The sequence below is a fragment of the Notolepis coatsorum genome (genome assembly GCF_963971535.1).
Source record: "Notolepis coatsorum genome assembly, chromosome: 1".
Lineage (NCBI taxonomy): Eukaryota > Metazoa > Chordata > Actinopteri > Aulopiformes > Paralepididae > Notolepis > Notolepis coatsorum.
In genome coordinates this window covers 11,204,723-11,276,811 of record NC_140165.1, presented here as the reverse complement: position 1 = coordinate 11,276,811, position 72,089 = coordinate 11,204,723, and the positions used below count along the sequence as shown (strand labels likewise).

The 72,089-nt window shown below is 42.4% G+C and overlaps 2 protein-coding genes across 2 annotated transcripts; one reads left to right on the top strand and one right to left on the bottom strand.

The window, feature by feature from the left end:
* Positions 1-20,210: 20,210 nt before the first annotated feature.
* LOC311229179 (uncharacterized protein) lies at positions 20,211-27,873 on the top strand (the record flags this gene model as incomplete). The annotated part of the gene is made up of 4 exons (XM_084315237.1): positions 20,211-20,222; positions 21,487-21,642; positions 22,606-22,689; positions 27,868-27,873. The coding sequence occupies 4 exons, from the start codon at positions 20,211-20,213 to the stop codon at positions 27,871-27,873; spliced, it is 258 nt and encodes an 85-aa protein (XP_084171363.1).
* Positions 27,874-35,158: 7,285 nt separating this feature from the next.
* On the bottom strand, positions 35,159-70,965 carry LOC311228215 (uncharacterized protein; the record flags this gene model as incomplete). The annotated part of the gene is made up of 5 exons (XM_084314126.1): positions 70,886-70,965; positions 70,672-70,782; positions 69,941-70,051; positions 45,290-46,277; positions 35,159-35,243 (listed from the first exon to the last, which is right to left on the bottom strand). The coding sequence occupies exons 1-5, from the start codon at positions 70,938-70,940 to the stop codon at positions 35,159-35,161; spliced, it is 1,350 nt and encodes a 449-aa protein (XP_084170252.1). The 5' UTR covers positions 70,941-70,965.
* Between the last annotated feature and the right edge of the window lie 1,124 nt (positions 70,966-72,089).

Genomic DNA, 72,089 nt, shown 5'->3' with positions numbered 1-72,089 from the left:
CAGGGAAAGAATGACCTCAGTGACGACCCCAACGAACATGTCGGAGCTGTTTCACCGGCTGCAGACAAGAAAGATGACCACATAGCCGGTCCTAGCCAACACCATATGCTCCCTGAGGTAGTATTATGCTTCAGTTGACATTCAGTTAGGGTTGGGCTATATGAACAAAATCTCATATCATTATCACCAGGTCTTTCTTAAGTTTGACTAGTAGAGGAACAAAATCTCATATCACCATATCTTTCTTAGGTTTGACTAGTAAAGGAACAAAATCTCATATCACCATATCTTTCTTATGTTTGACTAGTAGAGGAACAAAATCTCATATCACCAGATTTTTCTTATAGGTTTGACTAGTGGATGAACAAAATATCACATCACCATATATTTTTTAGGCTTGACTAGTGGATGTAGGACTCCTTGGCCATTTTGGCAACAGAGATGCATTTGACTTGATCATTAATTCGTTATCCACAAAAAAAATTATCATGGTAGTTTGATGGTATTTTCAGTTTTACTATGTTACTGGTCATGGTAAAAGTCATGTATCGCCCTGGTACCACTTTTGTACTTAATGCTACCATGGCATGGTGGCATCCAATTTGAATCATGATACCGATGGTAATATCATGGTATTTCCACCATTTGTTGGTCACTATACCATGATCACTTTTTATAAAGGTTGGAAAGGGCTTCGAAACACTTGGTGCGATTCAGGGGTGAAGTTGCAACATGTTGCATTTTTCATTTAGTTCGCTTTCACACTGCACTTTGTCAACCAAACCTTCTAAACAAAGCCATGTGATCATGCAGGGCAGATTTTTATTGGACATAATTCCATACCTGCCAACTTTATGCTGTGAAAAATGGGATTCAAACTTCAAACTGACGGGATGAGCAGGAATAATTAAACATAATGTATGAAGGGGATACAATGGTTCATCAATATAATCTGGCAACATTAGAGTTTTTTAAATATTTTTTAATCAAATCTACATTAGAGTTTTCTGATATTTTTCTGCCTTTGGTCTGATTTACTTTCACACCTCAAACAAACCTCACCAGGGTTCACTTGCAAGCGAACGAAACCAACGTTTTCAGGGTGGACCGGAGTTCACTTGTTTGGTCCACACCAGAGTTCGAATGAGCTTCCACACCACCCAAAACCAACCGGATTAGGAAACGAACCAGGGTTAAATGAAAGCAGTCCAAAGAGTTTAGGTGTGAAAGTGACCTTAGACTGTAGGAGTTCAGGAATTTTGGGTAGACTACTCTTTGCTAGTTTTGACATTATTATGGTATGCTTTCCAATACCAGTTACAATGTGATATGCAGTGATGGGAATAACAGCGTTACTTTTTTCCAGTAACAATTAATCTAATTCATTACTCTTCCAATCTTAATAACGCTGTTACCATTACTGCCAAAAAATGCGGCCAGTTACTATAATTGAAGCTGTTTTTTTTCATCAGACCAACTAGATCTCTGAGCCAAGAGGCAAATACTTTTTTTTAACTGTTCTTCCTTGGTTAGTGGGCAGTGCACGAGACAAGCGCATAAATGCTGACGATTGCCTGAGGTTTAGTCAAATTTCATGGTAAGCCAATCAGAGGTAGAGTTGGGCGGGTATTCGAAAGCACACATAGTCGGACACACAGCGAACAACACAAGCGAGTCAGTCAACGAGAGACAGGTATGGCGAGCCCAGATAATCCAAAATGTAATGTAACCGAGGAATAGTCCGCCTATACTTTTACACTATAGTAATATAAAATCACGGGAGACTTGATAGGTGATCATCAACAAAACAGGTTTTCCATTATTTCTCTCCACCTCCTCCAACCGACTTCTCACAGGCGCGCAGACAAGCCACTTCTGACAGGCGAGCGCCCCCCACTTTTCCCCAAGACAAAAACCCCAAGAGGGCGCGCCACAGCGTTTCCGTTAGCCGATAATTACCGGTATTTGACCGGCAAAATCTGGTGAAGTCCGACATATCTAATCTCTCCGGTCATAATGTCCGGTGAAAATAATTCCCTCTAAACACAATTAGATTATTTGAATTGTATTAAAATAGGCTAAAATTAAATAGCCTATGCGATGAACGAAACAATCATTACATTTGTCGTTGCTTCACCAAGCAGCCGGTCAATGACATCCTGTGTCAGCGAGCTGGCAGCTGATATATTTACGTGAAGCATGGCTTGGCAGGGTGCAGTACTCCAATTCAGCCATTGGCAATTCAGCTGTTGGGTGGGGGCGCTGCTGACACCGCTGCTCTGCTCTGTCTGCTCCTGCTCCATGCTTCACGTAAATATATCAGCTGCCAGCTCGCTGACACAGGATGTCATTGACCGGCTGCTTGGTGAAGCAACGACAAATGTAATGATTGTTTCGTTCATCGCATAGGCTATTTAATTTTAGCCTATTTTAATACAATTCAAATAATCAAATTGTGCTTAGAGGGAATTATTTTCACCGGACATTATGAGCAGCAGCACCAAGTCGTTGGGAGGTTGAGATATACATCACGGCGCAAACCCACGATAATTTTGCCGTCTCTCTGCCAAATTTCTCAGTTCTTCGCTTGATATAATTAATACAAATGTCCAATATAACGGAATTCGTTAGCTCATAAAAATGTGATTATAACAGACTGCTGTTTATTAAGGTCGGGCAGACTGCCCACCGACACCTCAAGTCGGCAGCAGCACGCAGTCTCGAGGGACTTATTTTATTTGGAATATATTAATGACTGTATATACGCAAAAGTAGTCTAGTTTTAAGTTAAAATATTATGAATGCCTTGATGATGTCATTCTTTATATAGGCCTATCAATTGTTTTTAAGCTCAATAAACTCTGACCGGAATTTATCCCATTTGTCCGGTAGATTGAAATCTACCGGACACTCAGACCTGCAAAAAAAAATTCTAACGGAAACCCTGGCGCGCCACTCCACCTAATAATGTCCGCCTCAATAATATAGAACGCATTAAATAGCTTACATACCTCCCCCCCTCCAAAAAGAAACATCCTTGTTTCATGACACAGATAACGGCATAAACACAACAACCCAATATTTCAAATACCTCAATGACAACCCAACCAAAACGTGGTTGAAAACAAACCAATCAAAACATTTGATTGGAGGCTAGTCTCACTTTGTCCCACAGCAACATTAAAATAGTTTAGATTTGTGTACATTGTTTATGTTATAATGTATTGTATTAAGTGTCCATTTCATTATAATATTCAGATTTATCATAAATAATTGAACATGCACATGTATTTTATGTTCCGTTAAAGAGGGGTGTAGGTGGGGTCACATTTGAGCATTTAAAAATGTATTTTGTCACCTCAAACTTCAATGCCCGAGGGAGTTTCAAACCCGGGTCTTCCACGCCGCGGGCAACAGCACAGGCCGCTATACCAAGAGGTGAATTCACTGCTTTGCAACGTGTCCATCTGTCTCTTGAGGATGAGAGTGAGTTTAACCCATAGCACCGCTACTCACCCAGCCCTTCGTGACTGCGCTTCGTGGTACCATCCGTTACATCTGTATCAAAATAGATCCTAAATAATTTCCAAATGTATGAATATCTGGTTGATTTCAAATAAGTGGTTAGCTGGCAAACCAGTTATCTGTGCACACACCCCTTTATTACAATCCAAACAAAGTGTATACTCTTCAATACATTGTTATGAACAAATTCTAAGTTTGACCCAGTGAACGATTGTCTTCCAGGGATGTATTGATTAGGGATGGGTTAGAATATTAGAATTTTCTAATAGTTGTGCCAGTCTCCACATTTGATTTTCATGTTCGAGTTGAAGAAATATTTTTTATATAATAAAAAAATATATATAATTTTTTTTAAGTGAAGCAATGCTTATTTAATTCATTTTTATTTTCATAGCCTAATTGATCTAAAAGATGCACATGCTACTGTTTCTGTTTGTTTATTAAAACCGGTGGATAGGCCAATGCAATGCTGTTATTATAGGCTGCGATGGTGAATGTCATTTTGATTTATTGTCAGTCAGCTGAGCTGATCAACGTTCTGAAGTATTATCTGAACTTCAGATTCTGAAGTGCCTATTTATGTGCAATATCCTTTGATTTTAATTATCCATTCTATTAACACATTGGGCGCCATAGGTCGCTGTTGGCGTATGACCGTGTGTGCCAGCGCTGTAATGATTAAGCATTACGTCACGCGCAGGAGTGGTTTGTGAAAAAGAAACCATGCCTAGGGGTGGTCGTTAGACCCCCCTAGGCATGGTTTATTTTTCACAAACCACGACTACAAGTGGTGTAATGCTTTTATACAACTGGCACATTCATCCAACCTTATTGCTATACAATAAACACACATTAATCGAAGATTTATTGAAAAAACCATCCGCCAGAAAAAGTAGTTTCCACAACAACAAAAAAGAGAAGTTGCCTCCATGTGGAAGCAGCTCGGAAGTGCATCCAACAAACTAACACATCCAACTGTCTTTCAACTAAGACATCCAACCAACTAACACATCCAACTGGCTTTCAACTAAGACATCCAACCAACTAACACATCCAACTGTCTTTCAACTAAGACATCCAACCAACTAACACATCCAACTGTCTTTCACCTAGACATCCAACCAACTAACACATCCAACTTTTCTTTAGTTTTTAACCTACTTTCTATAGAACTTCATTCTTGGATGCTTCTATAGAAAGTAGGTAAAACAAATTAAAAAAAGTTTTCTTTGCCCTATAGGAAAATGTTTTTATTTTTATTTTTAAACCTACTTTCTATAGACGCAGCTGGGAGGTGCGCTGTTTTAAGTGAGTGTGGGTTATTGAATTGATTGATTGCTAATTTTATTAATGTCCGCTTTGTTTCCAACTTCCAACCGCCATGCTCACTTAAAACAGCGCACCTCCCAGCTGCTTGAAAGTAGGTAAACAAATTTAATAATTTGCAAATTAATCAATCAATCTGCGAGATTTTTATTTTGTTCCACAATGACTCATGACTCATCAATTACATCATCCATTTGTTAAAGATTATTGTCCGCCATCTTGTTTTTTCCTAAAAAGCCGCACGGCGGAGTGATAGTAATTCGGTTGTGGGCGGGTCCTGGGACCAAGAGTGTGGAATTATGAAAAATACATACGTGTAAATTGACTGTTTCAGCCAATCAGAATCGATAAATTTGCATGCCGTTGTATAAATGGGGATACATGCCGGTGTTTGCAGTGCTAAAACTATATTAAATATTATAGCTATGGATCTAATATGCGGCACGGTGGTGTAGTGGTCAAACACTATCGCCTCACAGCAAGAAGGTCCAGGGTTCGATTCCCGCTTGGGGACCAGGTTTCCATGATGCCAGTTACCCAGGTGGGGTATCTCCCAGGCCTTTCTGTGTGGAGTTTGCATGTTCTCCCCTAGCTCGCAAGGGTTCCCCCCCCGATAAGATAAACCCAATGGAAAAACATGCACAACAACAAGATCGCTAACGCTGTGGCATCCTTGACGGACAGGAGCACTTGGATTGGTCCCCTGGCGCGGCTCACGTTGACGCCTGTCTGCTCCCGGCTGCCCTTGGGGGTGAAGGACGATGGGATGGGTTAATCGCAGAGACGAATCGCATGCATGCATCGCATGTGTGCCGATTGATGACCTCTGAGCAGGTCCTAAATTATTTATTATTATTAATAATATAGTCGATTGTCATTGAGTTTCTTCCGGTCAAGATGCAAAAAACTGATACTTTTTTCATCCATACATTCCCGTTTTATACCGTGGTGAATATGAGTATAGTTTTAGAGTAATTCTGTGTAATCCCAGGAAATGCCGCTAAACAACGTTTTAGTGCATTTCACTAGGAACCGTGCCATTCCTTGCTTGGATCAACAATCAATCTGAAATCAACGCTAGATTATCGGTATTATGTTTCATAAAAGGGTGGGGCGGGGGTTGCTATGCTTCGATCGTCACCAACGGCATACGTTGTGGAGTAACCAAAGTACATGAAACCATGGTGCTTGATTCTCCCCAATCCATGTGTTATAAACGTTACTACTGCCCGAGTAGGAAAACCCGGACCGGACTTGTTAGATCAACGTACAGGCTGAGCCAGAGAGAATCCAAGGATGTGCAATACCGGCCGCAAGGCGTTAGGTGGCGGTATTGGACGTTTGCGATCTCAGACCCATTCCCAATGATAACATCAGGCTGGATGGATGGATTATGAATGGAAATATCGAATAAAAGAAATAAATAATAAGAAAAAATCGAATATTCTGTCTTAAGAACAGTAGACTATTCGAAAATGATTTGTCAGTCATGCACATCCCTAGTATTGATAGTATAGTATTAGCCATACTATACTAAAATAGGGTAACAGGATTGGGTGGGGTTTCCCCAATGCTAAAATCTGACGCCAAGAAAAGAGAGCATGTGATTTGATTCAACTCCAAGCAGCATAATACCCTATTTGGCATGTATATCCATGTATACTATACATACTTGAGGGGAAGGGAACAACGTGTAGAGGTGGGAGGGGTCCTTTCAGATCTGAGGACGGTGTCCCTCAGGGAAGTGTGCTGGGGCCCTTGTTCTTCCTCCTTTATATAAATGATATGCAGTCAGCCTGCTCATGTGATCTCCTGCTCTACGCGGATGATTCGGCTCTCATAAATAAAAGCAAAACGGATATTGAAAGCAGACTTAGCATGGAGTTAGGGAATGTCAGTCAGTGGCTGTCAGAAAACCGGCTGTCTCTCCATTTAGGTAAACAGAATCCATTTTATTTTCTACCACAAGGAAACAGAAAACACAGGAAGGTTTCAAGATACAGTTAGGTATCTCAGTGGTACTGGTCACCAGTACCAAATCAGTGGTGTATCTAGGCTAGGGTGTACTTTAGAAAACACACTCTCAGGGGAAAGCATGGCGAAAAAAGTAATAGCCAAGGTCAACAACAGAATAAAATTCCTAGCTAGAAACTCAAAATACTGGGCGGTCAGGTGGCTTAGCGGAGATTGCGCTCATCACCAATGCAAGAGACTGCGGTCTCGACTCCCGGAGTCAGCATTGCCTTGGCTTGGGCTGATCGCTATACTAACTCGTTTGGCTGGGTTAGGGGGAGGGAAGCCGTGGGTGGGAAACTGGCGTTGTGGACAGCGACGCCTACAGGTCAGGTCTGGGCGCTTGCTCAGCGGAGGCAGGACTTGATGAAGGCAGCGTGACCTCCCACGCGTTACGCTTCACCAATGAGAGTCCTCGCTGCCAGGTGAGAAGAGAGCCACTGGCTGTCGCCGCACGTGTCGGAGGAAGCGTGCCGATACTTCAGGGTTCCCTTGTACCGACCAGTAGGAGAACATGCGCACAACAACCAGGTAGGGGAGGGGGGGGGGGAATTGGCACAACGACTAAATTGGGATGGGGAGAAAACAGAAAAATCGGAAAAAGAGAGGGTTAAAAAAAAGAAAAAAGAAAAAACTCAAAATACCTGGACAGGAAAGCTCTTATCTGAGCACTTGCAGGGGCACTGGTTCAGTGTCATTTTGACTATGCTTGCTTGTCATGGTATGACAGTGCCCCCAGCAACTTGAGAAATAGACTTCAAACTGCCCAGAACAAGCTAGTTAGGATAGTCCTGCAGCTCCCCACTCATACTCACTTAGACCAGCCCCACTTCAACAGCCTAGGGTGGCTCAGGGTGGACAAAAGAGTATCAATGATAAAATTATGCCTAGTCTATAGGATTTATAAAAGGGAGGTGCCAAAATACCTTCAAAATTACTTTCAATATGTAAAAAACAACCATAGCCATGAAACCAGAGGTAGAGACACAAACATAGTTCCATTTAGATTTAAACTCATTTCGTATGGCCAGCAGACCTTCCTTTACTCAGCTGCAGTTCTGTGGAACAGCCTGCCCAGCAGCATTAAACAGGCCCCCGGGTTAACTGGCTTCAAAAAGCATGTACGATCATGGCTATCGGCATAGGAAAGAGGGTAGCATATTTATTTATTATTAGTTTATCTTCAACTGTATATGCATATTGTATCTTAATGTTTTATGATGTTGTTTTATGTTGATGTATGTCCTGTTCTTTAATACCAGGGACCATGATGGAAATAAGTGCTTGCATTTTATCATGTTTTTATCCCTTGGATGATGTCTCTAATCCACAATAAAATCAATCAATCAATCATATGGGGAAACTTGGCATGGCCAAACACTTGTCTGACTTGTGAGTTAAAGGGATACCGTAAATCCTCAAATAGTTCAAGTTCAAGTTCAAGTTCTTTAATAGTTGTCATACAGAAGTACAGAATACTTTCATACAAAATGCTTCTTACTGTTACGCTCCAGAGACTGTGCTAGACAAGATAGTATCAAATAACATAATAACATAATATAGCATGAATTTAGAAGAAGAAAATGAGGTCACAGTGTTCGGTATAGACATATGTACAATGTTCTGAGTTACCATATAATATACAATACACAATACTATGCAGTGTACTAATGTACAGTACTATCTAGTGCAAAGCAGAAATGGGATGAGGTACAATTTTAGGTACAATTTACAGTAAGGTGTACGAGTTGTAGTGCAATCCTTCATCCATAAATATAAAGTGTGGGGAGTGGGTGCTACAGTGTGTTTGTTTAAAGTGGGTGTGTGCTATAAGTGTGTGGAGTGGGTGCTACAGTGTGTTTGTTTAAAGTGAGTGTGTGCGTGTGGATGTGTGTGCTATGTGCGTTTGGTGGTTGTTGTTGTGTAGTGTTCATTCATTGTTCGTTTAGCAGCCTGATGGCCTGGGGATAGAAGCTTCTTCTGAGTCTTTCTGTGCTCGCCTTGAGACTCCTGTATCGCTTGCCTGACCGCAGCAGTTCAAAGAGGCAGTTGTTCGGGTGACTGGAGTCTTTAATGATTCTCTTAGCCTTGCCCTTGCAACGCTTGTAGTAAATGTTCTGGAGGGTGGGGAGCCCCCCTCCAATTGTGCGTTCGGCTGAACGTGTCACTCTTTGTAGTCTGCTTTGGTCTTGTGCAGTGCTATTCCCAAACCAGGAGGTGATGTTGCCGGTCAAGATGCTCTCTATTGTACATGAGTAGAAGTTCTTAAGGATCTTCTGGCTGACTTGGAACTTCCTTAGGCGCCTGAGGAAGTAGAGGCGTTGTCGTGCCTTCTTCACAACACTGTTAATGTGTGTGGTCCATGTCAAGTCCTCGGATATGTAGGCTCCGAGGTACTTAAAGCTGTTGACTCTCTCAACCGGTGCCCCGTCGATGCTGAGGGGGCTGTAGTCCTTGACCCCCGACCTCCTGAAGTCCACAATCATCTCCTTTGTTTTGCTGACGTTCAGGGAGAGGCTGTTTTCCTGGCACCATCCCGCCAGGACCTTGACCTCTTCCAGGTAGGCCCTCTCGTCGTTGGCAGAGATCAGGCCCACCACTACTGTGTCGTCAGCAAATTTGACGATTGTATTGCTACTCCGCTGAGCCACACAGTCGTGTGTGTACAGGGAGTAGAGGAGGGGACTCAGAACACAGCCCTGGGGGGCCCCTATGTTGAGGGTGATGGATGAGGAGGTGCAGTTGCCTGCTCTCACCACCTGGGGTCTGCCAGTCAGGAAGTCCAAGACCCACTGGCAGAGGTCATAGCCCAAGCCCAGGTCCCTGAGCTTGGCTATATAAGACGGTCTTCTATTTACCTCGGCTGCAAAGAGCACCAGGCCTTTTTTAGAGAGAGGCTTATATAAGAGGCAGGCCTTAATTCCTAAAAATGACACTCATGGACATAATCCCTTCATTTTCAGACTTTTATTGCATTATTATTATTATTATTATTATTATTATTATTATTATTATTATTATTATTATTATTATTATTATTATTATTATTATTATTATTATTTATATTTTCTTAATACGTACATTGTCTGTCTACATTTATTTAGACTAGCATTGGTATTTAAATATTGAGTGCAGTTGAGTAATTGTGGGATTAACGTAATTCACACACTGAAGTTGGAACTGTCTATACTAGGTTGTGGGGTCCGGGGACGGTTTAGCGTGTGGTACCTTCTCGACTTCCTCAGTTGAATAGAGTTGTTTACATGCAGTAGCTTTAGCTACTAACGTTATCATAGCATCATGGTCTGTAATGTGTCAACTGGACAACGCCAGCCTCGTCTGCCAATGCCATATAGATAGCGAACGTTAACATTTGCAAACGAAGTCAACGTCATCCAGCTGACACCACAGATCTACCATATTATGACAACGTTAGCTAGCGGCTAGCGCTAAAGCTAACCAGAGGGAAACGTTAATGTACGGTAGTCAGTGTAGCGGGAGGCAGCACTTGATTTCCATTGGCAAGAGTTTATCTCATTCTATATCACGGCACGAAAAATAAAATAAATACTTTTTTGCGACCTTATATTAGAGACAGGCCTGTGTTTGTCTAAATGCATCAACACCCCCCCCCCCCCCATTATAAGAGGCCCCTCCTTTATCGGAGGTCCCTCCTCTATTTGAGGATTTACGGTAGTTTGGAATTTTGGACAGTAAGTGGTATGACATACTTGCTAGTACTAGTAGTAGGGGTGGGAATCGCCAGAGACCTCACGATACGATACTATCACGATACTTGCGTCACGATACGATAGTATCGCGATACTAAATATACCGTGATACACTGAGTATTGCGATATTAATATTGCAATAATTCTTTTTTCTTATCAAATTTAATTTATTACCTTTTTTCAACTGCAAAGTAAAACTGTCAACATGTTTTATCTAATAAAATAAAATTCAGTCTGTTCATCTCACTTCAATCATTTTTATTGCAGAACATGGTATTTTCTCAAGCAGACAGACGTAAACACTGTAATCTGTGTTGCATGTACCTGACAAACTGAACTGTTTGTATTACAGTCGTATTCCAACTTAACTGAATGCACATGTGTGTGTGTGGTCTACTTTAAAAAAAAATATATATGAATAATTAAATATCGATACTTGGCGTCCCTGTATCGATACAGTATCGCCACGCAAAGTATCGCGATACTACTACGTATCGATTTTCCCCTTACCCCTAACTAGTAGTATAGTTGATGCGATGCCATTAGCTTAACTCACAGAGTACCATGGTCGGAGTTCTCTCCTGGTCTGAGTGAACCGGGAAGCTTCAGACAGGCAGCAAATGAGGTCATGAGACAAAAAAGTTATTCCACACAATAACCTGCAGGCAAAAGTTTTAATCATCCACAGCAGAAAACATGTCCTCTGCTTCAGAGTGACATGATGTGTTGGAACTAGTCTCAGTGTGACGTAGTCACTAAAATGCTTCAGAGTGACATGATGTGTTGGAACTAGTCTCAGTGTGACGTAGTCACTAAATGCTGGGAAAATGAGGCACGCTGTTTTCTGCTGTGGGTGATTAAAACTTCTGCCAGGTCAGAACTCCGACCACGAGACTCGGTGTGTAAACTGAGGGCACTGCATCAACTATTAGGGATGCACCGAATGGGAAATTCTTGGCCGAAACCGAATACCGAAAATAGGAAACAGTTGGTCGAAAACCAAATGCAGAAAGGCCGAATATGATTAATATAAATATATATATAATGTATTTATTTTTTACCAATGTTGTTCAGCTACCTGATTATGGCTAAACTTAACTTAAATAATATTAATATTATTTATTCAGCACATTTATGCATACATTAATTCCAGACTGACTGCTGAAAGATTGTACAATTTAAACATTTTCTCTTTGTATACAACAAAATGTGCATTAAAGTCAAGTGCATTTTCTTTTCTCTGTAGGATAACTACAACAAAGTGCATTCAGAACAAAGCCAAGGTGCTTTAAAACTGGATATAGGCCAGTAGATAATATATAGAAAATAATCTCTTTTCAAGTCTTACTGGACAAATTAGGTTTGAGTTTTGCGCTTCCCAGTTGTCGTAGTTGATGATGTCACACTAGACTAGGATATCAACACACAGGTTTGAAAGCTAGAGGAGCTCGATTCATGAAGCAATATAAAGAAACGAATAGCCAATAAATGTGAAGTTATCTTTGAACCTTTTGTCAAGCCTCGTCAATATAACCCCCCCCCCCCCCCCCCCCCCCCCTTCCTCACTAATGGAACCGGTGTCGTGGAGTCACTCTGCTGTCTAGAGTACGGCTTACGCTAGTTAGCTTGGCGGCTCGCGAAGGTCCTGTTCCTCGTACCTGGCTAACTGAGCTAGCCGGATAATTTTCAGGATAACTTGACTTAAACTAGACCTTTCCGTTCCCCGACGTGCGATTTTCTAAATCACTATGGCAACATATCAAAAAGGTTGAACCTGGTCGAGGGCAGAGTTTAGTTCAGTTAGCTCGATAACCTGCATGACCACGCCCTCGCAAAGAAATGCCAGCTCCCTTCCTGAAATAATCCTCAGTCTAGATCCCATTATACCATTCTGAATTATGTTTTTGTGCTTCGTTTTTCTAGAGGGGGCTTTTGAAATGTAAAATAATATACCTAAAATTCTGATAATAAATCATATTCAGCCTATGGATTTACTTTCTCCTAAATAATGCACGTCATATATACGCAGGCATTAAAGTGTTCCGTCTTGAGACGGATATCCGTCCATTTGATTTGGAGTTCCGTCATTTGTTTCAGAGTCGTGACGGATTTTAACCTGAGCCAATCAGAGGTGTCAAATATCATGAAAAAGGGCTTATTTATTTTACCGCGGCCGCGCCAAGCAATCATTGGTGAGCATAATGTCGCGGTGCTATGAAAAAATCTGTCGGCAATGAATGAATTTACTGCGTAGCTACCTGTGTGAAAAAAAGATTTGCGTGTGAAGTGAATCTGGGCCACGCTATATACATGGTAGTTGTAGTCTATCGTGCGATTAAATACCATGTCCCGTCTGCGTAGAGTCCATACATCATTCCTAGCGAACAATCGAATCGAAACTGAATGTGGCCTTGCATCGCCAAAGAACTTCCTTTCAATAAGTTTAAGCCGCTAATTTTGCTCTGCAAGAAGAACGGAGCGGATATCAGTCCATCTTATGACAACCACATCCGATGTGGAGAGATAAGAGACCATAGCCGGTGAAATTAAGTCGGATCTGGCAGTGATGATTGACGGGGACACGGACACTTCTAATGTTCAGTTCAGCTATGCATTAGGTGAGTCGCCCACTATTAGGACGTTTTTCAATACTTAAATACTGTCTACTTAAATTTCCCTCCGGGGATCAATAAAGTATCAACCTATCTATCTATCTATCTCTCTAATAATGAGACAATATGCAAATAAGATAATACTAATAATTGTCACGGTTCCCCGTATGAAAGTGGCTTGCAACTTACTGCTGGTAAAATCACTGTTTATTTTTACTGTTTAGTTTTGCATAGTATTACATTCCTCTTCTATAAACAATCAAAGTCCTACCCAGCGTTTCCGTTAGCCGGTAATTACCGGTATTTGACCGGCAAAATCTGTTGAAGTCAGACATATTTAATCTCTCCGGTCTTAATGTCCGGTGAAAATAATTCCCTGAGTCTAAGCACAATTTGATTATTTGAATTGTATTAAAATAGGCTAAAATTAAATAGCCTATGCGATGAACGAAACGATCATTACATTTGTTTCCTCGTTGCTTCTAATAATGACAACGACGTTGTCAGCGAGAGCTTAGTGCTCGGTGTGCGAACTTTTGTGAAGCTGCAGAGCCATAGCAACAGCAGCACAATGCAGTATTCCAGCAGTACTCCAATTCAGCCATTTTCAGCCAATGTTGGGTGGGGGGCGCTGCTGTGCGGTTCCCAGAAAAGAGCCAATAACAGCTGAATCAGCTGCTCTGCAGCGCCATACTCTTTGCAAATAAGTCATTGCGAGGTGGAGAGAGTCGTCACGCAAACCACGATAATGTTGCCGTCTCTCTGCTTTCTCAGTTCTTCGCTTGATATAATTAATACAAATGTCCAATATAACGGAATTCGTTAGCTCATAAAAATGTGATTATAACAGACTGCTGTTTAGTGTCGGACCGACTGCCCACATACGCGGTCTATTTTATTTCAAATCAGCAGCAGCACGGAGTATCGAGGGACTTATTTTATTTGGAATATATTAATGACTGTATACGCAAAAGTAGCCTAGTTTTAAGTAATACTATTATAAATCTACATGCCTTGAGGATGACATTCTTTATATAGCCTGCCTATCAATTGTTTTAAAGCTCAATAAACTATGACCGGAATTAATCTCATTTGTCCGGTAGATTGAAATCTTGCAGGTCACGGAGACCGGCAACAATTTTTTCTAACGGAAACCCTGGTCCTACCGTAATAGCCTCATACGGGTCAATTAAACCTTTTTGATTAGAGTCTTTCCTTCGAGCTAAGTTGAACTGAACATTTCACTGTCAAAAGTGCAAACTTAAACAAGGTTGCGTCTAGGGGTGCACCGATGTATCGGTCGGGTATCGGTATCGGCCGATAAGTGCCTTGTTGACTGCAATCCGCCTATCGGCCGATAAGCTCGAATGTGCCGATGGCAGTAGCCGATAAATATCCATCAATTTGTGTAGCGTCAAGACAAAAAAAAGTTCACTCGCGACCTGCACAATGCCGTCCCCAGTCCCCCCCACACACACACACAAGCTACTGCATCAAAGTTACTACTTATGATTAACAAGGCATTCGTTTTGTGGCATTAACGTTATATAGTTAGTGTTACACGTTCAATAACATCAGCATATTATTTACCCGAACGTAGCAAGCGTTCATACTAGCTCAGTTCCTTCCGTTGCTCACAGAGCCCTGAGTTTTACCCATTCTGCAATCTGTTAATAACGTTTTCAATCAGACACATGTATAGAAAGGCTTTGTTTTATTATAACATTAGTTGCAGTAAAATCATTATGCCTCATTTAAGTCATCCTGCGGAGCTAAAAGCTAAACGTCTGCCGCGCCGTGTTGTTGTTCTAGAAAACCTCTCGTCAACTCAAAATCAATGGCGGACAAAAGCTGAAGTAAAAAATGTATACGGCTTGCCGATTGGTGGTAACAGCAGAGGCGGGTGCAAGCGGTGTGTGACGTAATTGGCAGAATCGACTGTCAATCAAAATTTCATTGGTTGAGACAATAGTATCTCGCTGCAGCCCAGCAGGTAGACCATGCTGGGAGAACTAGTATCTAGATGCAGCCCTGCAGAACATACTGGGAGAGAGATAGTGCTATTTCTTGATGTTTCCTTTTTTTAAGTAAGTAAAGAGGCCTATTTTCATATCGGTGAGCACAATTTGTAACACAAATATACAGTAGTTTCATAAAAAAAATTTAAAAAAATATTACAAAAAAGAAATATTACAAAAGAATATATATTTAAAAAATATTTAAAAAAAAATTGTTGCCACAAATATCGGTATCGGCCGATTGTGTTAGTTGAACAATCGGTATCGGTATCGGTGGCACATTTTCATATCGGTGCATCCCTAGTTGCGTCGCAACACGGTTTTCAAAATAAAGGTAACATATACACATACCGTAGTAGGCCTCTCAATTCGTATAAAAAAAAAGTCCCGGATATACATAAACATTAATTGGCATAGATCTCTTTAAACCGCCCAACACATTGATCACTTTAGGCACACCCTGAAACCAGTAACATCACAAATATGAAGCGGGTAATTACCCATACAAATAATAAACCTTTCATGGGGTTATTTACAATAATAATAATTAATTTGATTTATAAAGCACTTTTCATTGTGAAACAAAGGTATGCAGAGTTTCTTGTCATCCTGATTAATGCAATGGTGCAGTTTGTTGTTTTTGTTCTATTAGTGATTTACACACTTTCTCAGTTGGTTCATTATAAAAGATACAAACCTGAAAACAAACACTTAAATGTTAAATAAAAGGACCACAGTAATGAGGCAGGAGGAACATATTTGTTTGCACTATAATGGTAAAAGTGTTATTTAAAAATGTGCCCCTAAAAAATTTTCTGTCCCTAAATTTCTTATTTAGTGGCAAGTGTGCCCCTAGTGAAAAAGCTTAGCGTACAGCCCTGCTAATGTACAGTCTCCTCCCCATATGTATATAATCTCTGTTAGGATCTATGGGTAACAGTACTGTATATTTTCTCCCACCCACCCACCCCCTCCTAATGTACAGTCTCCTCCCCATCATATGTATAATCTCTGTTAGGATCTATGGGTAACAGTACTGTATATTTGCATATTGTATATGTCACAAATGTAACATTACTATATACCTGTAGTATGTCATGTATGTCACTATGAATTGAAAATGGGGGACCCTGATGTAAACAAGACGAACGTCTTTCTCTGGTCTGCATCCCCTTAACAACTGTGTGTATTGAGCTGTACTGTATTGTACCCATTCTGCAATCTGTTAAATATTGATTGATTGATTGATTGTTATTAACAGATTGCAGAATGGGTACAATACAGTACAGCTCAATACACACAATTGTTAAGGGGATGCAGACCAGAGAAATAATTTCGTCTTGTTTACATCAGGGTCCCCCATTTTCAATTAATCATAACATATATGACATACACATGACATACAGATAGACAATACTGCTACATCTATACATATATGACATACCAGATTTACAAATACAGTATTGTTTGTGATACAATAAGAGTCTAAAAAAGAGTATATACATTTGACGAAGAAACTGTACATTGGAGGAGGTTGGGTAGGTTGGGTGGAGGGGGGGGGGGACTGTACATTGGAGGTGGTTGGGTGGGGGGGGGGTTGGGTGGGAGGGGGGGGGGTAACTGTACATTGGATTATCGACGAAACCGAAACGAGTAGGCTCCCTTAAAACGCTAACGCTATTAAAAAAAATTAAAAATACAGTGGAGGTTAAAATAAGAATATGACTTGGCCTGAAAAAAAGTTCAGTCGGGAGATTTTTTTTTGCTTTAATCCCTGTATATGCGGCGCTCGCGAGTCGCGATATACACACTATGTGGTTATTTTAATAACGTCGGAGCATGGCAAATGTGAATCCCGCAGGATGTTTTTAATGAATGAATCGGGCGTTTGGCTCTGATTTGTTTCATATTCTCGGCTGTGGATGTATTTGCTTAACGGAGCGCCCGGATTGTGTTTCATTCAAGCATAAATTGAAGCATCTTCATGCGTGGATTGTGGATGTGAATTACGTCGAATCTGAATATGTGGATTGTTGAATTGTATCACTGTCACTCACACGTTATTGTGATATTGTAACTGGGATTAAAATGTTTGAGGAGATGCGCTGTTTGATGAGGTGGATGTGACTTGAGAAAATGAATGAGCAATTGCAAGCCTTTGACGTTTTGATGAATGAATTTGAGAACATTTGAGAATATTTGCATTTATCTGTTCAAGCTAGGGCTGGGCGATATGGCCAAAAACGTTATCGCGATAAAATTATTTTCATATAACTCGATATCGATAATTATCGTCGATATAATGTCTGTCAAGTTTAATTAACTTCTTATGCCCGGCGCCGATGGATGGGCTATTAATAGACTTGTTTTGCTGCTGCGAATGTCTCGAGTTGATGTCGTCATCAGTCCGTGTACGTTAGCAGTTAGCCAGAGCAAGCCGTGTATCCCATGACAATGTACTAAATATGACCCTAAAATACTCTGTTCCGCCCCAATACATTGCAACGACGTCCACCGTATACCCCACACTACTCTAACCGTTACCATCAAAATTCACGCCACACACCCACTCGGCACGTAAACTATAAAATAGCGCCGTGCAAGCTAATTATCCTAGCCAGCCTTGTTTACAAAGTACTAAATATGACCCTAAAATACTCTGTTCCGCCCCAATACATTGCAACGACGTCCACCGTATACCCCACACTACTATAACCGTGCCCTCAGAATTCACGCCACACACCCACTCGGCACGTAAACTATAAAATAGCGCCGTGCAAGATAATTATCCTAGCCAGCCTTGTTTACTACTTGAGTCCTACCTGCAGCGCGGACTCTCCTTCCGCTGTCGGCCATCTCCTTCACTGATTGGTTGTTAGTGCGTGTGCTCATATCCAAGCTTGGAAAATCGATATATCGAAACTTTGCGACCACGTTTCATGTTTATTTCGAGGAAATAATTTATCGCGATAGTTATCGTTATCGTTTTATCGCCCAGCCCTAGTTCAAGCACTGTTATCTGATGATGAACAAGAAGGTGATTAACATGACTGGTGTCACTGGTATAAACCAAAGGTTAATCAATTCAATGCATGTATGGATGATGTCCGAAACAGATTAAAACCTGATTAATAGTGAAACTGCAAGCCTCCAAACCTCTCTGACACGTTATTTCGGGGGTTGCGCCTTGAAAACTTTGGGAACCATGTATTTATATAGTACATGATACCTAAGTACATACAGTACAGATATCCTCATAAGTATCTATTAATTCGTATCAATTAGATACTCTTTGGGCTTGTTTTTGTCTACTTATTCTGAAAGAGTTGAACAAATTATTTTCGCTAGCAAGATCTCATTCGATTATTCATTCCATTAAGCCTACTGCCAGCAGGCACATTTAAAGAAATATAATCTGATTGATTGGGATAATGAGGGACTTAAAATTAGCCTATAGATTATGCATTTAACTTGTCTGCGAGGCTATTGAGCCGTATACTGTATTGTACCCATTCTGCAATCTGTTAATAAAGTTTTCAATCAATCAATCAATGCCGTTAGAAAATCAGGATTTCTGATGCGGCTGGGTGGCGCAGCGGACATTGCGCTCATCACCAACGCAAGAGACACCGGTATCGAATCCGGCTGTCGACGTTGCCTCCGGCTTGGGCCGGCCGTCATACTAACTCAATTCAGGCAGAGTTAGCGGGTGGAAAGTCCATGGGTGGTAATCTGGATGTTGTAAACAGTGACTCCTACAGGTAGGTTGGGGCGCCTGCACAGCAGAGACAGGAAAATGGTGGGAGCAGTGTGAGCCTCCTACACATTACTCCTCGCCAAATGAGAGTCCGCGCTGGCAGGTGAAAAGATGCGACTGGCTGCCTACACATGTATCGGAGGGGACATGCGATGGGCTTCTATCCTCCCTACAACCGGCCAGTGGGGGGCACATGCGAGCAACGTTCAAGACAGGGGAGGGGAGAATTGGCACGGCTAAATTGGGATGGGAGAAAATAGAAAAATAGGAGAAAAAAGTGGAGAAAAAAAAGAAAATCAGGATTTCTGCTATCGACACCTGCTGTCTTCTCAGGTGAGGCGCCCGCGAGCAATTATCCTGAGTATCAAGTCAGGTTAGAATTAACGAGACTGAATCAGCGTTCGAGGAACAGGGAAAGCCTGGATTCAAACATCGGGTTAATTGAATCTGGATAATGGGACTTTTGATGGACTTAGTTGAACCAGGTACGGGGAATAGGGCCCTGGTCTGTGTCTAATGAAATGCATTTAGATTACATCATCACAACAACACGTTAGGTTACGAACGTAACATGCACGTAATGTGTGTGCGCGTGTGTGAGAGAGAGAGAGACAGAGAGGCTGCGAGGGCGCGCAGGGTTGTGTTGATGTGCTTCCAGAGCGCTCTCTTCAAATAAAAAGTAAATTGGATGCATTTTTGTTTGAAAGTTTAATTGTAGTGTAGTGCTACAAGTGTAGTGATAGAAGCACAGGATGGTAGGATCGGATGGTCTTTGACATTCTGTGATATTTCTTCGGTGCTAAAACCCGTCGGCCGAAAGGGCCTTTTTTAACCATTGTCTGCCCATAATCTTCGGTGGCCGAATATTCGGTGCATCCCTATCAACTATACTACTATAGTATTTCATACCACTTGATGTCCAAAACTCTGAACTATCCCTTTAAGGTGACACTCATCAAGTACCAGTGACAAGACATGTCTAACATCAAAAAACAACACTCAGTCAAATATGTCAATCTACAATTACTCTGGGGAGAGTGAACGTTATACTTTGCAAGACTCTTATTGTCGCTGTTTTTTATCTGGTATTTTTAGGCCACAGCCCCATTGATATCCAGTACAGTCGAGGAGATGGCATCTTGCAGTCACGTCTCTCAGTTGGGACTAAAGGAGCCGTCTGTCTACTTGATGGACTGCATTAAAACACCAGGACTTAAAGGAACTGTGAATGAAGGAGGAGGTAAGGCTCTAAATGGTAAATCCATCTTCAGCGTTCATACAGATGCTTGAAATAAATGTTTTTCCATGATTCTCATTACCATCATTTTCAAGGTGACATAATACTGTGATGCATCTGAAGAAAATCTCCATATTCCAATAAATCTAACTTTATTTTAAACCTCACATGAAATGCAAAAAGAAATCTATAAGATCACAAATAGATGGCCCATCAATCATTTCCAGCCATTTCAATTTCCAGCCATTTCCAATTCCCCATTACTACTAAATTGACCCGTGTCCCATTAAAACATAAGAAAAAAATATATATGTCCCATGATGCTTCAATGAAAAGAGAAATTCAGGATATATATACAGTAATATAAACGACTATGCTAAATCCTGATAAAAAGAATAAAGAACACATCAAATAGGCTGTTTTATATAAATCTTTTTTTATGTACATACTTTATAAAACATATACCCATCCTTAACACATTGACTTCAGGTTACTTCCAGCTTTATTCAATGACAAACCACCTCGTACACACAACTCTAATGGTGGACTTTTTCAGACAGGTGGGGATGACAGACTGTTCTAAGGACAGGTTGAATATGTCAGTGAATACCGGGGCCAGTTGGTCGGCACAGACTTTTAGGATGCAGCCGGGGATACCGTCCGGTCCTGCTGCCTTCCTCGTATTCACTTTCTTAAAGGTCCTCCTCACCTCATGTTCTGTTATCCTGAACACTGAGTCTCCATCCACACTGTAAACATAACAAGCATAGACTGTAAAAGATGAGATACTCATGTACATGTCTTACTTTATATCCTTATGTAATAGAAATGTCAAACCTTTGGCCAATATCTCATCAAGATCCATTCTGGAGGAAAACTGGGAACCTTTTCCTTCTCCTCTGATGTTACTGGAGGAGGAAGCTTTATGACAACCTGGTAATAGATCTGACCAACTGTAGTCGATACAGATCAATCAAATGTAGCTAGTGTCACCCTGATAGCGATATTGGGTATATGATCTGTGCATCCATATACAGGCCTATTCGTTCAACATGTTACTTTCCTGGCAAGAGTGTAGTGTTTGTTACTTTCAAAAGTAATGGTTATAACAAATTACATTTAACATATATTCTTCTTTCTAGACTCCCTTGCCTTACAGATTAAAGAGGAACAGGAGGAACTCTGGACCAGTCAGGAGGGAGAGCACCTCAAAGGTCTGCAGGAGGCTGATATCATGAAGGTCACATTCAACCCTGTCTCTGCGAAGAGTGAACATGATGAAGAGAAACCTCAGTCCTTGTGGTTTAACCAGATCTGTGAAGAGGAGGTTCCCCCTGAGCAGCAGGAGTGGAGCCCTAGTCTGGACCAGGAGGAGCCAGAGCCCTTACAGATGAAAGAGGAACAGGAGGAACTCTGGACCAGTCAGGAGGGAGAGCACCTCCAAGGTCTGCAGGAGGCTGATATCATGAAGGTCATATTCAACCCTGTCTCTGTGAAGAGTGAACATGATGAAGAGAAATCTCAGTCCTTGTGGTTTAACCAGATCTGTGAAGAGGAGGTTCCCCCTGAGCAGCAGGAGAGGAGCCCCAGTCTGGATGGCCAGCTCCTCTCTTCAGACTGTTTGGGAAATGAGACTGATGACAGTGATGATGACCGTTCTGAAACTGACACCAATGGCGGTGATGAATGGAAGGAGAGTGGAGGACCAGGTTTGATGACTCTGAAACCAAAGAAGACACCGAAAATACAAAGGTTGTCTAACAGCAGTCCTGGGTTCAGAAAGAAGGGAGATCTGAAGATACACATAAATAAGCATATTGGAGAGACACCATTTAGTTGTTCAGTTTGTGGAAAGGGGTTCAGTAGTAAGCTAGTTCTGAAGACACACATGAGAACTCATACAGGAGACAAACCATTTCTTTGTTCAGTTTGTGGGAAAGGGTTCATTGCGACGGAACATCTGAAGACACACATGAGAACTCATACAGGAGAGAAACCATTTCTTTGTTCAGTTTGTGGGAAAGGGTTCAGTAGGAAAGACAGTCTTAAGACGCACATGATAACTCATACAGGAGAGAAACCATTTCTTTGTTCAGTTTGTGGGAAAGTGTTCAGCTGGAAGGGACATCTGAAGGTACATCTGAGAACTCATACAGGAGAGAAACCATTTAGTTGTTCAGTTTGTGGGAAAGCGTTCCGTGGGAAGGGACATCTGAAGGAACATCTGAAAACTCATACAGGAGACAAACCATTTCTTTGTTCAGTTTGTGGGAAATGGTTAAGTAGGAAGGCAGATCTGAAGAGCCACATGATAACTCATACAGGAGAGAAACCATTTAGTTGTTCGGTTTGTGGGAAAGTGTTCAGTAGGACGGGAGAACTGAAGGTACATCTAAGAACTCATACAGGAGAGAAACCATTTAGTTGTTCAGTTTGTGGGAAAGGGTTCATTATGACGGAACATCTGAAGGTACATCTGAGAACTCATACAGGAGAGAGACCATTTAGTTGTTCAGTTTGTGGGAAAGGGTTCATTATGACGGAACATCTGAAGGTACATCTGAGAACTCATACAGGAGAGAAACCATTTAGTTGTTCAGTTTGTGGGAAAGGGTTCATTAGGAAGGGATATCTGAAGAGCCACATGATAACTCATACAGGAGAGAAACCATTTAGTTGTTCGGTTTGTGGGAAAGTGTTCAGTAGGACGGGAGAACTGAAGGTACATCGGAGAACTCATACAGGAGAGAAACCATTTAGTTGTTCATTTTGTGGGAAAGCGTTCAGTGGGAAGGGACATCTGAAGGAACATCTCATAACTCATACAGGAGTTCTTTGTTCAGTTTGTGGGAAAGGGTTCAGTAGGAAGGGAGATCTGAAGAGCCACATGATAACTCATACAGAAGAGAAACCATTTAGTTCAGTTTGTGGGAAAGTGTTCAGTGGGAAGGGACAGCTGAAGGTACATCTGAGAATTCATACAGGAGAGAAACCATTTAGTTGTTCAGTTTGTAGGAAAGGGTTCATTGCGATGGAAGATCTGAAGAGCCACATGATAACTCATACAGGAGAGAAACCATTTAGTTGTTCGGTTTGTGGGAAAGTGTTCAGTAGGACGGGACAACTGAAGGTACATCTGAGAACTCATACAGGAGAGAAACCATTTAGTTGTTCAATTTGTGGGAAAGGGTTCAGTCAGAAAGGAAATGTGAAGAAACACATGATAAGTCATACTGGGGAAAAAAACATTTAGTTCAGTTTAAGCTGGGAGTAGACTTGAAAAGAAGAGAGAACAGGTCCCAAAACAGTTTGCAGTTCACATAATAGTAACCCCATGTATCTATCCTAAGCATTATACGCAATAGGATCCCCATATACTTACCCTAAGCAGTATACTTAACACTTTGAGCGCCAGCCGTGTTTTCCTTTTTACCGGCGTGAATGCCACCATCCACTCCAATGTTAACGTTAATATCGCCTAATCTATGTTTTAAATTATGGCTATGTGTCTAATCTGCCCGTCGCTTATCAAAGAATCATTTTCCAGTCAACATTGTCAAGGCAGATTGTTTTTTTATCGCTTCATTTCCGTTTGATAGCATTTTGAAAATCACCCGTTTTCGCGGAAAAAACAACCCATGCCTATGATAATCGCCTTTTACTGGAATATTCCAGAACGTTGTCATTTGTCGGCCTATTTATGAATCGTTTTCAAATAAACGCTAGATGATCGATAGTATATGTGTGCGCACGCACGCTCGTGCCGCGCGCTGATAATCGCTGCTCTTATTTCCTCATGGCTTTTACAGTCAAAACAGCCATATCACATATCACATAAACGCTTATATATCCGTGAAAACGAGTCTGTTTATCCTAACACTGATAACATAGATTCCTTACCTGAGGTTAGATGGTATCCAAATGGTTTATTCCAATTTCCGATCGCCATTCGAAAAAATCGATAATTGTATTGATCCATCGTGTGTACAGTATAACCATATTCGCCGTGGCTCAGAGGCTCCAGAATGAACTCTGGTAGACCCCGGCTGCATCAGTGAGAAGTAAAATCTGGAGTCAGAAATCCGTTCTCCCATTCACTTTCATTGAGTCCATTCCAAAAGGGTGATTTACCATCTGGGAGACAATAGGGGGCGCTTTTTTCACATCTGAGCGCCGGCGGTCCCTGGATCTCCAACGGTAGGCTCGCGTGATGCAATATGATTTCAGATCGCTAATAAAAAAAAATAAAAAAAGACGAGAATACTCGTGACGTGGCATTCAACGGTCGGAGGGTAAACCCGAGAAAAGCCGTGAGTGGCATACAAAGTGTTAATAGGATCCCCACATACTCATACTAAACTGTATACTCAATAGGATCCACATGTACTTTTTTTTATGTCGCTCCACGCCACTGCGGGGCACAGGACGATTATGAGGTAACTATCACCAGAGCCAGACTCAGAGGATTTGGAGTAGCTGCTGTTTATTAAGCCAGTGGTTTTTTTTTTTTTTTTTTCACTTTTTTGTTTATTATACTTTTTTGAGGACATACAAGTCAAAGTATATGCATTATTGTATTGTCATTGTCCACATAGAACAGATAACAACATTAAACAGAACAATTTAAAGTAAACAATAAGACAAACAAACACTGACTTGGTCGCACAACAGAGTTATCTCAAAAGTATATATATTAGGGATGCTCGATATTGGCTTTTTTACCGATACCGATATACCGATATTGTCCAACTCTTAATTTCCGATACCGATATCAACCGATACCGATATATGCAGGCCCCCCCCCCCCAAAAACGGAATAATTTCAGGTAATTAACATTACATATCTCTTGTCGTGACAATAAATAAATAATAATTTGTTCTTACTTGCTTGCCTGGGTAAATAAAGGTTAAATAAATGAGATTTTTTTTTAAAACCGATACCGATATTTTCCGATATCACATCTTTATGCCAATATCGGCCGATAATATCGGACATCCCTAATATATATATATATACATATACATACACATATATAATAGTATATCATATATATAGCACATGTTAAAGTACCCAAACATGCTTCTCCAATGTATATCAAATAAATCATGCTGTATTATCATTCACACAGATGAATGCAAGCAAGCAGCATGAGAATTGCTATTCTGGAATAGTATGGAACTGTACATCATCCACAAGCACAAGGAATGAACCCCACGTTTTCTTGAACATGGACAGAATCAGCCGCCTGGCCATTAGAGTGGTAAATGCCACAACGTGCGCTTTGTGCTTTGAGAGTGATAACATAGGTGGAGAGTATCCAAAACCAGTGAGCAACGTTCAAGACAGGGGAGGGGAGAATTGGAAATAGAGAAATTGGGATGGGAGAAAAATAGAAAATAAGGGTAAAAAGTGGATAAAAAAAAAGATTTGTCTCGATACTTCCCGAGATGGTTCCAATAATATTTGTCCAATACCTGTCCAATACCTCAGGCTCATATTGAATATGAGCTGGAGCACATCACACAGCATGATTTGTTGAGCTTCCTCTGGTGTTGTGGTCGTGGTATCCACTGACCTTTGGGAAGTATTTTGACATGTACATGGGTACCTTAGTCGTATAGTGTATCTTGTAGACCAGGCCCATTGCAAGTTGCTGTACTCTGTCGTCTACTCTAAGCCATCCTAGGTAGTCAAAGTGGGCAGGGGTGAGGTGGGTTCTAGGAGTAAGGTCAAGTAGTAGTCTGACCAGTTTGTTTTGTGATGTTTGTAATCTTGTTTTTAGTGCCTTTGAGGTGCTTTGGTACCATGAGGTGCAAGCATAGTCGTAGTACGCTTGAATGAGTGCTCCTGCCAGAGTCTTCAGGGTATTCTTGTTTACCAGAGAGGAGATCCGGTACCAGAATCTAGTTTGTTGGTTGACTTTTTTTATTACATTGGATGCCATTTTCTCACAGGAAAGATTTGCCTCTAGGATGGAACCTAGGTATGTAATTGCATCTTTCCTTGTGACAATATTGTCACCCACTGTAACTGAGAAGCCGTCGGTCTTGCTGAGTTTGTTATTTGAACCGAAGAGAATGGACTCTGTTTTACCCAGGTGTAATGATAGTTTATCAGCAAGCCAGGTGCAGATTTTGCCTAGTTCAGAGCTGAGGGTTTTTTCAACCTGTAACTTGTTCATGTCAGAGACCAGAAGGGATGAGTTGTCCGCGAACAGGAACAAGTTGCAGTCACAAGCTGACGACATGTCATTTGCCTAAATTAGGAACAGTAGCGGTCCTAGTATGCTTCCTTGTGGAACACCACAGCTCACTGGGAGGGGAGGGGGGATAGGGTACCGTTTACCTCCGTTCGTGTGGACAGGGCCAAAATCTAATCAAATAGAGCAATATGCTTGATTTAATCCCACTGGATTAAAGAGATTATGCAATGTATCAAAGCTACAGAAGATACTCTCCAAGGGTCTGTTTTGAGATTTTATGCAATTTGGCAACCTTTCTTGACATTTGTCAGAAAAATGAAAGCAGAGAATGTAACCCCATAATGTTTATTTCTGTACTGTATATGTGTGTGTTTCTCCTCAGCAATTGTGTAAAATGACTTACTTTAATCGAGTGGTATATATCTGGTAGGTGGGTGGGTGGGTTGGGTTGATACAATGTAGCCTACTGTTTTGTATAATGTGAAAATGTACAATAAAAATACCTTGATCAAAAACAAATGGTTGCCTATACCCATAACTAGCCACTTTGTTGTTTCTAAAGTGTCATGTAAATGTTGGCCTAAGCAATTGAATGTACTACAGTAGGCTGTGGAGAAATATATCAATACACTTTTCACACTCTCATTCACGCATAGGGTTTCCACCTTTCAGAAAAATAAATAAGGGACACATGCGCGCGCAGCAAAATTTTGCTGTTTTGGGCGAACATTTTTGGAATTTGTAACTATTTTATTTTTATTTTTTAACTTTTTTTTCGGTTTTAGGGTTAGGGTTATGTTATTTAATTATTTTGGGGGAGCCAGCCCCCCAAACTCCTGAAATGCATAGAAATCTAAATAAAACAATCTGACATTTATATTAAAAAGAGCTAGCCTCACAATGGTGGAATGAACTACCCACCCCAGTTAGGACAGCCGAAACCCATCCAATCTTTCGCCGTCGACTAAAGACGCACTTCTTCAACCATTATCTGAATTAAAAAATTATAATAAATCTAACCCTAACTAACCTTACTGTCATGCACTTGTCCTAATAAACTAACCTACACTGTAGCACTCAGCACTTTGATGAACATTGTTACTCAGCTGATAGAGCTTTATTTGCATTGAACATTGTTATAAATGTTTGTCAACTTGAGCATAATACTGTATGCATATAAAGTGCTGTAAAAACAAAGCCTGGGAACACTTTTACTGAAAGAGGACAATAATACAATGAAACACTTGTGTGACCCCAAATTAAAAGAAATAAAAAATTGTGCAAAGAAATCCTCCTTCCCTCAACCCTCTTAGCCAAAAAGTCATGGGTCCATCAGAAAGTTTATGTCCTCTTTGGTGTAGACCAGGGTTAAACAGTCAACAGCTTTCCATCTCTTCCTCACTGTTACTTCTTTTTCCAAGTGTACTTCTTGTTACTCCTTGCAGCACTGAGTAGCTCTTTGTCTTTCAAAGCAGTGCTGTGCAACTCTGAACAGGACTGCTCAAAGTTGAGTGATCAGGAGCTCACTCCTCATGAGCTTTACTGATGTGGCTGATGATGGACAGCATGTTAGGCAGGTCAGCTACTTTAAAAACAGCCATCCACCTGGCGGCCACACTTTTGGACTTCCATTCATCCTCGGCATCTTCTCTGAGCCTCTTCAGAATGGTATTGGCTGTGGTGCATTCATCATAAAGTTCATCCATCTTGACTTTATGGATGAGGTTGAGCGTACTAGCCACCTTCTCAATGTCATCAAAGGTCAAGGTGCCATGGTGCAGAGAGAGGTTGCAGTGAGAACAGCCAGTTGTCTTCTGAGAAGTTGAACCATTTCTCAACATGAGATTGCCGTGTTAAGAAATGCAGTGAACTCTGCTCTTGCCATATCTGCTTCCTGTGGAAGGAGGCGCTGCAGCTTCAATTTAGTTAAGTAGCCGTAGAACTGGTCATCTCGTCTCTGTGTGAGTTTTTGCTTGAAGTTATCCATGATAGAATATAACTCAACACAGGTGGTTGCATTACTCTCCAGCTTCTTTACAACTTCCTCAAAGAGGGAGAGGATATTATTGCAGAAGAGAAGGTAAACCTCCACTATGTCTCCATCTTCCTCATTTGAGTCTTCACTGAGCTTTAACAAATCTTGAAGCCGTTTGGGACACTCATCCCCCAGGCTGATGAAGTAAGACTTCAATGCAGTCCAGGTTTGCATTAGTCTGTGGATGGCTGGATTAAGAGAGAGCCACCTGGTTGTGACGTGTCGTAGAATCTCTTGGAACTCAACATCACAGAACTCACAAAATTCTTTGAGTGATTCTCTTCGTTTGGCAGATACAGAGAAGTGGCCATAGACCTTCAGCACAACATTTTCCACATCAATGGTGAGCTTGTCAAGAACGTGCTTCACTGTGTTGTGCAATATGTGGGCATGGCCGTTTCCTTGCAGCATTGATTGATTGATTGAACATTTTATTAACAGATTGCAGAATGGGTACAATACAGTACAGCTCAATACACACAATTGTTAAGGGGATGCAGACCAGAGAAAGACTTTCGTCTTGTTTACATCAGGGTCCCCCATTTTCAATTCATCATAACATAATATGACATACAGATAGACAGTACAGATCTTTTTGTTTCTTCTTCAGGTTGGTGAAGACAGAGTTGTGAATTCCATAATTAACATTTGTGTTGTCTGCACTAAATGCTGTCACTTGATTTAATGATAAGCCAAATTTCTCAAGGGATTGTTCTAGGAGAGCTACAATCACAGCAGCTGACTCATCTGTATTCGCAATGAAATCTAGCATTTTGTTGGTGACCCCACACTCTGGACTGAAGTATTGGACAGTAAGGGGAAACATTTTCCTGTTCCCTTTATTTGATGCATCTGTCTGTATGGAGAATGGGAGGAGTTTGTCTGATGTAACTTAAGGCCTTGAGAACATCACCCACTGCCTTTGGAGCAAGGACGTCTTTGACCAGTGTGACGTACTGTACGTGGGTTGGTCATTATCATTATTACTGTATTTGTGACACCATGTGAACATCAGGTTAGTATAGGTCATGTTATGTTTTGTATGTGTGTGTGTGTCATGGTAACTAATGCCTGTTATTTTTCTTTCTTTGTCAGGTGCCGCTCGTCCCTACACTGAAGAGTGCTGATTGCCTGATAAGTGGCAGCTGATGGCAAGGGACGGGTGGATAAAGCCTGACAGCACACACACACACCTGGGCTGCTCATTGTGTTTCTTGGAGTGTTGGAGGTCACCTTTGAATTGCCACTGTTGTGGAAATTATTATCATACTGCCCTTAGTCAATCCCACACAACAGTGGAAACAGTGTGTTCTCATGTTCACACTACTTGGCACGTGCACACATAGACGTGAAGGGGTGCTTGGGCACCTGCCTTTTTCATTTCTCATTAGAAAGTGCCCCTTTTATGCCCCTTAAAAAATGTTTTTACTGTTGCGCATATAGATAGACTGCCCTGCCCTTCCAAATGAAAGATGTCATGATAGAATCTAAATATTAGGTAAAGAAAGAGAGAGAAATGCCCCGTATTCCATGATTGCACCTCTCCCGGACGCGTGTAGTATTTTACCAACAGAGTTGCAGTTCCGCGTTCGGGTTCCGCGATCTGATTGGCCACTGACGTTTCTCTCTGCGCCAATCGCGTTGCGCCTATTTCTGCCTCTAACAGCCTGCTAGCTAGCTAACGCCTAGTTCTATCACTGGTTAAGCTTGGCGACTCTTTCGAAGTTGGTTAAGGTTAGAGTTTGGAATCAGGGCTGGTGGTCTATCGCCCTGCTCTAAGACAAACTCTAACCTTAACCAACTTCGAAAGAGTCGCCAAGCTTAACCAGTGATAGAACTAGGCCTCACGCGATTGGCGCTGAGAGAAACGTCAGTGGCCAATCAGATCGCGGAACCCGAACGCGGAACTGCAACTCTGTTGGTAAAAGACTACACGCGTCCGGGAGAGGTGCAATCATGGAATACGGGGCATTTCTCTCTCTTTCTTTACCTAATATTTAGATTCTATCATGACATCTTTCATTTGGAAGGGCAGGGCAGTCTATCTATAGTTAAGGCTTCATTACTGGCACAAATCTGTGACGTTGATTTATGGGTGTAAGCCCTCTGGCATAGAGCTTCCCTCTCTGTCTCTCCGTGCATATTATAATGTCCCGCAGGGGGCGTTGCTTGGTAGGATAACACAGTATCATTGTGTAAAGTCATTGATACACTTATCCCACAGACATCGAGGTTCTCTATCTTAGAGGTATATCTGTGGGATAGTTATGACAAGGGTATTGACGTTCTATACATACAGGCGTACACATCCGCCGTATACAACACCCTAGGACCATGGGTAATGGCGGTATCAGTGCACCTATCAGCTCTAACTGTGAACCTATGATCAATAGGGGGGGGAAATGGAAGTTGGATAAAAGGACGGAAGGTCAGAGGCCAATGGATGCCATGACGCCATGGCTTTCACAATCTGCCCACTCAGAGGAAGAGGAACAGAACGAATATTCCTTCTGCCCTGGGCTTGGCGAAGTTATGGCCGACACATCTTCCGAAGACGATAACCAGGACCTGACGGCCCTAATACACGGGAGTAATGGACTAACGTTACCTGGGTATAATTACCTGGGACCAGGTAACTCTGTGCCTAATGGGGAACCCACTAATCCCGTGGACGAGGCTGCTATAGTAACCTATAGTACCTCGATCATGGAATTATACCCTATATATCCATCAATAAGGCCGATAGCATATTTACCGATAGATTACGCGGGCTATCAGAGGACAATACAGGAATAGCGGGTAACCTAGCCAGAGGCATATTCCATATAAAGGAAAAGCTAGGGGAGGTGGGGATACTCCCTAAAGTGTCAGGGATCTTAGAAGACATGATACATTCCACCGACCGTCCCACTGTACAGGATAGGCCAATCGGAGGAGGAGACCATAGAAGGCTAGGGGAGGCGGGGATACTCCCTACAGTGGCAGGGAGTTTAGAAGACACGATACATTCCACCGGCTGTCCCCTGGTACATGATAGGCCAATTGGAGGAGGGGAGAAGAGGAGGATCCCGCCAGATACACCCGGACATCCTACGAAACGGCTACGTGGTGAGACGGTAGGCCAGGAGGAAACGGCAATATCTCAGACCCCTCAGTCGAACGACGGTGTAATCGAAATGGATATTACTCAGGTCGATACCGGGCCCGAGGGTACGGATGTTGTTGACGTTGCCCCGTATCCGGTAGGGGGACCTGTAGGTGAACCGGCAGGAGGTGGAGGCGCGATACTACCTCCGGTCCTGATTGTAAATCAGGCTATATGGAATGAGAGAGACGGACATGTGATCACAACATCCACAAGGAGGTTCGTCTTCCACAATGAAAGAAGTGTAATGGAAGGCACAATGAGGTCATGGAAATCGAACTCCGACCCCACACAGCCCAATGGAGCCGTACATACACAGGGCTCTGTGATGTATGACTGGTACTATGCGGACTATAACAACATGAAGGGACAATGGCAGCCCAATGATCTACAAAGGCTATTAATGGACTATGACTGTTACAAGCCTATGATAGTGGAAGCAGAGTATGCAAACTTCCAGTGCGTGACGGAGACCGAAATAGGTGGGACCAAGGTTACAAACCCTATGCCTACGGGTCTCATCACCGTTGCCAGGAGAACTAATGACGACTTCCCCTTTATCATGAAAGGGTACCAGATGGAATATAATTTCTATAGCAAGGAATGGGAAAAGAAAAAGAACTGGCCCGATAACATCACACAAGACGTACCCCAAAGGATGTTCAACGTGTGGTGGAATTCGCCCATAACATCTGTGAAGGCCAAACAGATGGACTGTAGCGTGCCAGTGATAGAGGCAGGTGTAGTGGAAGCTATCAACCAGCAGGGGAACATCAAGGTGCGGTACGATCTGGACTGTGAATGGGTACAGAATAACATGTACACCATGCCACCATGGCAGCCTGATCACACCTACAGATGTAGTGATGACGACCTCAATAAAATATAATGGCCACCCCTTGAACAAAGCCTTTCAGGACCTTTGCTCCAACCACAATTTTAAACAACTAATTGATAGACCCACACGAATAACAAACTTCCAGTTCCACCATTGACCTGATATTAGTGACTGACAAACCTAAGATAGCCAACAGTGGGGTAATACATTGTGGAATCAGTGATCACTCAATTACATTCTGTACACGAAAGATGGTGAAGGCAGCTATTGGCCACCACAACACTGTCAAGATAAGGTCAATGAAAAATTACAACAGCGAAGCTCTAAAAAGCAGACTCAATTCCATGGATTGGACACCAGTATATCGTAGTATGAACGTAGATAAAGCCTGGGGTCATTTTAAATCTTTGTTTCTGACGGCAATTAATGAAAGTGCACCAGAAAAAACAATGAGAACGAAAATCAGACAAGAGCCCTGGATGAACCCAGAGATCCTGGCAGCTATAAAGTCCAGACATGACACATTTTCAAAATTCAGTAAAAACAGGGTTGAACAGGTTTATGAGGAGTTTAAGAAGAAAAGAAATGAGGTCACAGGAATGATCAAGAAAGCCAAGGCTGAATATTTTTAATGACAAAATTATCGAGAATAAATCAAATCCACAAAAATTATGGAAGTGCTTAAAGCAAACAGGGTATGGAAACAAGCTCAGGACAAAAGCTAAAAACATGATTCTAGACATAGGAGGCACAGTGATTACAGGCAATAAGAACATAGCTAATTGTCTAAATACGTTTTTTAACACCATAGCGAATAGTTAAGAGACTGCCAAGTACAACTGACATGTATGGGGAAAAACAGGTAGGGGAGTACTACAAACAGAAAGGTATCCAGACAGATTCCTTCTCCTTTGCGAGTGTGACTGAGGACACAGTTTTGAAAAAACTGAGGGCGTTCAATCCTAACAAGGCAACAGGACAGGACAAGATACCTGCTAGATTTCTTAGGGATGCAGCAGAGTCCATCGCCTCCGGCTTAACACACATTGTAAATCTATCTATCGGTCAAGGACAGTTTCCCTATGATCTCAAACAAGCCAGAGTCATTCCGCTTTACAAAAAAGGCAATAAATTAGACCCCGGGAACTATAGGCCTGTGTCGATTCTTAGTGCGATATCCAAAGTCATAGAAAGGATCATTAATGATCAAATAAACGAATACCTCTCTACAAACAACCTGTTGTACGAGCTCCAGTCTGGATTTAGAACATCATATTCCACAGACACATGTTTATTATATCTGACAGACCAAATTAGAACAGAGGTGGACAAAGGTCAATTCTGTGGGATGGTTTTAATAGACTTACAAAAAGCCTTCGACACTGTTAACCACAACATTTTTTATATAAACTGAAGGCTATGGGTTTTAACAGTATATCCTTAAGGTGGATGGAGTCTTATCTGAGAGGCAGGAAACAAGTAGTGGAAATTAATGGGACCATATCCTCCTCACTCCAACAGACGTGCGGGGTGCCGCAAGGAAGTATTTTAGGACCACTTTTATTTCTTTTATATGTCAATGACATGAAAACTGCATGTGATTGTAAACTGTTTTTATTTGCGGACGATGCTGCACTCATGGTCTCCCATCAGGACAAAAGAGAAGTAGAGAGGTCACTCAGTCTAGAGCTTGTCAAGATCAGTCATTGGCTGGTCGAAAACAGGTTATCCCTACACCTGGGTAAAACCGAAGCTATCCTTTTTGGCTCGGCCATACAACTTAAGAGGTCTCCTGGGTTCAAGGTAGTGGTAGGAGATATCGAGGTAACAGCAAAGGAGGAAGTCACATACTTAGGATGTATTTTGGACAGGCGGTTAGGTGGCCGAGCGGAGATTGCGTTCGTCACCAACCCCGGAGCTGTGAGCTGGATTCGCCTGTTCGAATCCAGCTCACAGCTCCGGGGTTGTCACCAGCTTGGCTGGCCGTCTGCACTAATACAATTGGCTGTATTAGAGGGTGGGAGAAGCTGGCGGGGTGGGTCCGGGTCGTTGTAAACAGCGACTCCTACAGTTCGGTCGGGGCGCCTGCTAAGCGCGGATAGGACTTGAGGGGGATAGTGTGATCCTCCCACACGCTACGCCCTCTCGATGAGAATCCGCGCTGCCAGGTGAAAAGAAGCGGTGATTGGCTGGACGTGTGTCGGAGGAAGCACGTGGTAGCCTCCACTCTCCCAGACCGACTGTGGGGGGTAAGTGCGCAGCGACCAGGAAGGGACTGGGAATTGGCATACGACTAACATTGGGATGGGAGAAAATCGGAGGAAAATGGAGGGGGAAAAAGATCAATAAAAAAAAAAATGATGTATTTTGGACAACACCTTATCAGGGGTGAGCATGGCACAAAAGGTGGTGACAAAGATCAATCCGAGAATAACATTTCTCGTGTCCACCTATATTAACAGGTCAGCAATGGAAGTCCTGGCAGGGGCACTGATCCAATGTCATTATGACTATGCATGCTCCTCCTGGTACACTGACATCACAGTAGCATTGAAAGGTAGGCTACAGACAGCTCAGAACAAATGAGTTAGAATGATTTTAAAACACGATATACGTCATACGTTGTAGTCTGCACGTTTTGGTGGTTAAGAGTCAGACACACTTAGTGGAGTTCTGCAGATAGAGCGTGTCCCAGCCTCTGTGGCCATCCAGCCAGTCTCATACAAACTGGAGCTTTTCCCTGAACCTGGACACTAAAGACTTCTCCCCAGAGGAACGGTCTGTCAGGCAGGTGGGCTGGAAGCTGGGAGTCAGAGAAGAAGCAGGAGGATGGGAAAAGCTCCTACCCAGTGGATCCTGAGGCTGTTACCTGCTCCCAGGCATCAGATGGAGCCTGGAGAAGACACCACCACCGCAGTCTTTCAGCTCAGAGACAGAGGGCAGCACCACACAGACTGACTCACAACAAACAGGACACTGCAGAAATGATGGACTCATAATTGTAATCCTTGACTTGTCAAAATGTGTCTTTTTATAATCACTAATTCAAACTGTCTTTTTATATGCTTGTTCATGAGCAATACATTTCCTGTAAATTATTGTATGTTGTACACAATTTCTCCATGCGATTAATGAAACATTAAAGCTTTAGCTTTCTTTTGACATTGAGTTTTGATCAGAAGGACACAGTTGATCTATATAGCACTAAACCCACGAGATATAAAATAAAACTGTACAAACTAATATTTTAAGGAAACCACACACATGCAACTCCCCAAAGAGTGGTTTACTAGAGATAAGTTTGAAGTCACTGGATGTATAGCAGTAGCTATTTTAGATTGCAGGAATGGACTCTTTCTAAAGTGCTCTGCAATTTATTTAAATGTATCTAAATCTTCAATTCTTTATTAATCAAATCTATTCAACCACTCTGGATTGTGTAGGCTGTGAGTCAATACTAGATCACAATGTCAGGTCATCGTTATCACCATTCAGAGCACAAGGCCTGACCATAGAATTCATTGCATGAGGTACTTGTTCCGATAATTCAGTTTTTAACATCAAATCTGTCGTAGAAAACCATGTCAAAATATTCTATAGTCAGGCATGGAGATACATCTAGCCAATCAAAACAGAAGAATGAAGCTAAATGACAAAATGTAAATGTACTCTGGTTAGATGCCAAACTTATTTTTGTTGTAATGTACTTGTACTGTATAATGACAATACATTTTTATCTAATCTAATTTTGATCAGTCGCAAATTGCGTTTGCGCTACCTGTTGAATCAGTTTGCACACAGTCCTTGCATTCCCTATAAGGAGCTGGTGAGATATCTGTATGCAACTACAGGTGTACGAGAACGCACTTTTAGTTTAAGAATGAGTGGGGGGGAGCTCCCGTAGCTCACCGTGTATCTCGGCGCTATTTCGGCGTCGGGGACAACCGTGCTCGTCACGGATCTCTGGTACACGAGTTCGATTCTGGGACCCGCCGTATTTTCTCAGAGTGTCTTCCCCTACTCTACATCCTATTCAACCTGTTTCTGTCGGTCATGCTTGACCAGAAAAAAGCGATAAACGCTAAAAAATGAAGTTTAAAAAAAAATAAAATTAGTGGGGTTCTTCATTCAGGGAAGCACAGCTGAGAACACTTATGGCCATTTTTACGAACAACTTTTCCGGAGATCTTTTTCGTAAGTTTGTTCTTACGAAGATAGTTACGTACACTTTCGATCATGAGGTCCATTGAGAGTTACTAATGATGCATTACTAAATACTAATGTATGTACACTGCAAGTGCTTTTATTGATAGCAGTATCACATGTTTTAGCCTAGGCTAGTAGTGTAGATGCTTGGTTAAGGAGCTAGCTAACTAAACAGTTACCTTCAAGTTTCAAGTTTCTTTAATAGTTGTCATACAGAAATACAGAATACTTTTATACAAAATGCTTCCTTCCTTAGTTGATTCTATGCTAACCCGTGTTCTCAATTTAGAAATAAGGCAGAAGTCTAAAAATTCTTCTCCAAGGGATAATTAGCACAAAATATACCCATAGGACTTTAAAGTTCAGTGTGAATTGAAAGCTAACTTAAGAGTGGTAGTAAACGTAAAAGGGGGGTCGGCATTGGCCTATATACTATTATTACAGAATGCCAAGGAGAGAAAGAAAACTGAAGAACATTAAAAAGCAGCTGAAAAATGCTGTGAGGCAGCTTCTCCTTGAAAGATTGGGTCCAAAGCAACAACAGTCAGGGAGGAGATAATGATAAAGGTATGGATTTGTAAGTCCTCACTGATAGCTATGTACTAGCTCGCAGAGCCATTGTTTGGATTATCACTGAGAATCCGGTGCCAACATGGTCAAGAATACTAATTTGACCGAAAATGTGTCTTAAATATTTAAATTGGCCAACCAATTGCTAGGTGCCCCTGCCCTTCAAACAGCCTGAGTCCGCCACTGCGTGAATGAGAGTGTGAAAAGTGTTTTGATACATTTCCCCACAGCCTACTGTAGTACATTCAATTGCTTAGGCAAAAATTTAAAAGACACTTTAGAAACAAACAAAAAGTGGCTAGTTAGATTAGCCAACTATTTGTTTTTGATCAAGGTATTTTTATTGTACATTTCCACATTATACAATATCACATATCACACTCCATTTTATGGGAGGGCACACAGGCAAGCACACAGGAAAACATGGCATGAGTGAGTGAACGGGAAAGGCTAGTAGGTAGAAGTGGGTTTTGAGCCTCGATTTGAAGGCATCTATCGAGTTTAAAGAGTAAAAAAGAGTTTAAAAAAGAGAGTATATACATTTGATGAAGAAACTGTACATTGGAGGAGGTTGGGTAGGTGGGGTGGAGGGGGGGGGGGTTGGGTATGTGGGGAAACTGTACATTGGAGGTGGTTGGGTGGGTGGGGGCGGGTAACTGTACATTGGATTATCGACGAAACCTTACTTGGTCCCAAGAAGAGGGTCTCGTGTATTATTGGGTTAGGACATTTACTGTACATTGGAGGTTTAGTCCCTTGTTTAGCCGAATCTGGGTTTAACATGATTTGTGGAGCTCCCTCTGGTGTTGTGGTCGTGGTATTCACTGACCTTTGGGAAGTATTTTGACATGTACATGGGTACCTTAGTCGTGTAGTGTATCTTGTAGACCAGGACCATTGCAAGTTGTACTCTATCGTCTACTCTAAACCATCCTAGGTTGTCAAAGTGGGCAGGGGTGAGGTGGGTTCTAGGAGTAAGGTCAAGCAGTAGTCTGACCAGTTTGTTTTGTGATGTTTGTCATAGTTTTTTTTCCCAACCTGTACCTACCACTCTATTAAAGTAAGTCATTTACACCATTGCTGAGCAGAAACACACGCATACAGTACAGAAATAAACATATTATGGGGTTACATTCTCTGCTTTAATTTTTCCGACAAATGTCAAGAAAGGTTGCCAAATTGCATAAAATCTGAAAACAGACCCTTGGAGAGTGTATCTTCTGTAGCTTTGATACATTGCATAATCTCTTTAGTCCAGTGGGATTAATTCAAGCGTATTGATCTATTTGATTAGACTTTCTCTTAGGGACCCTCCATCTGAGAAGATCTTTGTTGTTGGATGTGATTTAGTCCAGATATTAGCTTATATAGCTGAGATAACAGTAGTAAGTGAAACCTATGCTTATTGTCATCATAGTTATGGTAATGATTATTATTATATGGTATGAAGCTGTAAGGTACAGTTGAGCTGACCTCACTCTCCTCTTGGTCTTGGCTGTTAGTATGGCGCGGTCAGGTTGGCCTGCTACGCGGGCTTGGTCTGGAACCGGCTACTACACTCTGCACCAAAACAACAACACACTCTCTCCCAGTGTCCAGCCGCAGCTCCGGAGTGCTCCCATTGTCCAGCTGCAGCCCCGGAGTGATCCGCTCAAGATGCTACTCCAACTCTCCGCCCTCCAGCTACTACCAATTTTTAACCCACTCCTGCTCCTATCCTACACCCAACTTGGACTCCTGCTTCTCCTACCGTTTTCCCCTTGGATTCTCACTTCCCCCCCCCTCCCCCCATTTTTCACTGCCCCCCCCCCCCCCCCCTCTCATATACTCCTGCTGATCTTCACTCGTTCAACAACAATTACCGTCTCCCTGCTGCCACTGCTGCCAGAAACGCTGGCATTCACTGTCGCCGTCGCAACATCCACAGAGGCCCCCGCCTAAATCGAAACCGGACTCTCCACCTCCCTGACGGCTCATACATCCCCTCTTCCTGGAGTACCTCTCGCCCCCCTGCCACCCCCACCCGCCGCACCGCTAACCTCGATAACCTTCGCTCCTTCCTCCCTGCTCCCCCATCCATCTCCCTTGCTCTCCTCAACAATCGTTCTCTCTCAAACAAATCACCTCTGATTTATGAATTACTACTGGACAACAACCTTAACCTACTCCTCCTCACTGAAACCTGGCAACAGCCCTCGGACTTCTACTCCCTCAACCAAGCTACCCCCCCAAACTACAGCTTCATCGCCAAGCCCCGCCTCTCTGGCCGAGGGGGGGGTCTTGCCGTTTTCCACAAACTCTCCCTATCCATCACTGAACTGCACCTAAACCTCCCTCCCATGCTATCCTTTGAATACCTTGCCTTCTCCCTCCCCAACTCTATCACTGCACTACTCCTCTACCGCCCTCCAAAGCCTCATCCCTCTTTTCTAACTGAACTTTCTGATCTCCTGACCATAGCCTCCACTCTCTCCACCCGCCTCCTACTTACCGGTGACCTCAACATCCATGTTGACCAACCTAACTCAAACCTCACTCCTGACTTCCTCTCCCTCCTTGACTGTTTTAGCCTCACCCAGCACATCAACTTTCCCACCCACAACAAAGGCCACACACTCGACCTTGTTTGCTCTGCCTCCCTACCCATATCCAATCCTCACCCCATCCCATTCCCACTCTCTGACCACTACTGCATCCTTTTCGCTGCTCCCCTTCCCCCACCCCACCACTCCAATAAACGCACCATCTCTTTCCGTAACATAAAATTCATTGACCCTCTCACACTGTCTCAGTCCATATCCTCTGCCTTTCCCCCTGACTCCGCCCCCTCTAACCCCGACGACTATGCCCTCCTCCTCAACTCTACTCTCTCTGACTCCCTCGACTCACTGGCACCCCTGAAAACCGTCACTGTCTCATTCACCACCTCCTCCCCCTGGTACACTCCGGAACTCCGCTCTATGAAGCAGACCGGCCGTCAATTAGAACGCCTCTATAAAAAAAACCCACCTCACCATCCACGCCGACCTCCACAAACAGCACGTCTCCTCCTACCGTGATGCACTCCAAGCTGCCAAATCGGCCCACTACTCCACCATCATCAACAGCAGCAACCGCAACCCCCGGACCCTCTTCTCCACTGTCAAGAAACTCCTACAACCCCCGGACAATAACTCACTCTCCTCCCCTGACCTCTGCAACTCGTTTCTCCTCTTCTTCAATAATAAAATATCTCTAATCAACAGCTCACTGACTGCCCGCATCGCCGATTCCCCCACCCTCGCCCCCCCCCACTATCATTTTCCTCCCACCTGACTCCATCCCTCCCACCCCTTTTACTGCCTTCGCCCCAGTCGACTCCTCCTTCATCATGGACCTCATGACCACCTCCAAGACCACTACCTGCTCCCTTGACCCCCTACCCACTACTCTCACCAAAGCCTGCCTCCCTGCTCTCATCCTCCACCTCACCGCCCTTTTCAACCAGTCACTATCCCTAGGCCACGTCCCCTCCCCCTATAAACTCGCCGCTGTCACCCCTGTCCTCAAAAAACCCACTCTTGACCCATCCTACCTCTCCAACTACTGCCCCATATCTAATCTTCCTTTTTTCTCTAAAACACTGGAACGCATTGCTGCCTCCCAACTCCACTCCCATCTCCAGTCAAACACCCTCTATGAACCCCTTCAGTCTGGCTTCTGTCCCGCTCACAGCACCGAAACTGCACTGGTTAAAGTCATCAACGACCTCCTAATCTCCGCTGACTTTGGTGCCCTCAACATCCTGATCCTACTCGATCTCAGTGCAGCCTTTGACACAGTGTGTCACTCCATCCTCCTCCAAAGGCTGCACCAACTGGGTGTTGAGGGCACAGCACTTGGCTGGTTCTCCTCCTACCTCACAGACAGACACCAATTCATATCCCTCTCCGGCCACACCTCCTCCCCCTCCCCAGTCACACAGGGGGTACCCCAAGGCTCAGTCCTTGGCCCCCTGCTCTTCATCTGCTACATTCTCCCCCTTGGTCACATCATCCGTAAATACCACCTCAACTTCCACTGCTACGCTGATGACACCTCAAACACAGCATAAACTTTAAAACACTACTCCTCACCTTCAAAGCCCTCCACAGCCTGGCCCCCCCCTACCTGACTGATCTCCTTCTTCCCTACCGCCCCACCCGTTCCCTCCGGTCCTCCTCCACTGCCTCCCTCACTGTCCCGACATCCAAGCTTAAAAACGTTGGAGATCGGGCCTTCTCTCGTACTGCACCCCGACTCTGGAACTCCCCCCCCCAGTCCATCAGAGACTCCCCTACACTCTCCACCTTCAAAGCTCGCCTCAAAACCCACCAGTTCTCCCTTGCCTTCAACCCCCCCCCACCCATAACCCCCCCCCCCCCCCCCTCCAACCTGATTGATGTCTGCCTCCAGTCTTTTTGTGCTATCATGCTGTCTTCCCTGTTCCCCCCATGGTCTCATGTTCCTTTTGTTTTTGTTTCTTTGCTTTTGTTTTTGTTTTTACTTTTGCTCCCGACTATTGTCAGCGACTTCGGGTTATTGAGAAGCGCTATATAAATTAAATTAATTATTATTATAAAATAAATATGAAGTTTGGAAGGGAGCAGGAAACGATACATTTTCTTCATCCTGCTCCTTTTCGGCCATGGGTGTATCATGTTAAAAAAAAGAAAAAGATGTTGGTGATATTGTGCAAAGATTAACTTTACCCCCATGTACGAAACAAAATAAAATGAATGAATGATCAGTATATACTGTATTCTCTCATTGGACTATTGGCCCCATTTTTCTGGGGACCCTCTGGAACTACCGGAAGGACTCCTGGTTTAAGAACCACTGGCTTAATACACAACAGCTACTCCAAATCCTCTGAGTCTGGCTCTGGTGATAGTTACCTCATAATCATCCTGTGCCCCACAGTCGCGTAAAGCGACATAATACAAAGTACATGGGGATCCTATTGAGTATACGGTTTAGTATGAGTACGTGGGGATCCTATTAACACTTTGGTTGCCATTGGTTAACATGGTAAAACATGGTTGAATGCCACCACCCACTTCAATGATAGCGTTCTCATATTTGTGAACGCATAATCTCTAGGGCTGACCTTCGATTTTTTTTTGGCAATCGAAGCTTCGGGGCCGAGCTTCGATTTTAATTCGAAGCTTCGAATTTAAAAAAAATTAATTAATTTTTCTTTGTTTTTTATCTTTTTTTTTTTTATTATCTTATGTTGTGGGACTTGTACAGCACGTTGGTAAACTTTGTTGTTTTTAAATGTGCTCTATAAATAAAGTGGATTGGATTAATGAATTAAGTAGCCCATTTCGTGACTGACGCAGCCAACAAGGTTTCACTCGGCTGTGTGATTTAATTCAAGGTGGATCGCTGTTGTCGTTTGAACAACTTCAGATTTCATGGGAACTACCAATCCCCCAAATCAAGAATGTTTAAGATGAATGAAGTAAGATTTTGATTATTTGAAATATGGCCTGTGTAGACTAAACTATGCACAGAATTATGTCAGTCTACAAGGTCCGGATTCTACATGGTCCGGCAATGTAGACCTTGTAGACTCCACTACAGACCAATTATCAGTGAATGTTCATGCATTTTTAAGAAGGGCTACTTCCACAAAAAAACAAAGAACTCACCAAAACATCTCAGTAGCACCTTATCTAAATGTTCTATTTCATATATGGAGATTCATATTTATTTATGTATTGCATGCATTTCTACATTTTATTTCCTATTTTGTTTATTCATCCCAGTATCTCTTTCTTTCTTATGTGTGGAATTCTACAAGGCATTTACATTCACATTTACATTTAGTCATTTAGCTGACGCTTTTATCCAAAGCGACTTACAAGTTCTGTACGACAGGTCATCAGGAAGGATACAACTCTATCAGCTGAGTAACAATATTCATCAAAGTGTTGCGTGTTACAGTGTAGGTTAGTTTATTAGGACAAGTGCATGACAGTAAGGTTAGTTAGGGTTAGATTTTTTTTATTTTATTTCAGATAATGGTTGAAGAAGTGAGTCTTTAGTCGACGGCGAAAGATTGGACGGGATTCGGCTGTCCTAACTGGGGTGGGTAGTTCATTCCACCATTGTGGGGCAAGGACTGAGAATAGGCGTGTAGGTGGTGTATATGTGTTTGAGGATGATATCCTTCAAACAGGCAATAGTGATGATATAATTTGGGCAGTGCTGAGCTGGGTTCCTTTCCTCCAGTGTATTTGTCCCCCGGCCCCACCCAATGGCCCCATGCACACACACACAAGTAAAAAAAAAAAAAAAAAAAAATGTTTACTTCGATTTTCTTTTTTAATGTTCGAAGCTTGTGCCATCGAACGAAGTATTTAAGACAGCCCTAATAATCTCTGTCTTAAATTATGGCGGCTATGTGTCTAATCTGTTTATCAATGGAGTTGTTTATAGTCAACATTGTCGAAACGGATTGTTTTTTTTTTCTTCTTTTTTTAATCGGTTCATTTCAGTTTTATAGCATTTTAAAAAGCCCTAGTTTTCTTGAAAGTTTCAGGAAAATATATAGATTCCGCGATAAACGGCATTTACTGGAATATTCTGGCATACACAAAAAACATTGTGATTTTTCAGCCTATTTATGAATCGTTTTCAAATAAACACTAGATTATCGATATGTGTACTTCAGTTGGCTTGACGGAAAAGTAAAATGAGGAGGCTGGATAGGGCTGGGCGATATGGAAAAAAATCATATCGTGATAACGATATGATAAAGTTATCATATTTCTCGATATCGATAATTATCGAAATTGTTATAAGTATTAATTATTTTTTTTTTTTTTAAACGACAGATGTATGTTTATTTTGCAGCAATTCTTTGTCATTGCCGCCATCTTTAGTGTTACATCCCCTCACACTCCAGTTCTCAGGCTGTAGCTGGTTTAAAAGCTGGCTGTGGCTCCAGGGGAGTTGAACAGTTCTGGCTCTGCTAGTTTATTTTCGATCTTTTGGCGCTTTTTTGGTGGACAAACCACCGCACATGTGCACCGTGACTCGTGACTGGAGTCTAGTTCTGCTAGCACACATAGCCTACTGTGTACAGACGGTTTCAAACTGTATTTTAAATTAGAAAGCAAACAAAATAAATGGACAAGAGAAAAATAAATCTCAATTTGGTCAGTATTGTCATGTGGACAAGCAAAGCCATTACTTTAAGTTGCAGGCAAGAAAGACAATTCTGTCCACTGTCTCTGGTTTTAAAACTGCCCTCGATATCGATTATTAAAATATATCGCGATATTTATCGTTATATCGCCCAGCCCTAACCTGGCTGGACAACCCCCCCCCCCCCCCCCCCCCCATCAGTCTAATCCAATGGGGTGCAGTACCAACCGGTATTTTCCCAATGGAGCTCAGAGAGTCTGCAGCACTAGCGTGAGGCTCGATTGATGAAATATGAATTCAAATTGCTAATAAAAAAAATACGACAAACAAACGCTATACAGCGCTGGTGGCATTCAACAGTCGGCATGAACTAACGACAGCACGCGTCCGTGGCACACTGCTTACGATAGGTACATGGGGTTACTATTATGTGAACTGCAAACTGTTTTGGGACCTGTTCTCTCTTCTTTTCCAGTCTACTCCCATCTTAAACTGAACTAAATGTTTTTTTCCCCAGTATGAGTTCTCATGTGTGTCTTCACACTTCCTTTCTGACCGAAACCTTTCCCACAAATTGAACAACTAAATGGTTTCTCTCCTGTATGAGTTCTCAGATGTACCTTCAGTTCTCTCATCCTACTGAACCCTTTCCCACAAACTGAACAACTAAATGGTTTCTCTCCTGTATGAGTTCTCAGATGTACCTTCAGATCTCCCGTTCTAATGAACCCTTTCCCACAAACTGAACAACTAAATGGTTTCTCTCCTGTATGAGTTCTCAGATGTACCTTCAGATCTCCCTTTCCAATGAACCCTTTCCCACAAACTGAACAACTAAATGGTTTCTCTCCTGTATGAGTTCTCATGTGTGTCTTCACACTTCCTTTCCGACTGAACCCTTTCCCACAAACTGAACAACTAAATGGTTTCTCTCCTGTATGAGTTATCATGTGTCTCTTCAGATGTCCCATCGTAATGAACCCTTTCCCACAAATTGAACAACTAAATGGTTTCTCTCCTGTATGAGTTCTCAGATGTAACTTCAGTTGTCCCGTCCTACTGAACCCTTTCCCACAAGCCGAACAACTAAATGGTTTCTCTCCTGTATGAGTTCTCATGTGTACCTTCAGTTGTCCCGTCCAACTGAACCCTTTCCCACAAACTGAACAACTAAATGGTTTCTCTCCTGTATGAGTTCTCAGATGGTCCTTCAGAACTTGTTTACTACTGAACCCTTTCCCACAAACTGAACAACTAAATGGGTTCTCTCCTGTATGAGTTCTCATGTGTCTCTTCAGATCTCCAGTTTTAATGAACCCTTTCCCACAAACTGAACAAAGAAATGGTTTGTCTCCTGTATGAGTTATCATGTGTCTCTTCAGAACTTGTTTACTACTGAACCCTTTCCCACAAACTGAACAACTAAATGGTTTCTCTCCAATATGCTTATTTATGTGTATCTTCAGATCTCCCTTCTTTCTGAACCCAGGACTGCCGTTAGACAAACTTTGTACTTTATGGGTCTTCTTTGGTTTCAGAGTCATCAAACCTGGTCCTCCACTCTCCTTCCATTCATCGCCGCCATTGGTGTCAGTTTCAGAACGGTCATCATCACTGTCATCAGTCTCATTTTCCGAACAGTCTGAAGAGGGGAGCTGGCCATCCAGACTGGGGCTCCTCTCCTGCTGCTCAGGGGGAACCTCCTCTTCACAGATTTGGTTAAACCACAAGGACTGAGGTTTCTCTTCATCATGTTCACTCTTCACAGAGACAGGGTTGAATGTGACCTTCATGATATCAGCCTCCTGCAGACCTTGGAGGTGCTCTCCCTCCTGACTGGTCCAGAGTTCCTCCTGTTCCTCTTTAATCTGTAAGGCAAGGGAGTCTAGAAAGAAGAATGTATGTTAAATGTAATTTGTTGTAACCATTACTTTTGAAAGTAACAAACACTACACTCTTGCCAGGAAAGTAACATGTTGAACGAATAGGCCTGTATATGGATGCACAGATCATATACCCAATATCGCTATCAGGGTGATACTGGTTGGTCAGATCTATTACCAAGTTGTCATAAAGCTTCCTTTTCCGGTAACATCAGAGGAGAAGGAAAAGGTTCTCAGTTTTCCTCCAGAATGGATCTTGATTTTACATATTACATAAGGATATAAAGACATGTACATGAGTATCTCATCTTTTACAGTCTATGCTTGTTATGTTTACAGTCTATGCTAGCTCGCCAGCAGTCTGAGCTGACCAAAGATTATTCTTCTTAACTTTTTATGTAAATGTGGAAAGTCTGTTTTTATCTCTGGTCCCATTCCCACGCTGGCCTGTTGAATAGAATCCTCAGTCTTCACACCTGGCTCCAGTGCTCAGAACATGGCTTTCATTGACAATTTGAATCCGTTTTGGGAATGTTCCTCGCTTTTTAGAACTGACAGAATCCATCCAAACAGACAGGGTAGTGCAAGACTATTTTTGCTAACACAGGCAATTCTATTTGTGCTCACACAGGGAATGTCATACAATTCCTATGGACAACAGCCACCTGTTGTGGCAGGAGACGAGAGTGTGTTCTAAAACGAAGAACAGTTGAACTCAGCTGAAATTCTAGACCCTCTTTTAAGTCTGCTATTCTAAAAAAACAAAACTGTGTCTTTGTTTGATCTGATACTATTTTCTGAAAAGACAGTTCATTGGCTTAGTGAAAATATATAGGACGCTTGTTTTCTCTGTTCTGGGCAGAATGTCTTGGCGTCTCCACGCTACTGTATATTCTGCCCGTTGCAATGTATTATTTTCCATTGAAACGTATTCTTTTCCTGTTTGTTGTTTACTTTTGAATAAACCTCTGAAAGATTAATTCTACCTTTTATTATTGAAGATGATCAGATAAACACAACAGCAGGTGTATGCTAGTGGCTAACTTACAGCAGGCTGTGCAGTCATGTGATTGACCGTTTACATCCCAGACCCTCCCCTCTGGACCCCTCCCCCTCCTTCATGCCACTGTGTTATCACCTGAATCAGCCGTATTAGTCCACACTCTTTTAAACATAGGAAAGGCCTGGGACTAATTAATTTAAATGTAAGGAGTCTGGTAAAACAACAAAATATGGATCATTTGAAGATTCTGGTCTTTCAGATTGATTCTGATACGTTAGTGTTAACTGAATCACGTGACATCAGCTCCATTGATAAACTAGCAGAGTTACTCTCCCATTATACGTTGAGATGTTAATTGGTTAAGTAATGCCTCCAACAATGGCCAGGCGAAATCTTGAGGAACAACAACCTCAGGGGAGACGGTGGGGAAATGGAGCCGAAATCCGAAACAGACTACGATCCAGGGCTCAAAACACCATTACCCAGCATGTTATTGGCCAACGTCCAGTCCATTGAGAATAAACTGGACGACAGAGCAAGAATTCAATTCCAAAGGGACATTCGGGACTGCAACGTCCTTTGTTTCACAGAGACTTAGTTGACGCCAGATGTCCTGAATCACGCCATAGAGCCGTCCGAGAACTTCTACGTTCCCCCTAAAGACAGAACGGAAATAGACTCCGGGAAGAAGAGAGGTGGTGGTATAGCCTTCATGCTGAACAAAGGATGGTGCGATCCAGGCAACGTGAAGAAATGATAAAATCACTGGTCCCAAAACCTGGAATACATATTCATCAAGTGTCGACCATTCTTCCAGAATTAACGTCGGCCATTTTGATTGGAGTGTACATCCCACCTCAAACAAATACTGGAGAAAGCTACACGACAAGGTAAATAAACTCCAAACAGCTAACGTTGACGCTGCTAACCTGCTATTGTTGTCGTGGGAGATTTCAACAGGGCGAATCTTAAAAAAGTTTTGCCTAACTTCTATCAGCATGTGGCTTGTCCCACTAGAGGTGAGAATATATTAGACCACTGCTACTCGCAATTTAAGGACGGGTATAAGTCACAGGCTCTTAGCCCATTCGGTAAATCTGATCATGACGCCATCTTTCTTATACCAAAGTACAAACAAAGTCTCAAGCATGTTCCCATAGTAACGCGAGAAGCGAAGTGTTGGTCTGTGGACTCGGAGAACGCGCTGCAAGCTGCACTCGAGTGCACAGACTGGAGCGTGTTCCGTGAAAACACAGATAACAAACGATTACACTGAAACAGTGCTGGACTTTGTTAGAAGAAGGTACTCTGGTAGAAGAAACAATCCCCTCCACCACAATTAAGAGTTTTCCCAAACCAAAAGCCTTGGGTAGACTAATCCATCCATGAGGCTCTGAAAGGGCGCACCTCAGCCATTAACGCTGGGCTCGTGACAGGCAAAATGAACGAGCACAAGGCGGCGAGATACAACGTAAGGAGGACAGTAATAGAGGCAAAACAGCGATACAAGGATAAAGTGGAACTTCAGTTTGAACAGGCTGATTCCAGAGGTATGTGGCAGGTTCTCAGAACAATGACAGACTACAAACGCATCCCCCCACCCCCCCCCATGCTGAACAAAGATATCTCCCTGGCAAACAAGCTCAATACCTTTTATGCAAGGTTTGAGGCTGTGAATAACAACAACAGCCTACAGGCCACTGCAAAGAAGAGCAGAGCCACTGCCGATGGAGACTCAGTGTTCAGGATAACAGAACAGGAGGTGAGGAGGACCTTTACGAAAGTGAATACCAGGAAGGCAGCAGGACCAGATGGTATCCCCTAGGGCTGGGCGATATGACGATATTATATAAATATCGGGTACAGTTCATTAACGATACACTTTTTCAACGTATCGTGGATATCGTGATGTTTTGCCCAAGAGGTTTGTGTCGCGTCAATCTGTCCACACGTTACTCGTTCATATCTCAGCCCGTGCTGAGATATGCCCATTCCGCGGTCTGTTAATAAAGTTTTCAATCAGACAGATGTATGGAAAGGCTTTTATTATAACATTCGTTGTAGTAAAATCATTATGCCTCATTTAGTCATCCTGTTGAGCACTGGTCTCCTACTCGACGGCCGCGGGGAGCTAACGATAGTAGCTTTGTTGACGTTGTTCAGCCACAGGACATTCAGGAAGTAAAAAACTAGGAGCTTGCCGATTGGTGCTAAGAACAGCAGGGCGGGTGCAAGCGCTGTGACGTAATTGGCAGACTCGACTGTCAATCAAAATTATATGTTTCCGTCAGAATGAATGAGTGAAGACTTTGTTAAAGGGTTGCAGAATGGGTACAATACAGTACAGGAGGATGAAGACCAGAAAAAGACTTTCGACTTTTTTACATAAGGGTCCTCCATTTTCAATTCATCAAAACATTTAGAGACATACATATATACAGTAGTTTCATTAAAATGCTATTGATTGATTGATTTAAAACTTTATTAACATATTGCAGAATGGGTACAGTACAGCTCAATACATACAATTGTTAAGGGGATGCAGACCAGAGAAAGACTTTAGTCTTGTTTACATCAGGGTCCCCCATTTTCAATTCATCATATTTCATATCTAAATCATATAATATCTCATTGCTAAATATATGCAATATATAATCTAATAATCTAAATCTAATATATAATATAAAAATGCTAAATGCATGGGTATTTTATTTTGTCTTTAATGTTAGCTTGCAAAATCAAATACTGTCTTGGTAAGCCTCATAATGAATTGTTTGGGGTAAAAAAGAAAAACATCGTGATGTGTATCGTGTATCGCCGAAAGGTCAGAAAATATCGTGATATCATATTTAGGCCATATCGCCCAGCCCTAGTATCCCCGGCCGTGTCCTAAAAGTCTGTGCCGACCAACTGGCCCCGGTGTTCACGGACATATTCAACCTGTCCTTAGAACAGTCTGTCATCCCCACCTGTCTGAAAAAGTCCACCATTATCGATGTACCCAAGAAATCCAGGCCTGCTTGCCTCAACGACTATCGCCCTGTAGCTCTCACCTCCATAGCCATGAAGTGCTTTGAGAATATAATAATAATAATAATGCAGGACCTGTCGCAGAGGTCTTTAATTGGCATGCAATTATCCTCAATGTTAGCGGTTAGCACACACACACCGGAACACACACGCATGCATTGTTTTTGTAGGATCGCCGATGCGATACTCCTCTGCGCTTAACCCATCCCGTCGTCCTTCCCCCCCAAGGGCAGCCGGGAGCAGACGAGGGCTGTGGCGTGAGCCACGCCCGGGGACCATCCAAGTGCTCCTGCCCGTCTTCGTCATGGACGTGACAGCCTTAGCGATCTGTTGTTTTTGCATGTTTTTCCATTGGGTTTCTCTTATCGGGGGGGAACCCTTGCGAGCACGGGGAGAACATGCAAACTCCACACAGAAAGGCCCGGGAGATACCCCACCTGGGTAACTGGCATCGCGGAAACCTGGTCCCCAAGCGGGAATCGAACCCTGGACCTTCTTGCTGTGAGGCGACAGTGTTAACCACTACACCAACATGCCGCTACATAGCTTCAGCTATGTGAGAAGCTAGTGAAGGGCTACATCTGTTCCTCCCTCCCCAACACATTATACCCCCTGCTATTTGCATATCGCCCCAACAGGTCCACGGAGGACGTCATAGCCCATGTGCTGCACACAGCAGCAGGATAATACTATTTATCGACTACAGCTCAGCATTCAATACCATAGTCCCCTCCAAACTCCTAGCCAAGCTCAGGGACCTGGGCTTGAAATATGACCTCTGCCAGTGGGTCTTGGACTTCCTGACAGGAAGACCCCAGGTGGTGAGAGCAGGCAACTGCACCTCCTCATCAATCACTCTCAACACAGGGGCCCCCCAGGGCTGTGTTCTGAGCCCCCTCCTCTACTCGCTGTACACACATGACTGTGTGGCACAGCGGAACAGCAACACAATTGTCAAGTTTGCCTGAAATCCGAGACTACCATAATAAAGGTACAGTTCTTGGCTTGAAAAAAGCTGTTGGAATGGTGTCGATTGGACGAGAACTGGAGGCGTAACGGAAATTTGATTGACAGAGTGACGATGCCGTCATTCCCGATCACCGTCGGTTGATAAGAGTTCTCAATAATAGACCCATTCACAGTAGATCCAGTATAAGCAAATTATCACAGACAGTACCTTTAGAGAAGAGCATGAACTTTGTTTGGTTTGAGTACCAGTTTAAGATTAACAAGCGCATCCTGCAAAGTATTAAATGAGAGTTGTACATTTTTAATGGCTAGTTGTACAGAGTCAACAACACAGTAGACAATAGTGTCATCCGCATAGACAATCCTGACAATATCAGAGACAATATCATTCATATAAAGAGTAGGCGTCTATCGAGGAAGTCAGAAGATCTTAAAGAACTTCTACTCATGCACAATAGAGAGCATCCTGACTGGTAACATCACCTCCTGGTTTGGGAATAGCACGGCACAAGACCGCAGCAGACTACAGAGTGTGGCACGTTCAGCGGAACGCACAATTGGAGGTGGGCTTTCCACTCTCCAGGGTTGCAGGGCCAAGGCTAAGAGAATAACCAAAGACTCTAGTCACCCAAACAACTGCCTCTTTGAACTGCTGCGGTCAGGCAAGTGCTACCGGAGTCTCATGGCCAGTAGAGAGACTCAGAAGGAGCTTCTATCCCCAGGCCATCAGGATGCTCAATGACACTATGTAAGAACCCATCATCTACACTCACTGCACACACATCCACATGTACACACTCACTTTAAACAAACACTCACCTTAACACTCACTTTAGACACTTTAACACTACATTATATGTATCTATTATTAAGAGATTTGCACTACATTCATACCTCATTTGCACCTTACCCTAAGTTTTGTACCTCATTTCGGCATTGTACCTCACTGTTACTCTGTATTGTATATTGTATATTCCTCTTTACTTAATTTTTTTACTGCATGAAGCACACTCTCAGGGGCTCATACAGAAACAAGCATTTCATCGTAAAATATCTGTATTTTATTGTGATAAATAATAAAGAAACTTTAACTTGAAACAACTACTTCAAGGAGGTTAGTGGTAGTTTTCTATCTTTCCCAGCTGCTTACTGAACCCACCAGGCTAAACCTGAAAAACATGGCTAAATCCACCTCAATTGATTTGATTTTCTCAAATAGATGTAACAATAATTCAGCTTGCAGTATTTGAGTTGGGAATCAGTGATCACTGCCCCACAGCATGTATCAAAAACTCTAGACTACAGAAAACTAAATCTCACACTATTTCCAAAAGATACCCCTGATGTTGAATTTGCATCATGCTTCTTTTAAATAAATTAGGATAAAAGATAGATTAACCCTGTGGTTCTCACCTGAACTATGTGATTTATTTAGAGAAAGGAACACACAGACACTCTGGAGACGCTTCCCATCTGTCATTATTGCGGCAATTTGGCAATAAATGTGTATCTGAGGTAATGCCAAATCAAACTACTATTTGAATTTTATCACCAGCTCATATTTAGATGCCTCAAATGTTTTGAAGGCGGTGAATTCAAACAAGAGCAAGATTACTACTTATTCACATAGGCATGTAGAATTTAATTGTCTAATATCTGAGCAGAAAGAGATTTGTCTGGCCTTTAATTAATAGGCACATTTTCTGAAGCCGGTCACTTGATAATAATTATACGGAGCCCCCTCTTGGTGATCATGAGCTGGTGCACGCTTTGAGCCATGCCTCACAGTTGACCTTGCAGCCCTTCTTATTATTACAGACCATTGATAACAGGAAATCAACTGTAGAGGTTAAGCTAGACTTTTCTCCTCAGGTTAGCTGCTCCAGTAATTACAGAACTAACATATTAAATGTTTCGTTGCCATCATGTATAGTTCCTAGTATCTGGAAAATAGCTCATGTTGTTCCATTACATAAAGGTAGAGATAGAAGTCATATTAATAGCTATCGACGAATATCCAAGCTATCCTGTCTTGCATGATTGATTGATTGAAAAGTTTATTAACAGATTGCAGAATGGGTACAGTACAGCTCAATACATACAATTGTTAACACTTTAACTGCCAGGAAACGTCTTTTCACGTCTTTCCCGGCCATGCTCAAGGTGCCGAAGACGCTGTACAGCGTCTTTGATCTGTTTACATCTTTTTTCGATTTTCCCCGTCTGAACTTCACCGCCGAGCTTTTGGCAGAAAATTTGAACCGGAAACTGCATTTCCTCTCAAATTTCACTAGGTGGCAGTGTCCCCCTATTTTTTTTGTCTTTTTCCCCCTCCATTTTCCTCCGATTTTCTCCCATCCCAATGTTAGTCGTATGCCAATTCCCAGTCCCTTCCTGGTCGCTGCGCTTTACCCCCCACAGTCAGATCATTTTGGGAGAGTGGAGGCTACCACGTGCTTCCTCCGACACACGTCCAGCCAATCACCGCTTCTTTTCACCTGGCAGCGCGGATTCTCATTGAGAGGGCGTAGCGTGTGGGAGGACCACACTATCCCCCTCACGTCCAATCCGCGCTTAGCAGGCGCCCCGACCGAACTGTAGGAGTCGCTGTTTACAACGACCCGGACCCACCCCGCCAGCTTCTCCCACCCTCTGATACAGCCAATTGTATCAGTGCCGACGGCCAGCCAAGCTGGTGACAACCCCGGAGCTGTGAGCTGGATTCGAACAGGCGAACCAAGCTCACAGCTCCGGGGCTGGTGACGAACGCAATCTCCGCTCGACCACCTAACCGCCCCTGTCCCCCTATTTTCTAACACTATCACAATAGGGGGAATATTGTACCCCACAATGAATCTGGCATTTGATTGGCCAGCATACCTGGCCAATGTAACCACAGGTATAAAACGTTAGCGCAATCCCAGAATCGACGAGGTTTTGGAGGAGAGAGAGAGAGAGAGAGATAGATAGAGCGATAGAGAGAGAGAGATTGAGAGAGATATTTGAATTGAGATCAGCCTATAGTCTATATTTATAGTGTTATACAGTATAGTGGTAGTATCAGACTAATTGTAAGGTTTCAGCTGTGCTTTAGAAAGTACTTAGTCGTGCTAAGTAGTAGTACTATTCGAGGGATTAGTGTGTAGTCTAGGTAGTATATTTCAGTAGTAGTAATAGTAGTTTGATCAGTTAGTAGTTTCATTTAGATTATTAGATCAGTATGAAGAGACGTAGTGTAGGTAAGCGAGGGGACAATCCGGCGGCGGGTCGCTTTGTTCAGACGAAGCTGGCGTTTGGACCCGCGGTTGTTCGAGTAGCAGCAGCACCAACGACTTTGGTAGCTCCGATCGGAGAGAGCCGTGAGACCGTTGCTGGGCCCAGTAACGCGTCTCACCCCGGGACCGGGAGCGGCTCTACCCGACGCAGTTCGAGGAAGAGGAAGGCTGCCGCTGTGGTCATAGCTTCTTCATGCGAGTCAGGGGACAGCGATTCGACCGCCCACGAATCTGATGGGAGCGCCGATTGCGAACCACCAGGTAATTACACGGTCTTATATATATATATATATGTGTGTGTGTGAAACGTGTATTTGATGATTTACCTAACGCTTATTGTGTGACTATGTAACGTTAGTTCGCCAAACCAACGCTGATATGCATTTATTATATTCTAGCTCCGGAATCATCTGACGATGATCTCGGCTTGGGTCGGAGGTGTTATGAGTCTGATTCATCGCACGATTCAGACGTGGGACGCGGTGGTGGTCGACGGGGCAACGGTACGTCATGTTTACTAATGCAATGTGAATATTGTTTTACGTGCATGTTCAAATCGATAGTTGAATGATATAGGATTTAGGCATGTACAGGCCACCATGTGCTACACGTTAGGTTGTAATGGTCTTGTGTGTGTGTGTGTGTGTGTGTGTGCATGTGCACGCCCTTTGAAGTGGCCCTTTGAAGTGTGTAGCTATCAATGTAAGTGATAATAGTTGCATGCTGGGCATGAGACGACGTGGTGGTGGTCGACGTGGTAATTGGTATCATGTTGCAATGTGAATATTGTTTTATGTTCAAATCGATATAGTTGATGGCCATGTGCTGCACGGGTTGCATGGATGTGTGTGTGTGTGTAGATGCCAGCCCTTTGAAGTTTGTCTACCTTTAGTTACATGGATGTGTGTGTGTGTGTAGATGCCTCACCCCATGCCATTTGATGTGTGTGTGTATGTGTGTGTGTGTGTGTGCATGTGCACGCCATTTGAAGTGTGTAGCTATCAATGTGGTATCATGTTGCAATGTGAATATTGTTTTATGTTCAAATCGATATAGTTGATGGCCATGTGCTGCACGGGTTGCATGGATGTGTGTGTGTGTGTGTGTAGATGCCAGCCCTTTGAAGTTTGTCTACCTTTAGTTACATGGATGTGTGTGTGTGTGTAGATGCCTCACCCCATGTTATTTGATGTGTGTGTGTGTGTGTGTGTGTGCATGTGCACGCCATTTGAAGTGTGTAGCTATCAATGTGGTATCATGTTGCAATGTGAATATTGTTTTATGTTCAAATCGATATAGTTGATGGCCATGTGCTGCACGGGTTGCATGGATGTGTGTGTGTAGATGCCAGCCCTTTGAAGTTTGTCTACCTTTAGTTACATGGATGTGTGTGTGTGTGTAGATGCCTCACCCCATGCCATTTGATGTGTGTGTGTATGTGTGTGTGTGTGTGTGCATGTGCATGCCATTTGAAGTGTGTAGCTATTAGGGATGTCCCGATCCGATCACGTGATCGGAATCGGCGTCGATCACGTGCTTTTCAGAGTATCGGGGATCGGGAAAAAATAATAATAAAAATCGGCAGTCAAAAAAAGAAAAATTTTATTCAACAAACATGACCATGTCCACGTCTTAAACTCATACGGAGGCCTTAGTTTTGGTTTTAAATTACATATAATATATCATCATTAATGTATTTATTGTCACACAGAGCAGAATAATTATCCACAACAAACACATTCCCCTTTAATTTTCACCTTGCAACAAACATTCCCTTTAATTTAGACGCTACACGCTACACGCGAGTCGCGACCACATCACAACAACAACACGTCGCTCCCGAAACACGGTTAATATCCACTGACTTGAGCAGCTAGACTTAATGTCAGAGGTTTGGAACTAAGCATTTAAAAATAGAAAGTCAAGCCAGTTGCAATGTTTGCAAGGAGGAGATTCCGCGTGGAGGAAAAACTCATGAAGCAGCAGGCTGGAGGCGAAGTTTTCAGATTAACTTTTCAACTGGAGGATAACGTTTCAGACCAGAATGGACCATTACGTAAGTCGAACACTGAATGTATACTAATGTGCAAACATATATTGAAACTTTTAATATTTCTCATATGAAGCAGAAGCACATTTCTCAGGGTGAATGTAATAACAAAAGCCTCCGCTCTCGCGCCCTATTATAGGCAACAGATGGGCTTGTCTCACTCTGCCAGTTTCTGACAAAAATGCGTCAAAATTGATTACTAATGTGAAAGATCGGATCGGAAACGATCGGATCGATAGATATTTAAAATCATATGATCGGGATCGGATCGGAAGCAAAAAAAGGCGATCGGGACATCCCTAGTAGCTATCAATGTGGTATCATGTTGCAATGTGAATATTGTTTTATGTTCAAATATATATAGTTGATGGCCATGTGCTGCACGGGTTGCATGGATGTGTGTGTGTGTGTGTGTAGATGCCAGCCCTTTGAAGTTTGTCTACCTTTAGTTACATGGATGTGTGTGTGTGTGTAGATGCCTCACCCCATGCCATTTGATGTGTGTGTGTATGTGTGTGTGTGTGTGTGCATGTGCACGCCATTTGAAGTGTGTAGCTATCAATGTGGTATCATGTTGCAATGTGAATATTGTTTTATGTTCAAATCGATATAGTTGATGGCCATGTGCTGCACGGGTTGCATGGATGTGTGTGTGTGTGTGTGTAGATGCCAGCCCTTTGAAGTTTGTCTACCTTTAGTTACATGGATGTGTGTGTGTGTGTAGATGCCTCACCCCATGCCATTTGATGTGTGTGTGTGTATGTGTGTGTGTGTGTGTGCATGTGCACGTCATTTGAAGTGTGTAGCTATCAATGTGGTATCATGTTGCAATGTGAATATTGTTTTATGTTCAAATCGATATAGTTGATGGCCATGTGCTGCACGGGTTGCATGGATGTGTGTGTGTGTGTGTGTAGATGCCAGCCCTTTGAAGTTTGTCTACCTTTAGTTACATGGATGTGTGTGTGTGTGTAGATGCCTCACCCCATGTTATTTGATGTGTGTGTGTGTGTGTGTGTGTGCATGTGCACGCCATTTGAAGTGTGTAGCTATCAATGTGGTATCATGTTGCAATGTGAATATTGTTTTATGTTCAAATCGATATAGTTGATGGCCATGTGCTGCACGGGTTGCATGGATGTGTGTGTGTAGATGCCAGCCCTTTGAAGTTTGTCTACCTTTAGTTACATGGATGTGTGTGTGTGTGTAGATGCCTCACCCCATGCCATTTGATGTGTGTGTGTATGTGTGTGTGTGTGTGCATGTGCATGCCATTTGAAGTGTGTAGCTATCAATGTGGTATCATGTTGCAATGTGAATATTGTTTTATGTTCAAATATATATAGTTGATGGCCATGTGCTGCACGGGTTGCATGGATGTGTGTGTGTGTGTGTGTAGATGCCAGCCCTTTGAAGTTTGTCTACCTTTAGTTACATGGATGTGTGTGTGTGTGTAGATGCCTCACCCCATGCCATTTGATGTGTGTGTGTATGTGTGTGTGTGTGTGTGCATGTGCACGCCATTTGAAGTGTGTAGCTATCAATGTGGTATCATGTTGCAATGTGAATATTGTTTTATGTTCAAATCGATATAGTTGATGGCCATGTGCTGCACGGGTTGCATGGATGTGTGTGTGTGTGTGTGTAGATGCCAGCCCTTTGAAGTTTGTCTACCTTTAGTTACATGGATGTGTGTGTGTGTGTAGATGCCTCACCCCATGCCATTTGATGTGTGTGTGTATGTGTGTGTGTGTGTGTGCATGTGCACGTCATTTGAAGTGTGTAGCTATCAATGTGGTATCATGTTGCAATGTGAATATTGTTTTATGTTCAAATCGATATAGTTGATGGCCATGTGCTGCACGGGTTGCATGGATGTGTGTGTGTGTGTGTGTGTAGATGCCAGCCCTTTGAAGTTGTCTACATTTAGGTTACATGGATGTGTGTGTGTGTGTAGATGCAGGCCTCACCATGTGTCCATGCCCTTTGATGTGTGTGTATGTGTGTGTGTGTGTGCAGTGTGTGTACACACACACAAGATCAAAAGGCATGAATCCTCTCCAACACCTTTGAACTTCGCAGTACATGGTGAAGCCTATATATGCAAATTCCATTGATTACAGCACACACATACACACACACAATGGCATGGGCACATGGTGAGGCCTATATTTAAATGCATGGTTGTGTAGCATATGTAAAATTCCATTGATTACAACACACACACATGTACATGCTTTGATGTACAATGGCCGCTGATTTATTTTGTGTTCATACAGGCTCCGAAACCGAATCCGGGGCCAATACACCAACATGCTTGGGTATGTACTAACTACATTTATGTATGTGTAAATGTATTACTATTGTGTTTTATGAGACTTACTTACTGAATGAATTTAATCCAATTCAGATTCTGGCGCAGACCCTGCCGATAGTGACGCTGAGACTGGCAACGACATGGGATCACATTCTACTCCTGCAGGTAATTGTACATGGTGGTGACTGGCTGCTGCTAGAGCCTGGGCCTGGTGGTAGCTGGCTGCTGCTAGAGCCTGGGCCTGGTGGTGACTGGCTGCTGCTAGAGCCTGGGCCTGGTGGTGACTGGCTGCTGCAGGGCCTGGGCCTGGTGGTGACTGGCTGCTGCAGGGCCTGGGCCTGGTGGTGACTGGCTGCTGCAGGGCCTGGTCTGGTGGTGATGGTGGTAAATACAATGACAATACGTTGCCCTAGTGTAATGTATTACATCATGTGATTCTAGAACTGGATGCTAGTCTGGACATGCCGGAACCCGTTGCAGGGCGGAAACGCACATCTAAGAGCGGTAAGTTGGCCTCACTCTGCACACCACTTCCAGCTCTGACCTCTGACCCCCACACCACGTCCAGCTCTGACATCTGAACCCCACACACACTCACTCATTCACTCACACAGTTTGTAACTACGTGGCATATGAATGTCTACAGTAGGGGTGTTATAGTATATTTGTATAATTGACAGGTCGTGGCATGCGACGTGGAGGAGCGAAGAGCAGGGCTGCGATCCGCCAGGAAGAGGAGAATGCCTGGTCTCGTGAGGGCTGGGTGCCTCAAAGGATCCCCTTCACAGCCCAACCGGGGTTGCTCCAGGACGCCAAGGCACTCAGATCTTACCGGCCTGCGAAATGGATGGATCTGTTCCTGACAGATGCTTTTCTGAACTCTATTGTTGCCCAGTCCAACCTCTACGCTGAGCAGTCCATTGCCCGGCTGGACCCCACGCTAACCAGTAGCAGGGCACTGCTTTGGAAGCCCCTCACATTGAAGGAGCTGAAGAAGTTCCTCGGACTCAATTTCCTTAGCAGTGTCCTGCGGAAGCCTCGCGTGGACCAGATGTGGACCACTGACGACATGATGCACACACCGTACTACTCTGAGACCATGCCACGCAACAGGTTTCAATTGATCTGGCGATTCCTCCACTTTGCGGACAATACTTCCCTGGAAGTTAGAGACAAATTGTGCAAAGTACGCCCTGTAGTCGACCATGTAAACGCGAGGTGCAAGGAGCTGTACCAGCCTGAACGCGAGCTCGCCATTGACGAGGGGGTGATGGCATGGCGAGGCCGCCTGACCTTCCGGGTCTACAACCCAAACAAGCCCACCCGCTATGGTATCAAGTCTTACTTCCTGTGCGAATCTCGCACAGGATATTGCTTTTCATTTAAGCCATATTGTCGGGAAGGCTCGCTCCTGGGGGACACGGCCGTCGGTCTGCTTGGACGTCTGTTTGGGGCCGGCTATACGCTCTTTATGGACAACTTCTACAACTCCGTACGTATGTCCGCCAGGCTCCGACAGTTGAGGACCGACGTCTGTGGTACCCTCAGGAAGCACCGGGGCGAGCCAGCCATCATCAAGAACATGACCAAACGTGACATCGGTGTGGGGGAGCGCATTGCGGTCAACAACAAGGAGGTCATGATCGTGGCATGGCGCGATAAAAGAATCGTGAAGACCATCAGCAGCTTCCACGAGGACACCATGGAAAAGGCGATGGTGTGGCAGAAGCAGAAGAAGGGCAAAGCGCTGAGGGTGGAGATGCTCAAGCCATCATCAATCATGGAGTACAATAAATTCATGAACGGCGTCGATCAGCTGGATCAGAATATATCGTACTATCCGGTTACACGTAAGACTGGAAAGTGGACCAAAAAGTTTGTGATGTATCTGATATGTATGTTCAACGCTTTTGTCTTGTACAAAAAAAAGCACCCACACGGGCATTACTCCAACCTCTTCCGGTTCACCAGGGCTGTGGCGCGGACCTACACAGACGGTAAGGAGAAGATTCCTGGGGTGACAGCGGAGATGGAGGCGGAGGCAGGGGAGGAGGCAGGGGAGGAGGCAGGGGAGGAGGCAGGGGAGGAGGCAGGGGGTGGGGATGAGGAGGAGGCAGGGGCTGAGCAGGTGGGGCGTGTCGACCCTAGGGCCATCATTGTGTGATACAGACAGAACCATGTGTACCGGTACATAGTATAGCTAGCTGAGTGTAGTATAGTATAGTGTAGTATAGTATAGTATAGTATAGTATATTGTAGTATAGTATAGTATAGTATAGTGTATGGGTAGTTGCACTGTTTTCTGTACAAGACAAATGCGTTGAACACATGTATTTGGGCCACGGTTGTCGATATTGCATAGGCATGTTTGGACCACTTGCAGATGAGACGTTATGTTAGCGATCTAGCTGTATCGACTCCATTCATAATTTGCATTGTGTGTGTATATAGTTTTTTTTTTTTATCTTTTTCCCCCCTCATTTTTACCATTTGCACAGAACCAATGGTTGCTGACAGTCACCCAGTTTATAAAAGTATATACTGTAGGTAACATACCACACTTTTCTAATGCAGTCCATTGGCCTATTATTTATATACTTTGGAAGCATGTATTGGATATTTTTTGGTCCACAGATCATCTGGCGCTTCATCCATTTATCAATGGACAATGCAGTCATCGATGCGAGAGACCAAGTAAGATATGCCCTGTAGTTCATGTGACGTGAATGTTACCAGCAAACTTCTAAATGCACTGAAACAATGGTTGGTTATCCTCCAGTGTTCACTTTTTATAAGGTATTGTCTTGGTAAATTACCATAATCCTATACTGTGAATGTTACCAACAAACTCCTAAATGCACTGACACAATGGTTGGTTATCATCAGCCAGTGTTCACTTTTTATAAGGTATTGTCTTGGTAAATTACCATAATCCTATACTGTGAATGTTACCAACAAACTCCTAAATGCACTGAAACAATGGTTGATTATCCTCCAGTGTTCACTTTTTATAAGGTATTGTATTGGTAAATTACCATAATCCTATACTGTGAATGTTACCAACAAACTCCTAAATGCACTGAAACAATGGTTGATTATCCTCCAGTGTTCACTTTTTATAAGGTATTGTCTTGGTAAATTACCATAATCCTATACTGTGAATGTTACCAACAAACTCCTAAATGCACTGAAACAATGGTTGATTATCCTCCAGTGTTCACTTTTTATAAGGTGTTGTCTTGGTAAATTACCATAATCCTATACTGTGAATGTTACCAACAAACTCCTAAATGCACTGAAACAATGGTTGGTTATCATCACAGTGTTCACTTTTTATAAGGTATTGTATTGGTAAATTACCATAATCCTATACTGTGAATGTTACCAACAAACTCCTAAATGCACTGAAACAATGGTTGATTATCCTCCAGTGTTCACTTTTTATAAGGTATTGTATTGGTAAATTACCATAATCCTATACTGTGAATGTTACCAACAAACTCCTAAATGCACTGAAACAATGGTTGATTATCATCACAGTGTTCACTTTTTATAAGGTATTGTCTTGGTAAATTACCATAATCCTATACTGTGAATGTTACCAACAAACTCCTAAATGCACTGAAACAATGGTTGATTATCCTCCAGTGTTCACTTTTTATAAGGTATTGTCTTGGTAAATTACCATAATCCTATACTGTGAATGTTACCAACAAACTCCTAAATGCACTGAAACAATGGTTGGTTATCATCACAGTGTTCACTTTTTATAAGGTATTGTCTTGGTAAATTACCATAATCCTATACTGTGAATGTTACCAACAAACTCCTAAATGCACTGAAACAATGGTTGGTTATCATCACAGTGTTCACTTTTTATAAGGTATTGTCTTGGTAAATTACCATAATCCTATACTGTGAATGTTACCAACAAACTCCTAAATGCACTGAAACAATGGTTGGTTATCATCACAGTGTTCACTTTTTATAAGGTATTGTCTTGGTAAATTACCATAATCCTATACTGTGAATGTTACCAACAAACTCCTAAATGCACTGAAACAATGGTTGGTTATCATCACAGTGTTCACTTTTTATAAGGTATTGTCTTGGTAAATTACCATAATCCTATACTGTGAATGTTACCAGCATATAATGCACAGCAACAATGGTTGGTACTGATGACTTGTCACCCAGTTTATTGAACATATTTTACAATAAAAATGTTCATGGCATCACAAAGTTTCAAGTTTTCTGCATTGTAAAGTATTCTGTATTTTATAATAATGTTGTCTGGACCTACACCAGTAGTTATAACTTACTTGTTCATTAGCGCCAGGCATGGTGGTTGATGAGGTAGTAGTATTTCCAGGTGAAACTAATTGATATATTATCAATACAAGATATTATTAGTTCTCAAGTTCTCAAGTTCTTTAATAGTTGTCATACAGAAGTACAGAATACTTTCATACAAAATGCTTCTTACTGTTACGCTCCAGAGACTGTGCTAGACAAGATAGTATCAAATAACATAATAACATAATATAGCATGAATTTAGAAGAAGAAAATGAGGTCACAGTGTTCGGTATAGACATATGTACAATGTTCTGAGTTACCATATAATATACAATACACAATACTATGCAGTGTACTAATGTACAGTACTATCTAGTGCAAAGCAGAAATGGGATGAGGTACAATTTTAGGTACAATTTACAGTAAGGTGTACGAGTTGTAGTGCAATCCTTCATCCATAAATATAAAGTGTGGGGAGTGGGTGCTACAGTGTGTTTGTTTAAAGTGGGTGTGTGCTATAAAGTGTGTGGAGTGGGTGCTACAGTGTGTTTGTTTAAAGTGAGTGTGTGCGTGTGGATGTGTGTGCTATGTGTGTTTGGTGGTTGTTGTTGTGTAGTGTTCATTCATTGTTCGTTTAGCAGCCTGATGGCCTGGGGATAGAAGCTACTTCTGAGTCTTTCTGTGCTCGCCTTGAGACTCCTGTATCGCTTGCCTGACGGCAGCAGTTCAAAGAGGCAGTTGTTCGGGTGGCTCGAGTCCTTAATAATTCTCGTAGCCTTCCCCTTGCAACGCTTGTAGTAAATGTTCTGGAGGGTGGGGAGCCCCCCTCCAATTGTGCGTTCGGCTGAACGTATCACTCTTTGTAGTCTGCTTTGGTCTTTTGCAGGTCTATTACTTTATGAATGTGTTTATCATGTATGGACGAATAAATTGGAAAACGGGTAGGTACAGAGCAACACAGTGTCTACAACACAGGAGCAGATTATGCACAGTACATGAATGAGAAACAGTCAAAATGTTTTTTTGTTTAGTTTATTGCATGCACATGATCTATAATACCTGATCGGTACAATATCTACTAACCTGATCAATACAATATATTCTCACCTGATCGATATAATAGTATTACTGCATTTCAAGTTTGTCAGTCAGTCGGACTGTCAATCAATCAATCAATCAATCAAACAATCTATGAATCAATCAATCTATGAATCAATCAATCAAACAAATCAATCTATGAATCAAACGATCAACAAAACAATCAAACATTCTATCAATCAATCAAACAAATCAATCTATGAATCAAACGATCAACAAAACAATAAAACATTCTATCAATCAAACGACCAACAAAGTAATCAATCAATCAAACAAATCAATCTATGAATCAAACTATCAACAAAACAATCAAACATTCTATCAATCAAATGACCAACAAAGTAATCAATCAATCAAACAAATCAATCTATGAATCAAACTATCAACAAAACAATCAAACATTCTATCAATCAAATGACCAACAAAGTAATCAATCAATCAAACAAATCAATCTATGAATCAAACAATCAACAAAACAATCAAACATTCTATCAAGCAAATTACCAACAAAACAATCAAACATTCTATCAATCAAACGACCAACAAAGTAATCAATCAATCAAACAAATCAATCTATGAATCAAACGATCAACAAAACAATAAAACATTCTATCAATCAAACAAACAAATCAATCTATGAATCAAACGATCAACAAAACAATAAAACATTCTATCAATCAAACGACCAACAAAGTAATCAATCAATCAAACAAATCAATCTATGAATCAAACTATCAACAAAACAATCAAACATTCTATCAATCAAATGACCAACAAAGTAATCAATCAATCAAACAAATCAATCTATGAATCAAACTATCAACAAAACAATCAAACATTCTATCAATCAAATGACCAACAAAGTAATCAATCAAACAAATCAATCTATGAATCAAACGATCAACAAAACAATCAAACATTCTATCAAGCAAATTACCAACAAAACAATCAAACATTCTATCAATCAAACGACCAACAAAGTAATCAATCAATCAAACAAATCAATCTATGAATCAAACGATCAACAAAACAATAAAACATTCTATCAATCAAACCAATAAAACAATCTGTCAAAACAATCAATCAATCAAACCATCCATCCATCCATCCCAGTCTAAATTGCTTTATAACACGTTCAGTACCTATTATCACCCCGCCGGCACACCTTTCATAAAAGTGCCTGTAACTTCTGTTCTAAATAATTTACCTCCACTTTTATCTTTTGTTGACGTTTTTTAACTTGTAATTGTGAACGAACGAAGACATGCAGAAACAAACGTTTTTTTGCATTGTGTACATCAACTTGTCGTCTTCAAATGAGCCCAACCATTTCCCCATAGTTATAATATAAAATATAGAAATAGCTCCGCTAAGATCATGAGATATGCTAGAATCGTCCAGGAATCCTGGCAACCCACAGTCATTTTCCGGATTTTTGGCCGGCACCCAAAGTGTTAACACTTTGAGTGCCACTCACGAGATATCTCGGGTTTTTAATAGTGACGTTGAATGCCACTCACGAGATTTCTCGGAATTTTTTATTTTTATTTTTTTTAGCGATCTGAAAATTTATTGCATCACCCGAGCCTACCCGAGTATAGCCGAGCGGCGCCGGCGATCACTGTGGAAAAAAGCGGCCCCTGTCGTCTCCCAGATGACATAAGTGATTTTGGAATGGACTCAATGAAAATGAACCACATTTTCCAGTCCACTGATCCAGCCGGGGTTACCACAGTTCATTCTGGAACCTCAGATCCCCGCTGATCATGGAGTTCTACAGTATCGCGTTGGATCCATACACGTATCGATTTTTTCGAATGGTGATCAGGAATTGGAATATACCAGTTGGATACCATCTGATGTCAGGTAAGGACTCTATGTTATCAGTGTTAGGATAATCAGAGTAAGTTTGATGAAGATATAGGCTGTTTTGTGAAATGTCTTCTTTCGGTTTCACTGTAAAAGTCAGAGAGGAAATCAACGAGGCGATTATCCGTGCGCGGCCGTAATGTGCTTGCGTGCACGTATAATATTGATCATCTAGCGTTTATTTGAAAACGATTCATAAAAAGGCAGACGAATATCAACGTTGTGGAATATTCCACTAAAAGGCGATTTTCATAGAATGCTCCAGAATGGGCTGTTTTTTATATCAAAACGGGGGCTTTTCTAACTGCTCTGAAACGGAAACGAAGCGATAAAAAAACAATCTGCCTTGACAGCACTGACTGGAAAATAGTCTTTGATAATGCGATGGGCAGATTAGACACATAGCCATAATTTAAAACATAGATTAGGCGATATTAACGTTAACATTGGCGCCGATGGTGGCATTCAGCCGGTAAAAAGGAAAACCAGGCGTGGCGCTCAAAGTGTTAAAGGGGACATGTACTATAAATGTCATTTTTCAGTCTCTAGCATTGTATTATAGTAATAGGAGTTAGTATCAATGTGTTTTAGTGTCTAAATAGCATATTGGCGGATTGCTCTGATTCAGCTCAGATCATTTCCTTCTCCAGTAAATTAGGCCATCCTGATTTGAAGGCCTGAATGACGTTACTCAGGCTCTGGGTAGCAGACAGTGATGTGATTGGCTCTGTGGTTGTAGCTAATGCCCGCCCACAATCTACATAGACTGACTGTACACAGCAAGTGGAAACCACTTCCTCATACTCTGCGTGCACTCTGGAGGGAGAGAGAGAGAGAGAGAGATAGAGAGCATTCAGGAGCACTTGGGGGGGGGGGGGGGGGGGGGACCTGCCGCGCCACACACACCTCCGAACGGGAGAGTGATAGAAAGAAAAAAAGGAAGAGAGAGGGAGGAAGGGAGGGCCCCCCCGCGCAGCACACCCGAGAGGCAGAGAAAAAAAAGAACGGTAACGGTGTCTCTCTCTCTCGCTCTATGGGTAACGGATGTATTCCCGGTAACCTGCCCCATTTCTAAGCCATATAACCCAGGACGTTATACAAACAGCATTAAAATCTTTTCTCATGTCAAGAATGATTGTTATAGATGCCAAATAATTCACCTTTAAAAAAAAACATCATGTAATGAGGGATGGCGGACCTCTAAAGTTGACCTAAGTTACCGGGAATACCAATTCACTATCTCCTCCAATTTAAGAGAGAATTAAAATGTTGTGGTTGTTTTGTAGGGATATCATCATCATGTAACATAATACCATAGTTCTCCCCGAGTTATCTCAAGAGAATTCAAATTTAGCTGAATCTGAAGGAAAAATCCAGGTATGGGATATGAGTCAACATAGTTCATGGCCTTCAATTGATAACAAACAAAAAAGGCTTAATTTTCATGGCAGATGCATATGTTTTGGGCATGATCTTCGCACCCCAATGAACAACCAAAATGAGTTTCGTCTTTTGTGGCCAATTATTTTAGGAGATAATTACGTTTCACATATTGATCCCAGGTTACCGCAAATACCTATCCTCACAATTCCAGATAAACACTTAAATCTCCTAGTAAACCAGAATTACTAGAATGTGTTGTGTTTTGTCTGTTAAAATGAGCAAAAACAAGGAAAGGGTATTCCCAGTAACTTAACAAACAAGTGCAAAAAATACAGTTCTAGAACAAGTATTTAAATTTTTTCTATATTCAAGAAAGTGGAAAGGAACCCAACATTTTCAATTGTCTGCACACAATCGTTGTTTTGTTATTCCAAGATGGCATTTGAACTGAATTTTGGAAAAAACAGGTATTCCTGGTCACCATGCCCCTAGTGTGTGTGTACTGTATGTGTGTGTGGGTGGGTGGGTGTACACTGTATGCATTTGTACAATATTTGTGTGTACAGTATGCGTGTGTGTACAGTATGTGTGTACAGTATGTGTGTGTACAGTATGTGTGTACAGTATGTGTGTGTACAGTATGTGTGTACAGTATGTGTGTACAGTATGTGTGTGTACAATATCCGTGTACAGTATGTGTGTGTACAGTATGTGTGTACAGAATGTGTGTGTGTGAGATAACACAGTGTATCTTCATTGATCTCAATCAGCTCTGCTCTGTTTTGTCTCGTCAGCACTTTCTCTGCCCTGATGAGACAAGATACAGGAGCTGGGAGGGGGGGGGGTCACATGTAGGGGGGGGGGCACATGTAGGGGGGGGCACATGTAGGGGGGTCACATGTAGGGGGGGGTCACATGTAGGGGGGTGTGTGTGTAGCTTGTAGCTAACGGCCTGGGCCTCCATGATGTGTTGTTAGTTTGTAGCTAACGGCCTGGGCCTCCATGATGTGTTAGCTTCAATTCATTAATTACCGGAATACATATAAGTTACCGTGAATACCTATATGGTAATGGTATTCCTGGTAACCTCTCCTTTTCACAAGTCACCGGAATACATATCAATATCTAAAGTTACCGTGAATACCTAGGCATGGTATTCTCGGTTACCCATAAGTTACAGGAATCTCTCTCCCTCTCCCTCTCTCTCCCTCTCTCCCTCTCTCTCTCTCTCCCTGTCGCAGACTGTGTGGACTGACTGTCACTCAAAGTGCTTATGGGCGGAGCCAGGCCATAACAGCCTGAAATCTTGAAGCTGAAAAATTATGGTTTTTGGTGATTAGAAATATAAAACAATGATTTAAAAAAAAAAAAAACATACAGATGTCTTCTATACACTCACAGGAATTGTGTAAAGTTGCCCAAATAGTGCTAGGAATAGCAGTACATGTCCCCTTTAATTATTCCCGGTAATGAACTGAATGAACATCAAATCAATAGGACGTTACGTATGTGCAGTATTATTGAACATCGAATCAATAGGACGTTTCGTATGTGCAGTATTATTGAACATCGAATCAATAGGACGTTTCGTGTGTGCAGTATTATTGAACATCGAATCAATAGGACGTTTCGTGTGTGCAGTATTATATATTCGACCACTAAAGCTACAGGAAATCCCACAGAGGAACACTTCCGGTGAGGATTTCAAAGTAAAGGATGGCATGTGGTTCATTTCTATTATTTGCGATTGAGGAACAGGGTAATTTATAAGAATAATGTTAGGACTTATTGCTTCATAAACTTGTTGCACAAATACTATGAACTACGTTTACTGTGTACTTTTTGAGAATGGCAAAATTCCCTCCAGAGAAGGAGCATTTGATGTTGGATAAAAAACATTTCTTCCATAAGTAGTTTATGACACTGCCATGTTTGTACTTAATACTTCTTAAGACTACTTGCACAAATAATATGAACTAATTTTACTGTGTACTTTGAGTAATTTGATTTTCAAAGTCCTCTCCATAGAACAATGAGCATTTTAAACTAACTTTGATGTGGGATAAAAACCATTTCTTCCATAAGTAGTTTATGAAACTGCCATGTTTGTACTTAGTACTTCTTAGACTACTTGCACAAATAATATGAACTACTTTTACTGTGTACTTTTAGTCATTTACTTTATCAAAGTCCTCTCCATAGAACAAGAATGAGCATTTGAAAATACCACACTTTGTTATAGTAAAACAAATAGATTGAGGCTTCATGGAAAGAAAGAAGAGGGAAAGCTGTGGACACAGAGACATATAACTATGCTGCAACAGGGGATGGACAACAAGAGAAAAGAAAGACAAGGAAAAGAAAAGTAACATACTGGTCTCCTGGTCTGTGGGCTCCTCCTTCAGCCCAGTGGACATATCCGTGGGGGGGTCTAGCGTGTCCTGAACCTCCTCTATTTTAATCATCAGTAGGTCACTGGGTGGATCTAGAACAGAGGGAGACAGAAAGGGTATTTACAGTGGCATGAAAAAGTATTTGCCCACACTCTGATTTCTTCTGTAATTACAGATTTATTTTTAATCTTTATACAAAATCTAAAACAGGATGTAATTGAGTCCTGAGCCTCTTCTTTCATGATTGATAGGAAGTTGGAGGTAGATCTGGGGCAGAGGGAGACAGCAACTAAGGAAATACTCCAGTATTTACAGTATTATTTGACAATTATTATATTTATATACTGAACTTTATTTAAAATAAAAAACAAACATACTTCCTTTTCCTCCATTAAATTTTTTTAAGTTAAACAAGACCATTGACCCCTTTAGCTAAGGCTTAATAATACATCACAGTTGGGATCCCTTCTATCAGCTTAGTTCTCCTGGTTGCTATTCAATCCGGCAGGGGAACCAGGACAAAGGTGTTCCATTTATAAAAGAGATACCAGAATAAAGTGCTCCAAAGAGTTAGGCTGAATGTGAACAAGAGTTTGATCAAATTAAAGAATGAGGGGAGAGAAAGCAATGGCGACAAATACTGAGACATACAAACATGCTGGAGCAGACGAAGGAGAAGACTAAATCCAGATAAGAGAAAGAAACAACATACTGATATCCTTGTGGTCTGTGGGCTCCTCCTTCATCTCAAAGTGAGTATCCTTGGGTGGCTCTAGCGTGTCCTGATCTTCTTTTTTAACAATCAGTAGGTCTCTGGGTGGATCTGGGACAGAGGGAAACACAACTCAACATACTAGTCTTTATTTACTTCTGGGTCTGGAGAGTAAACTAAAGTATCTTCAGTAGGAAGTCTTGTTCTGACTTACAGAGGTCCTGCTGGTCTGATTCCTCCTTCATTCTAGTAGGTGTGCTCTTGGACATCTTCTACAGGAACTGGAGTTTTGCTACAAGGATAAATGCAGATGGTCACAGAGAGCCCATACTGTAGATCCAAGTCTGGAACTGACTGGTCAGCCAGGACATATATAGAGGCTTCTCTCCACCAACAGTATGGAGGGGAAAAGAAAGAGAACTGTAGGCCAATTAGTTGACATGCTTTTATTCAAAGCCGATTACATAAATGCAGGACTTAATTTGTGCCAGGACCTGCCAGATTGAGGCCCCGTCCACACGAACGCTGGGTTTAATGTAACCGTGATTGTATGTGCGCAGTTGCACTGTTCGGCCACACACAACCGGGGATTTGCTACACTGCAACCGCGGTCTTTTGAAACCGGTGGCCAGGGTGGAGTTGTGCGGTTTTGCAGTTGCGTGTGGGCATAGCAACCGAGGTTATTCCCAGTGTTTACAGCAGAGCTGTCGCAATTATTCCCCATGTTCACGGCAGACCGCGGGGTAGAGATATTAGAGCAGAGCCAACTACACCAGTGTTTACAGCAGAGCTGTCCCAAGTAGCGTTATATGAAAATGATTGTAACAAACTTTTGTTCAAAACGTATCGTCTGTGTTGAAGAGTGTTGTGATCGACTGATGTCTGTTGACGCTCAGAGTAAACATGTAGCTGCAGCTAAAGTTTACATGTAGCTGCTAAACTAAACTCATGTGTTGTCAAGTTATTGTTATAACTTATAAGGAACCCAGTCCAGACTGCATCCCCTTAACAATTGTTTGTATTGAGCCGTATTGTATTGTACCCATTCTGCAATCTGTTAAATAACGTTTACATCCATTTCATATCGGTAACGTTACTTCTTCTTCTACAGTTAATTAATGGCAGATCGCGACCCAACAGGAAGTTTAGTGAGCGTTCAGTCTTTTCTGATTGGTTGAAATGGCCTTCATGTCTGAACAACATCGCCGCCTACTGCTTTGGCATTGTATTACATTGTACTAAATGTATCGGTTGCTGGGTTCCAGCTCTGCCCGTGAGTACGCAGTTATACACGGTTGTCCACCTGTGTTCACCGTGTGGACGGAGTTTTATTTTTTCAAACTTCGGTCATATTAAATCCAAACTCTCGTGTGGACAGGGCCTGAGACCGGCACCTATTTGATCGGATCTGGCACCTC